Here is a 72,089-nt window from a genome sequence, read left to right as displayed (position 1 = left end):
TTGTGCGATTGGCGGCCGCCTAACTCACCTGTCGCGACGACACATGACTGGACGTCGGTAATTGGGCCTCTAGTTTCATTTGACCGCATCACTTGAATGCTAACGTGCAGTTAACGCACTGAAAATTATGTTTTATTGGGCCTCCTCGATTATCAGACCCGGATCGTCCGCGGACTGCCCGAGACGCGATCCGGCGCTCGATTTTAGCATGTATTCCTATGGGGCTCCCGGTCCGAACGCAGTCCTCGGACGCCCGCGGACCGTCCAGGACTGGTAAATCGAGGATGCTCATTGTTGGCCCGTATGACGTCATTCTTGCTCATAACACGTCACTGTGGCGCAAAATGTGAAATTTTTTAAATACTTCTTGCTTTTTTCTCGTTAAAAAACATCTTTTGTGGCTCTAATGGAGTCGAGTGAGATACTTAATCCTAGTTCTTTCAAATTAAACAAAGTTGTATTTTCTCTTCATGGCTCCTTTAAGGGAGAAAGGCCTGTAGTGGATGCAGAAAAAACAGACTAGCAACATCCAACCGCATATTGCCAAATGCTACAAATAGGTGATCGGCGCCTTTTTTTTTTTAGGGAAGTCCACAATTTGTCTCTGGTCTGGCAGCGTTTTCCGAAAGTTACATCTCGATGCAGGGTACTTACGCGGGTACTGCTGCTCGTCCTCTGCATTGCGAGTCAGAGGTGAAAATCGTAGTTAGTTTGAACGGCAACATAGTTCTTACGTTGGGTGAAAAAGAGGGACCCTAGGTACGTCGAGCCATATACAATTTCAAAACGCCACGAGCCATGATCAATATATCTAATTGAGGATAGTCCTCTTTTTGTTCCACGCTCTCAACCCCACTTGTCCGGGGACGTCAGGGCGTTGCGGGGGAGTAGCGTAAGGGAAAGGGTGTTTAGTGTCACCAAATTACGGATTCCGGCGTGGCCTGGTAAAGCGAAGGGAGTCGGGTTGCTGTGAGCGACCTTCGGCCAATAAACTTAGAGATTCAAGCAGAATGCACCTGGAGTCCGTGCAATGTTTGAACGCCACGCCACTCTCGGATAAGTGACCGGCGGAGGCTGCAAGTCACAAGTTTGTGTAAGCTTGGCCATGTGCAGAATACATACAAGTGAGATTGACAAGATGCCATCGTTCTATCCGTATTGGAAATGGGGAGGCGGAACAAAAGGATTGGTGTAGTCAAGAAAGAATTCACGGGATCCAGCCACACACCGGACCTACGAAGGTACTGCAGACTGAACACTTCTAACGTGAAGCTAATGCGCTCATGTGAACGCTATTGTAAGAGAATCTGGGCTGTGATTAAAGGAGTAAAAAAATTGCGCCCACCTCCCCGCGAGGGGAACCCTGTGTAGATGCGACGCATCGTGGGGTTCACTTGGTGTTTCCATTGGATTGTTTCTGAAATCGCGTGAAACGTGTCGGGAACGCGTATGATGATTATGTTTTACGATTAGTATTATGTTTTATTGGCCAATCTTGGTCAATCTCTCTAACTGGTATGCTTGGGGCTTCGCTGTCGCAACGACCTTTACTCCATCATTGTTGCTGTAAGTGGGAGCTTCCTTTCTTTTATTGCAAGTGTTAATCATTGCCCCATCACGCGTTGTATCAGTAGCATCTTGACGTAGTTTGAATGAGTAAAGGATATAAGGCGCGTTCGTAGCATTTGATTCCGTCTCGGTTTTGTGGCGCAGTGGGAAGAGCACCATGTACCTCGCGTTCCGCCCACAGGGTCGTGGGATCGGATCCGGGCTCCGCTAACTATTATTTTTTTTATAGTGTAGGGGAGGGGTGTGGACGGACAACAACGCCGTATGGAGGGACAAGGCGAGTGAATGAGATGCAGTCGCATCTAAAATTAAGAATTCACGTCTCCTACGGAGTGGAGTAGCGGGCGAACAGTGACTTGTCTGGAGCCCCTTCGTAGACGAATTGGACCAGCACGGCATCGTCTCATGTATCTGATTCAAACAAAGTGCCGGATCAGAGGCTCTGGCCGCATGAAGGTGCACTCAGAATCGCCCCAAAAAACACCGTACCATGCCTTACCACGCATCCCCTTCTTGCCAAATTTTTATGCTCCACAGAACCAACGCACCAATATAAGCCACATGGAGGTCACCCCAGATCCTGCTCTGTTCCGCATCCAGTCGCCTCTCTACTCAATGATATTTTCTTTGCAGAAGACACTTTAGTTCCCTATAGGTAGTATGCATTGAAACGTTTGGCTGTCAATTTCTTCGTTTGGCAACACTGAAATGGCCACGGACATGGCGCGGCTTGTGCCACTGCGGCTGCACGCCGAAGAAAAATATAACACCGGCGTGCGTCATCGACTCCATTTCAAGCCGATTCTCAACGCTGGTGTCAACAGAGTTGTTATTATCGCACTCACGTTGGAGTCGAGGCATTACTTTGCGTTCGGCGGGCTAAAGCTTGGGATGTCCAACCCATATCATGCGCTTAGCATGGACAAGTACCGCCATCCCGCGGAGCCCGACGTAACCAGTGACGGCGCACTCACATGGTTGCCTGCATGCGTGCCTCGCTATTGAATACAGTCTATAGTACAGAGAAAAGTCTTATGCAACGCGTAGTCCATTCATTTCCGTCGCGTAGCAGTGAAATGCATTACCGCATGCAGCACCCTCCTCCGGCTCTCTCAAATTCAACATTTACTGCGTGCTACTTGACATTGCATCGGCGACTAATCACAGAATGTTGACTACGATGTATTAAAGCCGCTCAGTGTGCCACCACCGAAGTGGCGCATAAAAAGGGGGCGAGGTGAAAGGAGAGCTCCCACATCGGCATTCCCCCAAGTAACTATGGATCCTCCATGGCCCCGACAATTCTTTGTTGCCCTGCCAGAACGCCCGCAGTGTATTTCAAGCATCTGTAGGGTCTAACTGCCACATGAATGCAGATACGATGTCCTCCTTTACCCAATCACGCTGTTTCCTATTCTAGCCAAGTCCTACGAATGCTAATAGGCAGCCGCGGAACTCTCGTCCGTATGTCCTTCACCTCCTTCACGGGGAGGCGGGGAACTACGGTAGTCCTGCGAGAATAGTTCACTGCACGGCTAGTCACTGTAAAATAGGGTGTTCTGCATATCTACTTTTGCAGATCTGTCGCGTGTCGTCAGACCAAGGTACGCAGGAATGTGAGCATACCCCTAACTTGGTCGATATGCGCAGATAACCGTCAAAAAGGAGACCAGGGGCCGAATTCTCTAAAACGACGGGGCGTCGTTTTGAAACGACGGGGTAGCGCCATGCAAATGCATGTGTTGTGGGGTTGGGGCCGTCGCTTAGGGATTCTCTGCAGGTGGGTGAGCCGCAGAAAAGCAGTGGTGCAACAGCGCGAAGCGACACCCACTGCCCCCTCGTCGTTTCACTTGTCGCTTCGCGCTGTTGCACCACTGCTTTCCTGCGGCTCACCCACCTGCAGAACCCCAAAGCGACGGCCCCAACCCCACAACACACGCATTTGCATGTCGCTACCCCGTCGTTTCAAAACGACGCCCCGGCGTTTTAGAGAATTCGGCCCCAGCTGACTAGCTTGGTTAGCGGTAGCTATTACGACGTTAGGGAGGAAATCTTTACTTTTCTGTCACTGGCACCGGTTTTATAGTAAAGCACTTTTTAGTACGCTTGGCTCATATTGGCGATGGAATGGTCGGGATTGCATGCACGTGTATGAATTACTCTTGCAGCTCAAGATGGCGACATTCCACCAGTATTCGAGCGCACATACTACCGTTCACGCTCACAGCGGTTTTCAATAAAGGCAAAGCTTCCGGCTAGGGCCGTGGGCTGCGGGTTCGGAACCTGTCTTCCTGGACAAGATTACGGAGCATTACCACAAGCTTCACGTGGAGTAAGTTTCTGGGCCGGTTTTTTTGCACCCGCCCTGAGAAAGAAAACGCGCCCATAGTGTGTCGTCATTCAAGCATCGCCGTATGACAATCAAAGCTTGACTCGTTTGTATAGGCAGAACCAGGTTGTGTCAAAGTAATCTTAGAAAATTCGAAGCATATATTTAAAACGCAGTAAGATTAAATTTCGTTAATGCTAAGCAATTGTGTTCTCAGCCACACTTTTTCGGAAGGGCCATAGGGACAAAATACAAGTTTCGTCTAGTCAAAACGGCATTTCGTCCCCAAAAAATTAAAGCAATTTGCAGGCGACACAATAAACCTAGTATAGACATTATTAGGGAAAACAGAAGACACCGTGGGGACTTACCACCCACTATTTCGTTGAGTATTTATGGCATTATCGCCAAGAAAGATGTATTGCGATTGTTTTGGTACTTTTAGTTGAGTCTGATTGTCTCACTACAATGCTAACGTGCGGTTAATACATCGAGTATTTGGTTTCAGGCCATTCCTTTTATCGAGGCGAGAAACAAAAATTCCCGCTTGTCGAAATTTCGGCGCAATTTATAAATCTCCAAATTGTGTAAATTCTTCCGCAGCTCTACGGCGCGCATCATAGCCCCGGTGTAGCTATTGCGCCTTGAACCACCAAATTTTAAAGTTGCAATCTCTTCTCTTAATCCTACACTACCCAGCGGAGTAAACCAAAATTTTATAATTCCCCGACATTTCTGGTCTTCTTGGTTGATAGAAAAACGTATTTTGGGCTAAGATGATGTCCAGTAAAGAAGTAAACGCGGTTCTTCGAAATAAAACACAGCTGCATTCGGCCTTCATCACCCTATTGCAAGGGGATATAATACCCCAGGATATAATAAAGTTGGGCCCAATCTATCCTTTCAATTCACTCATTCTTCAGCTAACGTTGACCATGTACGGAAGCAATAAGACACAAACTGTGGTTTTCGGAGCCTTTGGCTTACCCGGCTGACCCCAGTAGTCTTGCTGCTGCCAGTATACGCCTTCTGGAAAAAAAAACAGGAACACGCTTATCATTGCCGGACAAAAAATCACAAACCCCCAACACTGACACTTCATATGCTTTTCAAGCCAAGCTTCACTAAATCCAGCCCACCGGAGTTACAAAAAACTGTGCTTGATTCCTCTTTCATGGGAATCTGTAAAACACGAAAGTGAAATGTGCAGCCAAATCTTCAGCAGAGCATGATTTGCGGGTCGGCGGCTGCCTTGTGGGGGTGCTTGGCGAGCGACGTCCTGCTGCCGGGTCGCTTCGGCAAAGGGGTACTGGCGTCATTACCGTGGCGGATATGACGTCAGTGAAATCGTGGTGTATCCCGGCATAAAACACTTCCGTGGTGAAGTACAAAACCCGAAAACGAACAACCTTAAGTATATCGCACTCTTTAGTACTAAAGGTTGCTTCCCCTCAAGAAGACCCTGTGTGCAGGGTTGCACTCTTTACAGGCCGCTTGCTTCGTTGTACTGGCGTCACTTCCGTGACGAATATGACGTCAGCGAAATCTTGGTGTATCCAAGAATACAACACTTTCGTGTTAAAAGATAATTTACCATGTATCTGCTTTCTTCGCGGCAAATGACGTTGCAGACAATGCCATTTATGTCCGACCTGCATTTAACGCCCATCCTCCTTCGTTTCATCTGTTGTTTCAAGTTTTCAAGGACGCATCTAAGCCGGAGGCGGCAGGAATTGGTGGTCATAATTACCGGGGAAAGCGGTGTCGCCTACCACGCGCTACAAAGCGTCCGTCTTTTGTAGCGTGAGCTAGACTGCCGAGGTTGAGCAATTTCGGATGGCTCCTGGAGAGCCGTGCTGCGCATGAGCGAGGAGCAGTGACGTCTCACGGCGCACAGCTGGCGAGCCGGAGCCGCCGCCGCCGCGACTGGATTGTATTGTATTTATTTGGATTAAATTGAATTGTATTGGATTAGATTGGATTGGAAATCGCTTTAGCAGCAGTAAGCATGATAATCAGCTAATCCTAGAAAACCAAGAAACCTAAGAATAACCAGCTGAACCTTAACTCACGCTACGTATGTCCTGGCATAGCCGAGTTACGCCACTGCCAATTTTTTACTGCAAAGCAGTACACCTGACACCAGTCAAGAATATTTCCGTGTCCGCGTCAGCTGAAAACTTCTACTGGCTACACAAAAAAATATCCGAGGCTACTAAACATCCAAGGCTTCTACTACAATCCACGCCACACAAACTACTGGCACTGTCAGGCTTCGAAGCAGGGCCCCAAGAGAAGCGGAGCGAGAGCCCGTCGACTTGCCGACTACACTACGCCCACACGGGGAGATGGGGAAGGGACAGAGGGTGGTTTTGCATTCAGCGACACATGAAAAAAATGACGCATCCCCACGAAGTCAATCATGACGAGTGGGCGAAGCACTGGGGATCGTTCTTACCGTAAATCACCCGTGCGATTGCCCACTCGCGCATGTGTGCACAGTATATAAAATTCCAATCCAATGCAATTCAATTCAATTTAATCCAATCCAATCCAAATTTAATCCAATCCATTCCAACCAAAATCCAATTTAATCCAATCCAGTGCTCCTCGCCTGCGCAGCACGGCTCTCCAGGAGCCACGCGAAATTGCTCAACCTCTCCCTCCCCCCCCCCTCTCTCTCTCTCTCTCGCTAACCTTTTTTCCGCAAATTAGTTCTGGTAGTTATGGTTCTTGCGTTTTGCCGCGTTTTGCAACATTTTAACCGGTTTTACATGCACATATTCGGTTTATACTGATGTGTGCACGGACGCCAACGCACGGACATAGCTAGGTCCTAAGGTGCTTCGCACCTAAGAACAGTGAGGGGAGGCAGTGAGAGAGGTGACACCATAGTCGCGCGTGCCGCCCTATTCCTCACCCATCCAAAGACGCTCCTCTCCCTTTCGTTTCTGCCAACAAACGGCCGGTTTAGAGCAGCGGCGTCCGCCGCACTCCCCCGTCCGTAGCCGACGCGGCGGCGTTCGGGACGCCGCCCCCGCGAACCCCAGGTAACGGCTGGCAGTCTCTGGTTTCACTCTTTGTAGAGCCACGTGTTTGAATTTATATGACGCCGCATGGGTAATCGTTGTGGGTGCAGTCAAACCACATTGACAGCGTGGATTGGAGCCAATTTTTAACACGAAAGTTTTTTATTCCGGGATACACAAACATTTGAGTGACGTCATATCCGTCACGGAAGTGACACCAGTACAACGAAGCAAGCGACCTGTAAAGGGTGCACCCCTGCACACATGGTCTTTTACTTACTTTACTGCAGTACTTACTTTACTTTACTGCACACAAGCAACTTTAGAACCAAAGAGTGCGTAATACTTTGGGTTGTTCATTTTCGGGTTTTATCTTTCAAAACGAAAGTGTTTTATGCCGGGATACAGCACGATTTCACTGACGCCATAGCCTTGACGGAAATGACGCCAGTTCACCTTTGCCGAAGAGACCCACCAGCAGGTCGCCTCTCGCCAAGCACACCCACAAGACAGCCGCCGACCCGCAAATCATGTTCAGCTGCAGATTTTGCTGTACATTTCACTTTCGTGTTTTAGCGATTCCTATGACACAGGAATAAACAATTTTTTTAGTTGGCCGGTCGAATCTGTCCCTCCAAGGAAGGCACTCAGTTTCGCTCGTGTACGGCGCTTGCCTGCGAAGGAGCGGATTGCTTTACCGTGTTTGTTGCTGAAAAAGCACTAGCATGGTGGCGTTCTCACTAACATGCTGATGTTATATGGTCATTATGTGATGCCCTCGTTCAGTGGTGGTGGAAACGTCACCGAGCAAAAAATTAATGCCCACAGATGTAGTCTATAGGCCACGGTGGAAAAATACGCGAAGCCTTGTGTAAGGCCTGCATGCGAGGAATCTTCCAAGTTTTGCACCCTGAGTCGGCGGTGACACCGCGGTGGGGGCGTTGCTAATCAGGGTCTTTGGTAAGGGCTGTTGACCTTGTGGTTTTTATTTGATTGTGGTTGATTGTAGTGTTTCAGGCGCCTACGCTAAACCTTGGCTTTGAGGCGCGCCGTAGTACACGCTGCGGAATATTTTCCGATACGTGGTGATTTATAACTGCGCCGGAATCGCGCCACACAGGCGTTTTCGCTTTTCGCCTCCATAAGAAGTGGCCTCGTGGTGTCAACGCACCTGTAACGGTGTAGTGAGTACTTGCTAACCAGTTCGTGGGTCCTTGCCGATGTCTTGGCGTATTGGGATCCACAGTATTCACATGGTGACCCCAATGTCGCGTTTCATGTTCGCGTACGTATCTACGATGGCGTGAGCGATAGTGTTCCTCCTTGTTGGACTGCAGAGGAACAAATGCTGCCTCGACGATACCGGTCAGGAAGATGACGTGTTGCGACCACCATCAGGATGACGCATTATCACTCGTCATGCTGCACACAATCTCCCGTGTGTAGCACGAAGCTTAAGATCTGCCCTGACAAAATCAGCATCCCCATGGAGGGGTGGTATGTGGCTTCTCGTAGTCACCCACAGCGGGCATCACCGCCGTTGTTGCCTCGGATTGGTTGAACGTGTCCACGTATGTCTGGAGTTCTCTCGGGCCTAATATTGCATAGACGTCTCAACTATTTCATGAATGGCTCTTGTTGCTGCGTCGATGTCTGGTGTCTCCTCGTGCCATCCTGGTGGCTGGACGGTTCGCAAATTGCACGAATTGTCCTCGTTTGTGCTTGGTTCGATCGAGCGCTGGCGAGTTCACCATAATCACAACGTCGTACCATGATCCGGATCAGACTTGTACGGTCTTATAAACAACAAACAGTGCGCGATGTGTCGTCCGGGTAGGTCTCAACCAACGCTTCCAGCAATCCCCATTGGGTAACGGTATCAGAAAATTCTAAAGATCAGCCTCGTCAATGTTGCAGGGCCGCCGTTGATTGGTAATTCACAGAGCCGCTGTAAGAGAAAGACGTTTTAACACAAAAGTGCTTTATTCTGGGATACACAAAGTAATATCCATCACGGAAGTGGCGCCATTACAAAGAAGCAAGCGGCCTGTAAAGGGTGCACCCGTGCACATAGGGTCTTCTTGTGGGGAAGCAACATTTAGAGCCAAACAGTACGTTATACGTAGGGTTGTTCGTTATATTTTAACACGAGAGTGTTTTATGCCGGGATACACCAATATTTCACTGACGTCATATCCGTCACGGAAATGACGCCAGTACATCTTTGCCGAAGCGACCCGCCCACAGGACGTCGCTCACCAAGCACACACACAAGACAGCCGCCGACCCGCCAATCATGCTCAGCTGCAGATTTCGCTGCACATTCTACTTTCGTGTTTTACCGATTCCTGTGACACAGGAATCAACCACAATTTTTTGTGTTTCAAAGTTCAGTCTGAATGCCGTCTGTCAAAGGTGAAAACACTGCTCTTCTTCTACCAGATGATGTTTGAGTCTGGATGTTGCCATGCGCTCATGAAAGAGAGATGTTTCATGAAAGTGAGATCGGGTTCACGGTGGCCATCTCTGAGGCAATCCTTCTAAGGTTTTGGAAAGGTTTCGGACGCGGGGCACCATACGACACCTTCAGGTTGCGCTCACGCTCCGCACGCAGTGGCACGTCCAGCATTGAATTGAATTGAATTGAAGTTTATTTTGTCAATACAGAAAAACGGAGGGAAGGTAAAAGGCGGCTAGCCTGACAGAGGCCTTCCCTCCGAGCACAGTTGACACGCGGGTACATTTTAATACAAACAAAACAAAACATGGCAATTAATTCGCAAAGCAGAACATATCAAGGAAACGTTTTACAGGGAAGTTGATTGACATACAGACACGCTCATATCAAAACAAAAAAGACGCCGCTGTGTTTTGAAAATAAAGGCACATATCACATATCACAACGTCATTTTAATTATTATATTATTACAAGCACAGGATAACAATGGCAACAAAAATACCAGTTGTGCTTGCGAAGAAAGAAACTAGTCGGCCCATATCAAGTAATACAAGGCACAGAAGCAAATTAGGTACACTGAACATTACTTTCCATCATTATAGTTTTAAAATGTGTGATTCGATATCTTCTTTCTGAAATCTACTTGCATCCCCACCACATTTAAAAGAAAGGGAATTTGGTATGCTAAATGTTGTCGGCCGTAATTGATTCTTCTCTTTGGCAGATTAAGGAAATTCCGGCGAAAACTATATAAAGATGTTTCAGATACATGATCAGTGATGTAGAGTTTATTTTTGTATATACTATATTGCGAAAGCCTAAAATAAAGAAAGCTTGGTTTTCTTGCAGGAGAATACGAGGAGTCAGCGACGTTAGGCTTTCTTCCCCTGGGCCAGGAGGAGCCGAGCCATCGTGAACGGGGTTTCGGGAGCCTGTGACTCATCTATGGCTTTCTCAGGGCAGATGTCTATGGCACATGGCAGATACTATGCTGTACAAAGAATATGAAAAACGCCTCAGTCTTGAACTGGCCCTGGTTATCAGTTTGAAGCGTCACACTTTGCACCGTGCCCTGGAGCTTACCGCTCCCGCAAGGTGGAACAAAAAGACGACCATAACTTTAGGAAAATGAGCCGCGGGGGTTTTTAAGGCGAAGCTTTCGTGTCCTCACTGGGGCCATGGTATGCCAATACGCCCTGCAGGACAGCCAACTTTCTTTGGCGACGATGATGAAAGGTCAAGGTGAAGTGAAAAAGAAAAAAAAAACGCTTCCAGTGGCCGGAATCGAACCTGCGTCCCTCGCGCTATAAAGCCGGCGTCTCTCCCGTTTCTTCGTTTTTTTTTTCTTTATTGCCATACTTTGACACACCATAAACAAAACACTACACTCCTTAAACCGCTAGCCAGCACTTGACTGGCTGAGTAATGGCTAAAATTGTTTCATGTTTGTTAATGTTTCAAACACGGGCAACCATTCCGGAGGCTCGGGCTGAGCCCTCCACACTTCAATAATCAGACGAACAGACTCAGAAAAGTACTCTTTGGACCGTTTGGTATCGATGTCGCGATGGCGTAGAGCCATGCGCGATTTCCAAATGCCGTGCAGGGCCAGAACCATGACGAGGTCATATGGTACCCCATCCTCGCTTTGAATGGGTAGAAACCTGATCCCGTAGGCATACAGTGGAAAGTCCTTCTTTAATGTTCGCTGAAACACATCCCAACACTCTAAGAAAACATGTTCAACCGTCTCGGGTTTTATGCATGGGTAACACTCAACCCACCATGGAAGGTAGAGGCCTTTATTGTTTTTCCAGGTTTTTACTGGAAGGACGCCCATTAAAAAAGAACGTTTTAACCCATGGCGACACTGCCATTCTCTTTACTCGTTTAATTACGTCCTGCCCAGGCCCTGCACGGCACATGGATCTGTACATCGGCACAGGCGAAACAATATTCGAAAGGTCATGGTACAGTCTTTTGCGCGTCACGCTTGACAAGTATTCCAGCGTGAAGCGGGCCCGTAAAAACTTTGTTACCAGTACCACCTCACGAAAATGTCCTCTTTCGACATGATCAAAGCGAGAGCCAAGCACCAGGCGCCGATTCGCGCCCTATGTATACACACAAAACCCAAACGCTAGGCCCGCGGTGTGCACACCCGAAAGTTTCTGTGGGTATTCTATAAATGTGGGGCGGACCTGTAGAGTAGCACATTTTCGCAGTGTCGGATTGGCCAACCACAGAATATCTCACGGGAAAGCTTCCCGTTCAACCATCCTCGTCGTTAGACGGAGTGATGCAAGATTTTTTCAACGTCACCAGGCTACCAGCGTTCCATTGCGTTTGACTGTGCCCATTTGTCGTCGCATGAGCACCAGACCGGCTTATATATATATATTGGTATGCAATCCTCAAACCTTTCCCAGATCTCTTACTGAAGTTTCCAAAAATTGACGAAGGGGCTATACGGCGTTAGGGCTCTCTCTATAGGTCTTAGACTCTCGTAACCGTTGACGCAGGCGCCAAAATGCGCTCAGCCAGTGCCTTGGAAGAGTCATAAGTCATCTCGGTTAGGGGGTTCGCTCAGTAAGACCGTAATGTATGTTCACGGCTGACTGCGGGCCTCGAGAAATTGGGAACACCTCCTTAAAAGAGGAAGCTCCCGGAAGGTGTTCAGAAGCCCAAAATACATTTAGTTTGACGGGCACTTCACAGTTCGAGAAAAAAGCGCTGCATAAGCATGGCAGGCGTCGCCATTTTTGTTAACTCTATAGCAGCGTTGCCAGATGGTGGAATGCGGCACGAGATTGTGAAAAAACTGGTGAAACTTGGCCGCTACTGGTGTTCAGGCACCGGTACAGACAATATCTGGTGAAAACCGGTGAAAAATGGTGTTACAGCTTCGAACGACGGTTTCCTTTCCTGAATGGAAGGTTTTTCCGCTCCTAAACCCCAAGAGCAGCTCCAATAGATAAACTGCAGGCGTGTTCTAATGTGCTCGATATGTTTTTTTGGGTTTTCGCCACTGCTCGAAAAAAACAAAAACTCAAATGAGACATTTTGCATTTCCAACAAAGCACAGTGAACAACGTCCTTAGAGATTCTTCATGGAGGGCGTATATTTATTAGCGTATTCTCTCTAAATTGTGACAGATACGTAATCTTTGTATGGCGTGTTGATGGGCCAATAAAGGGGAAAAAGTTAATAGCTCACTAATGAACTTGAGTTTACGTTGTACCAGGTTTTGTGTTTGAATAGAAGTGATAAAGCACACCGACTAATGCATTTCAAGCCCGGTAACTTCCTCTGCGAGCGTGCCCATAGAAAATTGAATAAGTGTTCTTTAAACAAGCTCTGCAACGCATATGAAGAAAGACACGTTGATTCGCTTCTTTCAAACCTATTTTTCTAATTTAATTAGATTTAATCAAGTAAACCTCTCCGTAATTTAATTTTAAAGGTGATCAAGCTGCCCTCTCCGTAGGATGGATGGATCGCATAAAGCTACCAAAACGCCATCTTAAAAGGCTTAGTTTTTGAGAATTCCATGCACATACAAATTGCAGGAGCCAAAAATGCGTAATAGCGGCCGCATTCTAGTGCTGGGGAAATCTGGTGAAATTTTTATCAGGGGATGGTTTCGAAGCCTATTTCCAATCCGGCAACGCTGCTCTATAGCCATACGTGTGACAGAAATGACGACTACGCTGCTGAAACCGGGGACGTGCTTTCCGTTACCAAAAATAGCTCCCCCCCCCCCCCCCCCCCGCCCCCACGAAAGTGAAGTGGAATTAAATAAGTTTACGTGTTACTAAAGGAGCCATGAAGACAAAACCCAAGACTGACTCTTTAAGAAGACTTCTTCGTCTCGATAACAAGAACACCAATTCTATCGCAAACTTGTAACAAGTAATCGATATATTTAAGAAGAGAGATGGCAAAACTCCTTTTAAAAAGTAAATAAACTGCAATACTCATTACTTTTCCAGAGTTTTTTAAAATGTAATTAAATTACATTATAAATTACAGGTGGCCAAAAGTAATCACATTACGTTACTATTACTTTTTAACAGTAATGAAATCACTTTGAAATTACTTTAATAAAAATTCATCACTTATACACTTCCAACTCGTATACACTTTCTCATTCAGAGCTCTCACAGAAGCGTTCCTTCCTTCGCGTTCGTAGAGTTCCAATGCACAGAGACTATCTGGGCATTGGAACTCTATACTTGGTCAACTTTTCTTGCTCAGCTTTTTATGCCGTAGAGAAGCGGACGGGCTTTATCGTAGTCAAAAGTAATTGGGAAAATAATGAGTAATTTTCATGAAATTACTGGTCTGACATAACTAATTACATTACTAAAAAACCTACACTCAAAAGTCATTCATTACATCACGCATTACAACAAAAAATAATTTATTTACTGTAATTTAATTACTGTAATTTCATTACTGCCAAGTCTGTTTACGAAGACCCACGGTGCAGTGTCCACTTTACCGAGCAATTTCTTGTGACGTCACATAATCTTATCTTTGCTATTGGCAACCACCGACTTAGCGCACTTCCAAGAAACGTGACACGGTGATTGTTTTGGGGTTTCAGGTCCATCTTTTGGCATCGCTGCAATGCCAACGTACAGTAAGCCCATGGATGGATAGTGCTGGCCCATATAACGTCCCTCCGGACCATAATACCTCTCTGTAGCGCGATATTTGAAAGAATATTTCACGTTTCTTCAGTTTTTTTAGGTTACGAATACATATTTCGCGTCAGGGTTGGAGATGAGAGAGCTACCAAAAACTAGCTCGTGCGTACTGAACAAAGTTCAATTTTGCCTTCATGACCGCTTTAAGAATGAGAAAATGCCGAAACATACCTGGAAAAGCGCCATATTCGGCAGCGGGAGCAGCCATGGGACCTCCGTACGCTGCAACAAGCGCAAAGAAATGAGTATTGTAGTTGCTATCATTGTTGTTAAAACAGTTACGGTGTCATGGTGTGTCTGTCATCATTTTCTCGCGTAGGCTCTGAATTTAACGTCAACGTATGCGATGCCCATAATAAGCGCACTTGTTAAAAAAAAAAGCAGCTTCAAACCATTTTAAAGGTTAAAGGTGGAAATATAGTTAACTATATTCATGCCGATGGGCATGCATTTATTCTTTTTTCTAGTCCTTGCCACAACGTGTGAACTAGCACATCGTCTGAAAATCGTAAAAGGCTGGGCTAGACCTTTCGGCCCTGGTATCGTCATTTGACAGCACAACACAAAATATCTTGTGCCTTGAGACAAAAAACAAAAAAAAATCACGCCATATCCACGGAATGGATGATGATAAGTGGGGCGAAGCTCGAGAGGGGGAGATCATCGGTAACCGTAACTCTCCCGTGAAAGTTCGCCCATTACATCATTAAGAAAGACGTAAGACTGCATGCGTACATTGTACAAATCAACTTTTATTTTCGGAGTCAATGCTCTCAGGCCCAGACCTGGTGAAAGACCCCGCGCCATCGAGGACTTCCCCGCACCTCCACCACAATTTGTCACGTAGGATGGGACACAACGGTAAAGAAAGAACTTTTATTTAGGGCGAACTTGTGCCCGAACAAGACGAGAGGAAACGAGCAAAGGTCATTGCGTCTCGTTCGATCTCCGAGAACGACTGCCTGCGTTCGTGGCGCGATCTCTTGCGTGATCTCCCCCTCGCAGTGCACGTGCGCTCGCGCCTCCGTTGGCGAACACAGACAAGCTCGCGCTCCCGGTGCCGAGTTTGCGCTGCCGGTTGCAGCCGGTTCTTGCGCGTGCAACGCGGCCCACTTTGCGACATCTCCGAAGGCATGCGGCGGTCACGTACCACAAGGGATGGACAGACCCATGGCTTTAGGAGCTTCGCCCCTAAAACGGCTGAATGAATGAACGACTTTATTTAGAAATAGGCCTGAGGCCCTGGGGGGTTATTGGGAGATGAGGAAAAGGGAGTCGAAAGCCTCAATGAAAATCTCATGTACGCTATTAAACACAAATTGTCCGTTTCCAGGCCCTACTAGGGCTGTCAGACCGCTCTACACCGCTTTGTAAAGACCACTGGCAAGTGAATAAATTCCTACGCGTTCGAGAAGACTATCATCGGAACGCAGGCGCTCCAGGTGCTCCGAATTCGTACGTGGTGGTGGGCAATTGGCTACCAGCTGTTCTCGGCCGCTTTCGAATGTCGGACAAGACCATATTATAAATGAAACAAGTTCGGGAGGATATTAGCGGCACCGCAGAAATTGCAGGTAGGTGCGGATGAAAGGGATGTGCTGCCGTGGTACCATTTGCGAACAATGTCCGGAGTGTAGGCGGCGTCCGCGCAAGCCTTGTTAATAAAGATTTCGCCCTGCCGAGAGAGCGATATCGAAGCAGGGAGAAAGCCTGGGGGGGTAGCTTCTTGGAGCCGCCGTTGACTTTGTTGCCGCAGTTGTCGTCTTTTTTGGTACCAGGCTAAAGATGTAGGTGAAGTTTCGTCAGCGGGCGTGGTAGCCAGGGGAGGAGTCGAAAGAAGGCACTCCCTAGCAGCGTTGTGCGCTTGCTGGTTTCCAGTCACTCCAGCTGTGTGACCAGGTGTCCAAGCCAGACGAATATTAATGCCTTGTCCGCGCAAGGATTGAATTGTGCTTATAATGTGGTTGGCGGTGAGATTATGGGTATAAGCCTTGTTGAGTTCCTGGAGGGCAACGTGTGAATCGGTAATGATGCGGTAATGGTGATATTCGGGTTGCTGGGAGGTCTGAATTTGTTGAAGTGATCCAAGAATGGCAAATAGCTCGACATCGTCAGTAAGGCCGTACGTGTTGCTGATCTGCCGAGATCCATTCAGGGTTGGGTCTTCGGGGCAAGTCCAGGCTATTGCTGCGCTCATGCCGCTAATAGCCGCATCTGTAAAGATGTCTAACTCCTCGGGGCCTTTGTCGTGGGCCAACTGGGCAATGTACTGCTCCCGTACAGTTCTTCGACGTCGCTCTATGGGGCGGCGACGAAGTAGGCCGAGTGCCGGGCGTTCCCATGGCGGAAGAGCAGGCGGCATATTTGAGATATCTGTGTGGCTGATTTGGTGGTCCCATTGTTGGAGAGCTTTCCCTTGAGGGGTAAGGTCAAGGCGCTGTTGGTGATGCAATTTTGTCTCTTCCACGAGGATAAGGAGGGGTGGAAGCGGTGCAGCCTTCTCAAGGAGGTCGACTCTGGTGTGTCGCGGGAGGCCCGTAATGGCACGTATAGTGGCACGATGCAATACACCGAGGTCTTTCATATGTCTTTCTCGTAGGTTGTAAGTGGAAAAGCCATATGCCATCCGGCCTATTGCAACGGCTCGAGCCAGGGTGAGGCAGGAGCGCTGTTGGGTTCCACCATACTTGTTGGATATTCTTGTAATTAAATGCAAAGTTTGCCGCCAGGTCGTTTTTAGTTTACGGATCCATGCATTGGGGCTGTTGCAGCTGCTAACTTGCAAGCCCAAGAGCCGGATGGTGCCATTCTGGGACATAAGTGTAGTGTTGCCCATCTCAAGTCTTAACTGGTAAACCGGATTCGTGGCCTGTCGGCCATCGACGCTGAGAAATTCTGTTTTGGTTGGGGACAATTGCAAGTTCAGGGCTGTGAGGGATCTCTCAAGGCAGAACACAGCTGCTTGAAGTTCCGTTTGCATGTGCTGAGCGTCTGGATAGTCCACTGCTTCCGTCCACACCACGACGTCATCGGCATAGATAGCAAAGCGAGCGGACGTGTCTTGTTCGAGGGATCTGGCCACTCTGTTCATAGCCAGGTTGAAAAGCATTGGCCCTAGTATGGAACCCTGCGGTACCCCTCTGTCGAGGAAGAATGTGCGTGGGGTCCATCTATCATCTTTGCTCGAGAGCCGAATTGGGCGGTGTTCAAGAAAGTTGCGTATCCAGATTTGCGCTCGTTGACTGGGGAAGGCCAGCGCGAGCTCCTTGAGTATGCCTTCTTGGCTAACGTTATCAAACGCTTTCTGCATGTCTACTGCCAGGAGGTAATCTGGTGTGAGCTTTCGTGAGGTCCGATTTATAACTCTTCGTAACAACCATTAGTCTTGTGTTCCGAGATTGGGCCGGAAACCAGTTTGTGCCGGGTGAAACCACGCTGTTTGTTCTAGGTGATATTGCATTCGGTTGTTGATTAAGCGCTCTATGAGTTTACATATCGTCGGTGTTAGTGCGATCGGTCGCAAATTTTCTGGTCGGCGGGAGTCTTTACCTGGTTTGGGGATGGGGTGAATGATCGTAAGCTTCAGGTGATCGTCTACTTGGCCTTGCTCCCAGGAAGAGTTTATCAGTTTGAGAAGCGCCTCATGTCCCGCAGCAGGAAGATTACGGAGGTCCTGCCACGTAACCCCGTCATGGCCAGGGGCCGAGCGAGGTTTGCCTTGTCCCAGAGCCACCTGGAGCTCGCCCATTGTGAAGGGTTCGTCAAGCAACTCCTGTCGGTTGGGGACTGAGAGGCAGGGTAGACAGGACAGTTGTGCCTTATCGCACGTGGCGTGGGGGAAGAACGTGTGGATAATCTTGTCCTCGACATCGTAGGGATCTGCCTGTAACATCAACTCGTCAACAATAGGAAGTTTTGATTTTGTCTTGCCCGCCAAGCTTCGAAAAATGCTCCACAGATGGGCAAGACCTTTCTCTTGACCCAAGCGGTGACAGAGGTTGTGATATTTCTCTGTTTGAAGGTTTCTTTGGTAGGCATTAACTACTTTATAATGTTTCTTCAGACGTATCAGATCCCGGTGCCGTTTTCCGCCCGCGCGGTACCGCTCAGTAAGGCGCTCGGCTGTCCGAAGGCTAGTTTTCTGGGCAGGTGTACTTCGAGGATGTCTCCTGCGATAGGCAGCACCGTTGTTGCGTTTTAGGGGCGAAGCACTTTAGGACCTCGCTTTATCCGGGGCTTGGCACCCAGGTACAGTGTTGCGCATGCGTGAGGAGCATTGGATTGGCTTCGGATTGGATTAAATTGAACTGTATTGGATTGAATTGGATTGGATTGGGATACTGTGCACACGCGTTGTCACTCATTTACATACGCGAGTAGGCAATGCCGCGGGCGATTTACGGTATTTTCTTGAGAGATCAACGTGACGATTTTCTCCGTACAGTGTTGCAAGTGCGACTTAGAGATGCCTTGCCGGACTACGTTGTGTCTGCGGATCACACAAGAGGAGCAAGTGTGCGACGATTCCTACGGTAGGTGGTCTGGGATTTTAATTTTATAAACGTACGGTTCTCAATGGACTATTTGACTGCGGTAATAGGGAAGAAACTGTACGAAGACTTGGTCGATGTTACTCTTCCGACGCCTTTGTACCGATCAATGTACTCTTCAGGGTCCGGCAAGGACGTATTGAAAAGATTCAAAGCTATGCCTGTCGGTCAACAGTAAAAACGTTCTTTTTTCAGCTTCACACTAACACAATGACTGTGATGCCTTGGCTTGAAGAAAAAGGTTTTTGTTCCTTCAGGTATTAACTGTCGAGTGTGCAGAAAACCTGAGACGGTGCAGCATATTTCTTTAGTTTGTGAAGATGCTGTCTTTCACTGGGGCATTCTGTAGCGCACTTTAAAAAAGTCCCTACCTGTCACACCTTACGGCATGCGATTCTTGCCGACTGACAACGCTGAAGGGGTGCCATATCAGAAGTTTATGGCTTTAAGCCTGCATAGTATGTCGAAGACTCGGATGGCTGTACGACATGCAGACCCCAACGCACGCCCTGCGAGAGAGCCCTTTATCGAGAGCGTTGCATTCGTTAGAGATGTATATAAAGCCCAGACCGAACAACCTGAATGGTTATGGGCCCTGGAAGCCTTGGTGAATCTCAAGCGGTTGTAATCCGCCAGCACTAACGAGCCGTCGGCTAGCAATTTTAGCCTTGTAATGTTGTGAACGCTGTTTTGTGTTACTTCTGTTATGGTTTGGAGTTGAAACCCCGCAATAAAAAAGAAAAAAACGGGTGATTTACGGTAAGAACGATCCCCAGTGCTTCGCCCACTCGTCATGATTCACTTTGTGGAGATGCGTGAGTTTTTTCCAAAGCTGGACGCTATGAAAGAAAGAAGCTCCAATGAACGCAGGGTACGATGGCGAGGTAGGAAAGGAAATTAAATCTTCGTTTGCCAAAATGTCCACAAATCTGTATATACTACATTCACTTTTTTTTTTTTCAAGTAGGCTCAGGGTGTTGTAACTTTTCGGAAACAAGAAAATGTTCTTTTTCTACTTGAAACAAAAGTTTTAGTTGCCAAATGACTTAATAATGGCCATGCCTGTAAATTCACAAGAAACTGGACTTTCAGCCCAATTTTAAGTTTCTACGTTTCACGTTTCTGAGGCCAAAAATGTACGAAAACACACCGGAAAACAACTTTTCCTTGAACTAAAAATTCCAGTTCTGAAAGGGCTAGACTTCCGATGGACGGTAAAATAAGCACTCTACCAAGAGACGTCATCCAGCGTTGCGCAAAAAATTCACGCATCTCCCCGAAGTGAATCATGATGAGTGGGCGAATAACTAGGGATCGTTCTTACCGTAAATCACCCGTGGAATTGCCCACTCGCGTATGTAAATGAGTGACAACGCATGTTCACAGTATATACAATTGCAATCCAATCCAATCCGTTACAATTCAATTTAACTCAATTCATTTCAATCCAATCCATCCCAATCTAATCCAATCCATTTCAATCAAATCCAATCCAATTCATTCCAATCCAGTCCAATACAATGCTCCTCGCGAATGCGCAACACGGTGTACACGGACGCCAAGCCCAGAACAAAGCGAGGTCCTAAGGTGCTTCGTTACTAAAAAGAATGAAAATACGGAGGCTGGCTCTACTTCGCGTTCCTTGACGTGGCGCTGCGTACCCTAACCTAATATAACCTAACGAAAAGAAGGCAATCATTTAAAACAAAAAAAACTACCCTTAGCCATGAAAATTATAGTTCAAAGTAAATATGAAAAACCAATTCAGTACCCGTCAAATCTTAAAAGGGTGACTAGCCAAGCTGTGGTACGTAATGTAGGAGTAGGCTTAGCAGCTACTTGCCATATATGAAATTTGTTTCCGGATAGTCCCGGTAGATAAGCAATTACAGTTGTTTTCAGTAAGCTACCTCCGTCTGTAATGAAAACGTGTTGACAGCAGACAGTAGTTGCGTAACGTTTCAACTTTTACTGTGATCTACCTAATTACGACAACTAAATAAATATCGGCTTAATCGCAGAGTCGTCTTAGCTGATCAAAGTCATGTAAACTGTTTCGGTATTCTTTCGATAACACGAGAGCTGGAGCCATTTTTCTGAAATACTACTCACACCGGATATGCTCATGCTTCAGTGGGCAGCCCACAATGCAAACGAGCTTAGGAGCCATGAAGAGAAAACACAAGTTTGGTTCATTCGAAAGATTGCCTCGTTAGAACCATAACGACACCACTTATAACGCAAACTTCGCTCAAATAAGCTACATAATTAGGAAAAAAGGAAATGACCATGCGACCCACCAGCTCATTTTCCGCAACAGAACCTGTGATGTCACTTGGGAATGCTCTGCGATTGGCGGAGGCCGGCAAAAGCAAACGCATGTTAGGCAGGGCTTACAGCTTTCATAGCGAGCTAAATGCCCGTGAAACATACTGCACATTCTTTTTATGACAAAGAACGGTGGAGTAAACGGTTGAAGGTCCGAACGAACTCGCAAGCGTGTGCGCCAATGCGTACGAAACTAGCGCCGCGGCCGAGCTCGACATCTCGCCGTCGCGCAGACGAATTTTCGGGTTCGAGGCTCTTCGGGGCCAACGAACCGTTCCAGCACGCACAGCCGCGACCTTGCTTCGTATCGTAATCCCTTCGCAGGAGGTTGGCCGTCATATCGCCAACCAGCAAAGGTAAAAATAGAAACGAGGGGAGTAAGGAACAGCAAGAAGCGACGAGATAGTGCCAGTCGTCGCGTAAGTTTCGAATGGTGTTGGCTTGCTGCTGTCGTTACGAGCTCGTTTCCAGTTTACAACCACTGAAAACTTCACTTTGTTCAGTTACGGCAGGGACCCTTACGTTAGCTCACTCCTGGGACGTGCTGGCGCTCGTCGCCGACTTCGTCAAATCGCTCTGACCTTGGGGAAAAAATGCCGTAAACACCGCGCATTGACGCTCCTATCTTTCTGGTCGAAGCAGAGAGCTCGCGCGAACGGCTTTCCATACACGACACCGGCCAACTGGCATAAGTGATACTGCTACTGAAATTGAACTATTATTAACCGTAATCAAAATACGGCACATACGTACCAGTCTATATTCGTCCGTCGCGACGGGGCTGACGAGGCAGCGGTGCCGACGGCTGGGCGTTCGTCTGTTGTGGCTATCGCGGAATGGTCGCTTTCCCGTCCACCGCGTATCCCACAACTCTTGCCGCTCGTGCACTTAGAAGCATTGAGCGTTTTTGTGGTGTGAGGTTGTTAAATGCAAGCCCGAGCTCCTCGGCGAGAGTTTTGTTCTCCGGATCAGGCGATTCCATGACTAGGGCTGCGGGTGCACTAGGTTTTACTAGTATTTTTAAAATGGCCGCCGTCTCGATCGACTCCCGCGTGTGGGTGCTATATGGAGTTGACATACTAAGTACCTGTTTCATGGACCGGCTCTATGACGCCATTGTACACGTCACGGAATGTTCAATTTTAGCGGGAGATTTAAAATTTTTGCTTAAATTGCCTTATTTCTCAGTGAACAAAGCATCATTTGCTTCCGGAAAAGCGCTTGGGGTACTATGAAACACCTAATCTTTCGAATAAAACAAACTTTTGTTTTCTCTTCATGGCTCCTTTAACGAATACCGCGCTTACAGAGATACCCTAAAAGTCGGCTTCACCTCTAAAGGATGCCAATTGCTGGGACGACACATTTCCAGGAAGATAGAGTTTCAGCACACTTGTATAAGTTTGTAAAACCGTCCTTTCATATAATTTTTTTTCCTACGCTGGACGTGCGGCGCAGTTTCACGATTCCGGAGATTTGAGTGGGCTCTGCAAGATGGCGCTACGCTCGCGTGCCATTCTTGCATACTTTATTCGTGGCCGGAGGTAATCTGCTGGATCCTAGCCGCAGAGAGCTTCGGTGTACAAGTGCAGGAGACACCGGCAGGACTCGAACTACCGTCCTTGACATACTTTAAGAAAGGCAACGGAAGTTGCCGCTGTGCATCACCGCGGCCGGATGTTACTTCGCGCGGCGCAAATAGTGCGTGTCTGGGAATATTTTGAACGTAGCATGAGCCGTTTGCGTGATTTTTGCGACTTAATATGCGTATAAACTGCTGCAGCGATGACAAAGAAACTACGTGAGAAAAGGCAAACGATATCATGCATTCATAGCAATCTTCTTTCAAAACGCGCGTCCCCGTTGACATCCGGGTCCGTCGCTTAGGCGGAGTGATACCGCGCTTGAGCTATTGCCGTTTTTAACTTGTTCCCGAGTATAGCAAGAACCTAAGACGGAATCTCTTCAGCACAGTGGCAGACACTGAGCTGTGTGTCAAGTAGTCTTAAATATTCAAATGTCGTCCGACGGCATTCGAGTCAAGGCTGCATCGCTGAGCTGCAATTCCATCAGACGGCACCCAACGCCCTGTGTTTTTTTTTTATTATTTTGCTTTTTCACACACGCGCTGAGGCATGCTGTATTGGGGGGCTCCTGATCAATTTTCTCCCCCAGCGGATCTTTAACGTGCGCCCAAATCTCGAGCACACGGGTGTTCGAGATGAAATCACATTTTGATGGACCCTCGATTTCTTGAATTGAATGCCTTCAGTCTACACGGAAGCTATCATATTTCACTAGAGAGAGGAGAGAGACCAGCTTACCAGAGACACTGATTTCGGAAAAACGGCGGAGGTCGGTTGGTTGGTTGGATCCAATACGAAGGGCGAACGACGAACCGTGACGCCCGCTTCGTCTACCTTTTTCTTAATTAGGATAGCGCGCGCGGAAGATTGGCGGAGGCCCGGAATTTAAAAAATCATGCACCCCTCTGCCTAATGAAGACTATGGTTGAACGCTAAGCTCTCTCTTGAGGGATATCATCGTTGCCGCCTGAATTTGGACTTGGACTCGCAGACAATTTGAATGTTGACTCGTTCAGATTTGGCTTTGACGCGCACGCAGTTTGGACTCTTGATCGCAGTGGCTTTGGCTTTGGCCCTTCCAGATTTCATTTAGAACGGCGAAAGCTTCGCGTTCAATCGTCGTCGTCGTTAGACGGAAGGATGCGAGACTTCTGCCTAATTTTGTACGTTCACGCAACCCGCTCCAAATCCAAACTGCTTTGACCGTGTCGGAATGGCGCAACCACATAGACGTCGGTTTCATAACGTGAGGGTCCCGGGTTCGACTCCGGTCACGCGAAAAGCTTTTAGAAGCAGAGCTGTTTAGGCCGGCATATATCCGCCCGAGGTAGTCAGAAAACTCCGAAGCCTCAAGAAAAAAACATTAGCAGTGGCTTAGCTCGGCTATGCCAGGATACACGTAGCTTGTGCTAAGGTACAGCTGGTCATTCTTAGCTTTCCTGGTTATCTAGAATTAGCTGATTATCATGCTTACTGCTGCTAAAACTATTTCCAATCCAATCCAGTCCAGAACAGTCCAATCCAATTCAATCCAATCCAGTCCAGTCCAGTCACTGCTCCTCCCGCATGCGCAGCACGGCTCTCCAGGAGCCACGCGAAACGGCTATCAAGCGGCTCTGGCGCAACGTCAGACTTGGCTACTGCGCAACGGAGGCGCACAGCTGGGCACGCGCCGGCACCAGTGCGTCTGCCGCGGCTATGACGTCACTCTCCTGGAATGCGCAGACCGGCGAATGTGCAGACCCAATTCTCTACACACCCGTACTCCAATTGGATTGGATTTCCAATCTCCAATTTCCAATCGGATTGGATTTCCCATCCAGTTCAATACAATCCAATTTAATTCAATCCAATGTAATCCAATCAAATCAAATCCAATGCTCTTCACGCTTGCGCAGCACGGCCCTTCAAGATGCACGCGAAACTGCTCAACCTCGGCCAGTGTAGCTTACGATACAAAATGCGGCTAGGAGGATGCAGTGTTGCTTCCATCGCTTCTTCCGTGATGCTGGAGTAGCAGACACGAGTAAACGTGGGCACGAGCGTCAACCAAGGAAGGAAGGAGCAACGCAGTGACTGAAGCACGAGCGACCGCTAGCCGCTATATTTGCAGCGCGCGCCCTTCCACGACTCACCGCGCTGCTATCACGCACCTGTTAGGCCGAGACCGCGACGGAGCGAACGGGCTGACTATGACGCATGCGCGCGCCAGCTGCTGTTGAGAGAGAGGAGGGAAGGAGAGGCGCACCTGCTGCGGACGCTGAGCTGTTGACACCGTCCGACGCAGGAAGAGGTGAGGCTAAAAAATGCTCTGCATTTAAAAAATTCGGAGGCCTCAGTGGCTAAGGCGTTGCGCTGCTGAGCACGAGCTCGCGGGTTCGATTCCAGGCCGCGGCGGCCGCTTTTCTGATGGAGGCGAAAAGAAAGTGCACCCGTGTGCACGAGATTTCGGCGCACGTTAAAGATCCCCAGGTGGTCAAAATTAATCCGGAGCCCTCCACAACGGCGCGCCTCATCGCCTGCGTTGCGTCGGCGCGTTATACCCCACTATCAATCAATCAAATCAATTAAAATTCGGAGGCAAATAATGGACTCGAGCGGCGCGGGTCAGGAGCGGTGCGAGGTGGATGAGAGACGCCTTCGTCCTGCAGTGGACCTAGTGGGCTGCTGCTGCTGATGATGATGCAACAACCGGGTCACTGACGAAAGGAGAGGGGCCGGAAGCTCTGCTGTTTCTCTAGCCTTGCCCCGCTAGTGCAAAGCTGCACCAATTTTTAAAAGAAAAACTGTTGAGCAAATCGCTTGTGTATCGTATGCGCAAAAAATACAACATAAAGTCCGAGCGCTCGTGCACGCGTCCTGGAGCGTATGTTCGTCAAGCTAAGCACACACACCCAAGTGGATTGGGCAATATTGCCACAAAAAACTCCAGTGTTCGTCGCGTATCTCGACGTAGTAGTAGTAGTAGTAGTAGTAGTACTAGTAGTAGTACTAGTAGTAGTAGTAGTAGTAGTGTAAACTTTATTCACAACAAAGGTAGAAGGCGAGGGGCGGATTTAAGGATGGAATCCTATTTCCAGGGCTCCAGTGGCGAAAGCTCCTAGCTTGGCTCTTCCCAGCAGTTCTCGCTGACTGGAGAGGTCCGAGCTGGACAGTGCCGCTGCCCAGGACTCTATTGATGTGTTGTAGTTCTGTTGCCATATGGTCGGGCAGTTCCATATAGTGTGGAAGAGGTCTGCCTTCTGATGACATTTATGGCAGTCTTCGTTATACTTATCCGGAAACATAAGTGCTAATCTGGACTTATGTGGGTAGGTATTGGTCTGGATTTTCCTAAGATTTCTGGCCTCCTCTGCGTCTAGTAGAAGATGAGCTGTCGGCACGTTTGCCAAGTCAAGCATGCCCACTTAGGATGATTTACCAGCATTGGCGACCAAAAAAAAAACTCCAGCATTTTCTGCATCGCGGCAACACTTCCTCGGGACGAGAAGACACGTCATTGCGTACGCCCCTCGTTCGTTCGTCCTCGTGTCGTCGTGAGCATGCGCTCTGTACCATAGAAGAGCCGCGACTTAAATGTTGAAGCTCCTGTAGGTGGTCATTGACTCCACAATGCCCGACTGCGGATAGTTCGCACCGCTGAGGAAGTGGCCGCGCTTCGAGAGGCTCGGCGTGCTAAGAATCCGCTAGATTAAATAAGTCGCGCTGCATAGTGGCGTACGAAAATGTCGACCAAAATGACCAGCTCACTCTGGCCTTGCTGAGCGTACGGTAATTGAAATGCCACGCCGCCGACGTCAACCACGACATTACAGCGAAACTACAACTCAACTTTTTGTCCGACAATGATTAGCGAAAACAGCTTTGCTTTTCAAGATTTGCGCGTGAGTCATCAATATCATCATCATCATCACCAGCCTATCTACGCCCACTGCAGGGCAAAGGCCTCTCCCATTATTCTCCAATTACCCCGGTCATGTGCCAACTGCGACCAATTTATCCCCGCAAACTTCTTGATCTCAACTGCCCATCTAACTTTCTGCCGCCCCCTGCCACGCTTGCCTTCTCTAGGGATCCACTCTGTTTCCCTACAGTGACCAACGGGTATCTTGCCTTCGCATTACATGCCCTGCCCATGTCAATTTCTTCTTAATTTCTACTTATATGTCCTTAACACGCGTTTGTTCCCTGACCCACTCCGCTCTCTTCTTGTCCCTTAATGTTACACCTATCATTTTCCGCTCCAATGCCCGCTGAATAGTTCTCAATTTAAGTTGAACCCTCTTAGTGAGCCTCCACGTCTCTGCCCCGTAGGTGAGCTGTCATACACTTTTTTCTTCAGGGACAATGGTAGGCTGCTATTCATTATCTGAGAATGTTTGCCGTATGCACTCCCCCCCCCCCCCCCCCCCCCCCCCCCCCCCCCCCCCCCATTCTGAGCCTTCTAATTATCTCTGCCTCGTGGTTGGAATCCGGGGTCACAACTTGGCCTAAGTAGATATATTCGCTTACCACTTCCACTGCCTCGCCACCTATCTCAAACCTCTGTGCTGTCCCGAGGCTCTTGATCGTTACTTACCCGCCGCGGTGGCTCAGTGGCTAAGGCGTTGCGCTGCTGAGCACGAGGTCGCGGGTTCGATTCCCGGCCGCGGCGGCCGCTTTTCTGATGGAGGCGAAAAGCAAAAACGCCCGTGTGTACGAGATTTCGGCGCACGTTAAAGATCCCCAGGTGGTCAAAATTAATCCGGAGCCCTCCACTACGGCGCGCCTCATCGCCTGCGTTGCGTCGGCGCGTTAAACCCCCAAAATCAATCAATTGATCGTTACTTTGGTTTTCTGCACATTAATTTTCAGGCCCACGGTTCTACTCTGTTCGCCCAGTGCGGAAAGCATGCTTTGCAATTCGTCCCCCGAGTTACTTAGCAAGGCAGCGTCATCAGCAAATCTGAGGTTACTGAGGTATTCTCCATTAACCCTTACTCCCACCTGTTCCCAATCCAACGTTCTGAATACTTCTTGTAAACATGCTGTGACTAACATTGGAGAGATTGTGTCACCTTGTCTGACGCCCTTCCTTGGGTACGCGCGTGAGTACACTGATTTTTTTCCATTCACCTCAACCACGATCATCGCCGTCGTCAGAGAATGTTGGCTTTCCTGTCGTGCGTTTTGACGCGACAGATGCCATCAGTGTGACATATAAAGCTTCGTTTTAACATTCGGTTCGGGATTTTGGTTAAAGAGCACTGCTGTGAAATTATACCACAAAACTGATAAAAAAAAACTGTGGTTGATTCCTCTGTCATATGAATCGGTAAAACACGAAAGGGAAATGTGCAGTGAAATCTGCAGCTGAGCATGATTTGCGGGTCGGCGGCTGTCTTCTCAGTCCTTGGCGAGCGACGTCCTGCTGGCGGGTCGCTTCGGCAAAGGTGTACTGGCGTCATTTCCGTGACGTGTGTGACGCCAGTACCCGCCGTGGTGGCTCAGTGGCTAAGGCGTTCTGCTTATCACGAGGACGCGGGTTCGATTCCCGGCCGCGGCGGCCGCTTTTCTGAAGGAGGCGATAAGCAAAAACGCCGTATACGAGATTTCGGCGAACGTTAAAGATCCCCAGGTGGTCAAAATTAATCCGGAGCCCTTTACTACGGCGCGCCTCATCGCCTGCGTTGCGTCGACGCGTTGCGTTGAAACCCTACAATCAATCAATGACGCCAGTGAAATCTCGGTGTATTTCGGCATAAACACATTCGTGTTAAAATATAAAAGCCGAAAACGAACATCCATAAGTATAACCAGAGTCCTTCAATGCTTTACTGGTCACGAAACTTCGGCTCTCGGTTCATATAGGGACCGCGCGCGCCGCTACAGGCGCCACCTCCGCACGAAGGTCATCCAGCCGCCGCGCGTGCGGCGTATTGGCCAGCTCTTGGCGTGCAAGCGCTCGCTGCTTTTGGTGTCTGCGCGCTGATTAACTGCGTTTTTTTTTTCGTAGTAGTTAGCGATGAATAGTCCGGTTATTGTATTAATCACCTGCCTTCAATGGGGTTTTATTTTTCGAAGTAAGTTACCGTAAACTTCGGCCGCGAACGGCAACGGCTTCTGTGTGCTCTGGCACAAGCGCTGCGCCGTCGTGTTTACGGATTTTAAATCTATATTGCTTCTTTTCTTAAAGCAAAGTTGTAAATACCACACATACGGCAGCTGTGTAGTCACGGACTGCTGCGGGCCTATCGATAATACAATAAAAAAAACTGAAAGAAACCGAGTACGCGTCGTTCAGACTACGCTTAATGAATCCGTTGATTGCTCTAGAATGTACAGAACGCTAAAAGAGATAGCCCAATAGTATTGTCGTTTCGATGAGTGTGTACATACTTGAAAACATCTAAAAACGCTGCAGAAACGCGAATGATCAAAACACGAAGAGATACAGGGTGTTTCAGCGAACACTTTCAAAAATTCTTAAAAATAGGCTCTTCGAGAAAAAAAGAAACCCTCTTCAGAAGGAGATTGCTAGCTGCGGCGGACGCCATATAGTATCAAGGGTGTGCACATTAGTTAGGTGGGTAATTAAACTCTACTAATGAACTTCTAAATTAGCGGAGTTTGGTGGTTGTTGTCAATTGTGATTTTGTGGCCCCAGAGGAGGCGATTTCGTATCAGTTTTTAAAACAACGAAAAAGTCGGTGATTAAAGCCCTGTAGCGTGAGGAAACCTGCCGTTGTTTTCCGCTCAAAAACGAAACTCGGCGCTGAAGGAGCGCTAAAAGTCTTGAGCGAACGCAACGTCGGCTGGTGACGTGTTTCAATGAATGTGGCGGCCAATTCGAAATGTAAGTGCAATTTTCCCTAGCTGGGAAGCCTCAGCAAGCAGCCACAGCCGCGAAAGCCCTCCTCGCCCAGCAAACAAACCTTTCCTTTGTCTGATGCGCTTTCTAACACACAGCGATTATAAACGAACAGCAAATAAACCCAACGAAAAAAAAAGGAACGGATGGTGACGTTTCACATCTTGCACGTCTGGTAGCCGCGTCAGATGTGGTTGAGACAATAAAAAAAGAAAAGCAAAACTGTCGCCAACGCCCACTAGGACTCCCGAAACGGGCGACCGTGTTGTGGGCAATGGCTAGCCTCTTTCTTGCGCCTACCAACGAAACAAAAGATAACGCTAGCCGTGGTATAAGGTGAGCGTTGATCATTGAAAAAATACAAGAGGCGATGTAGTTGATATCAGCTGATTCCCTAGCGTGGGGAATCACCAGAGCCTTTTTGAATTAGGCGACACAGTCACTGCAACACGTCATCAGCGGATGTTGCGTTTGCACTAGACTTCTGGCGCACCATGTGCGCTGCGTTTCGGTTTCATGGGGGGAAAATACTTGATTTTTGCGGGCTGCAGGGCTCTACAGAGTGCATTTTTCTTTGCTTTAAAAACTGGTCCGTTATCGTCGTCTCCGTGGCTACAAACTCGGCATTGGCAATAACCATCACACTTGGCTAATTAAAAAGTTCATTACAGAGTTTTAGTTAATTAACTATGTAATTCGCTTGTTTCTCATAACTGCTGACGTCCGCCGAACCTGATAGCTTGTTCCTTAAGAGAATTCCTATTTTTCTTGAAAAGCCTACCTTCAGGAATTTTTGAAAGTGTTCACTGAAACACCCTGTATATCCTGCACCGTGTGTCCTTCCGCTTCCACGCTTTGCAATCCTTGCAAAAACAAAAAGCGAAAAAAGAACAATGAAAATGATTTTATCACACGCAACAAAAAAATTCAATGTTACGAAGGGAAACAAAAGAGCGTGGTCCAGCGTACAAAAATTTACTTTTTTCGCGCTGCGATGTGCAGCCCACGGAGGAAACAGAATATTGCCACGTAGCCAAGAACGACGCAAAGCTTTTCTGAACGCGGTGAACTAGCGATCTCCTGCACTACAAAAGACTAGAATGAAACACAAACGTCGAAGAAGCAGTCCGCAGTGTGACGTGAACAGATGAACGTCGATAAAGTGAGTTGCGCGGAGTTTGCTATGCATGCATAACTCTTGGAACGTTATTAATTTCAGATCCATGGAAATGCGATTGAGTACATTGTCGGGGAAACAAAAAAATCAAGTTAGCGACAAGGTGGCACCCTTTCCATATCAAACAATATTGCCCGACGGGACGTACGACAAAAAGAGCAAAGGGGCGCTCTGGTTGAAACGGCAGATAAGAAACCGGAATCGGCCACGTGCGGTTACAAAACAAACAAAACGAACCGTAAGGGATAATTTGCGGAAATATGAAAAGTAAAACCACAAGGACGTCCCAAAGCTTTTTTACACGCGAGCCTGAGCGCAAGGTAATGCAAGTTTGCAAACAGGCAATGAAGCACCGCTACAACCTGACTGATATGACACAAATCCGGCTTTAAGTTAGCCTTGTACAATTCTAGGTCCACGATGCTCTCAAAAGGGTACATTGCTTTTTCCATTCTCACACACAGTGCATTTCCACACACTGTCGCACACTTATAATCAAAGCTGAAATCTCCCGTTGCTTGCCTTGGAATGGCGCCCCTCCATTTGTCACACAGCTGCCCGTCTCTCGGTCAAAAGAACAAGCAAACATTTTCTGTGGTATCGTTGTACAAGGAACGACATCCCGGGACGCAACTCATGTTCGACATCGTCGTTGCACTACTTAAGTCGCATCACAAGAGCGCGATATGCACGTTACATTTTTTCCCGCACAAAACAAACACAACTCGTCGCGGCTCCGCCGTTCGAGCCAGCGCAACGCCGCCCGAGGAGTGACCTCAGTGAGAGGGTGGCGCCACCGCGCGGCGGCCAAACGCAGCATATGAAGCTCTCACATTGAGTTACGGAGCAGTTTCGTGACCAGTAAAGCATTGAAGGACTCTGGTATAACGTACTCTTGGCTGCCCCGTGCAGCAGCTCTATGGCGCCAGCTCCCATCTGACCACACTGGAACATTCCCGACCGATGATGACCTCAGGACTGTAATGAGGGCTGCCCAACGGACTGCGTAGTGCTGCACTGGTGTAGTCAACAACTCTGTGGTGAATAGCTATGAACATTGGGACCCAGGTTGGGCCCGCAGGCCTATTGGTATGGGCACACTGCCTTCTGTGGCCCTTGCAGGCTTGGGTCTCCCAGAATATGTATGCTAATAAAGTATTATGATTATATAGTACTAAAGGTTGCTTCCCCGCAAGAAGGCCCTGTGTGCAGGGGTGCACCCTTTACATGCCGCTTGCCTCGTTGTACTGGCGTCACTTCCGTGATGGATATGACGTAGGTTAAATCTTCGTGAATCGCGGAATAAAACGCTTTCGAGTTAAAAAATATAGCCACATATTTACGATAAGTGTTGTATTCTTTTAGGCGAATTACTCCAGCCTGTAAACTTTTGCGTCATGCTTAATTTAATCACGTGTTCTGGTAACATGTCCTGAATGAATGAATGAATGAATGAATGAATGAATGAATGAATGAATGAATGAATGAATGAATGAATGAATGTACATTCCCAAGAATCCACCCTTCGGAGTGGACTAAAGGGAAAATTTCGAATTGTTGGAGTTACGATGGCACTAAGTCGTTGTGACATCTCTCGCTGCAGACTTGGAGCATCCGCTCGTAGTAAAGACATCGTTTGTGGCTGTGTAACAAGGGCCACTGTTATTCTCCGTAATCAAATCTGTTGGAAGGAGGCGTGGACGGGGCTATGCTGTGGCCTCCTACCCTTTGCAAAAAGGCGGACAACACTGAGATTTCAGTGGTGGTAACACTGGTGGTGAACGCGACGACGCCATTACAAAGGAAGCAGGTCGTAGCCATATAGTTTCATACTTTAGTATGAAACTCTATGGTCGTAGCAACGCGTTGCGGTTGCGCGTTTTCGCCCACGGCTTCACGAGTCTGTTGCCCCACGAGTCTGTTGCCTTATCGCCGTAGTCATATTTCTCCCCTAAAGCGGTGTTTTGCGCTACCTTTCGAAGATTAACGCTGGTCAAATCGCTTCCGCTTATCTACCCCGCTGCACAACGGCTCGTCTGGGGCGAGTCGAGACGACGTGCCCTTCTTTTGTCCTATTTCTTCTGTGTTTGTTCCTTCCTCTGAGTTCCTCTCAAGGTCGACTGCCTCTGCTCGCTGCTCCCGCAATTAGCACCGCATTCACAGACGGAAAAATTAAGCGCCGCAAGTACAGAGGCGGTGAATCGCAAACATGACCTCTAGCAGAGACATAAAAATCAGTTTCATTATGCATGCTTTGGTCATTTTCGCGAATAGTTTTGAAAGTTTGAACATACGCAAAGTGAGCGCTCAGCAGAGACCGTTCATAGCCCGTTCATAGCGGCCAGCCGCCGCTACCACGGGGCAAGGGCGCATCGATTAAACACAATTAAAACTCGACAACCAAACAAGGAGGCAGCGCTAAGGCTATTCTTTATTAGCGACAAATCCTACCTTTGCTTGCTGCTGTTTGTCAACACTGACGATGGCGTAACGTCGGACTCCACGCTTACGTATGATCGCTCCTACTCGTAGGACTTTTCAGTGGTCGACCTCGAAGATTAAAAATCCTGAATATGCCGCTCTTCTATCAAAGGAAGGGCGGCAAAGCTATTTTCCCATCCTGCAGTGGGAAACACCACTTCGCGGGACGCGTATGCAATTACGTGGACGGTGGACGGTAGCTACTCCATAGAAACTCTGTGCTCGCAGCCTTTTCGCTTCCTTTCTAATGGCGGCGCAGCGGGCGCACAGTGTTGCCAGAGTGGCTTGCTGCTTTTCCGCCAACGATTTGGCCATTTTGCAAAGGGTCTATTCAGGGTGCGTAAGCCCGGCCGGCACTTAGACATCAGCGATAGCATTCGACCGCCTAAGCCCGCAACTATAGTTCATCTCACAAGCTACCTGCAGCACTGTGGAGGCTACATTGTTATCAATAGTGCGCCCACTCATGAGGGCGCCTAATCCACCGTGAAGGGGGTCCTGAAAGGACACTCCCTTCTCCCCTCTCGGCAAGTGGCACCGCACGGCCCCGGCGCCTTTTGTCGCTTCCTTCGCGGTGAGTTAGGCGCCCTGAGGGGGACAACAATGGGGCTCTTCGATTTACAGTCTCGGACTCACCGCGGACTCCCCGAGAAGCAGTCCGGCATTCGATTTTCCCACGTATCCCTATGGCTTCGGGGAATCCTCGGGCTACCCGCGGACTATCCGCGGTGAGCCCGAGATGGTAAATCGAAGAGCCCCAATGTAGCCTCCACAGTGCTGCAGCTAGCTTCTGAGATGAACTATAGTCGTGCTCGATCTCCTGTGCCCTGCGCTTCTGCAAGTTCCATCAGTCCAGGACACGGGCACACGGGTACGTGCACAGGTATTGGGCGCACAGCCCGATACCAGCGATTTTAAGTAGTCACACAGGACGCCTTCTACTGCACAAACGAATCATCCCGAACGCCAGGCAACGTCGAACCTAGACTTCGCCCCCTCTTCACCTTCAAAAGGCCATCTACGTCTCACCCAATCCCTGAAATTTACATGCACCCGGTGCACCACGGGATCGCCGCCATGCCCGAGCGTCTGCCCTGCACCAGCGTTTCAGAGATGACCGTGAAGTATGCTGTCTTGACGCCGCTGACTACCACCCTACGCGCGCCATCGCCATCGTGGCAATAGATGCTAAAAAAATTCCCTCGCACTTCCCCGAGGGGGAGAGTGTGTAAGTGCGAATGCACGGTTGTTGATTGCGCGATTACGGTGGATATCGTGATCTTGGAGTGGAGAGGAGGCGCCCAACACCCGCAGTCACTGAGCGGAGAGAGGAGGAGGAGAGTAGCGCCCGCCGTTACGGCGAGGGCTACACGAGCGCCCTCACGCGTCGGAATGCGGAGCACCCGCTACGCGAGCGAGAGCTCTCCCGCCCGAAGTGGAGAGGAGGCGCCCAACACCCGCAGTCACTGAGCAGAGAGAGGAGGAGGAGAGTAGCGCGCGCCCATCTCCCCCCGTTGCTAGGGAAGACGAGGAGGAAGACGAGGAGCGCGCGCACCCGCAGCTGTTGCTATGCAGACGACGGCGGCGGACGATTCAGGCTCGCTTAAGAAGTGCATTCGCACTTAAAACAGTTGCATGTTGCATGTGAACCTTCAGCTTACGCTGTCGATAGGGTCATTCAAGTGGAAGTTAAGACGCAGCGCGCGATTGAGGATCTTGCCAATGAGACCCTTGAGAGCGTATCAAAATGGATACGCACAGCTAAGTTGATTTCAACCCCACCAAATGTACTTGCCTCCTGATTTTTTAGGGGAGATCGGGGAGCGCAGGTGAAGCCAACAATCAAGCTGGGTGACACAACATCGCAGCAGGTCACCGAATTAAACTATTGGGAGAGGCATTTGTCACCCATCCGATCCAACTGCAAGGCCGAATTGAAAAACTGTGTAATGATTTCATACATTTTCAAGGTTCCATTCGCTTTTAAACCGAAGACACATCCGGCTCCTGTATGACCACATTATTCTGCCGGCCATCACTTATGCAGCACCGGCACGGTGGGGTGACCGGCAGCGCCAGTTGCTTAAAACGAGGTTCACTCTTTGATGCGCTCTCCACTTTTGTGTGACAGGAGCATACACGACCACCCGTACCGCAGCAGCTGGAGGTTTTGGCCAATTCACTTCCTTTGTCCATCCGTTTGGAATTTAAACGTCTTTTCAACTTATTACACCTTAAAAGAGCCGTTGATTTGCCCAATACACGCGTTGCTCTCACGAAGTCGGACAATCCTCTAGACTGGACGTGCTGCCATCCTCCTCTTCGTTTGGGAATTCCACAAAACAGAACTGCCTCACGACTCTTTACAAGCCCAGGGTTATACACGCACACGGAAGGTTCTTTCACCATGGTCCATGGCATGTGCTGGTGCCGCATTCGCCGTGTTCAGCGCTCCGTTCGTTAAGTGATAGCCCAAGGCCTACGTATTGACCCTTCTACAAGCTCCTATGACCCGGAAGGAGTTTCTCTACATAGTCCATTTATTTACCTTTAAAATATTACGCCCTCGAGCACTGTCTTTATCTATACAGACTGTTTATTCAATTGCTCTCGAAAACCGCCTCAACACCGTGGACACTATTCCCCAAAATTCATAACCACTATAGACCATCGGATTCCTCTATTGCCGTCTTTCTGTTGCACGTTCCTGGACACTCGGGAGTGGGGTAATGAGCTTGCCGACTTTGCTCCCAAAGCTGCGGCGACCATGGGCGAGGAGGTTGGAATGCGTGCTTCAAAGCCAATTGTAAGGGAGAGGATTTTGAGGGCTGGTCGTTTACAGCGACAGCAGCGATGGACACCGGCAATGCTGAGACTGGGCTGTTTCGCTGGGTCCGGCCAGAAGACTCGCCCACATCCATACGAACGTGGCCGTATCCCGCACTACTTCCAGAGGATCGACGTGCGCCCCGGCGACAGCTGTTTTTTGTGGACATCCTGCCTCTTCAGCGCTGCTACTATTTCCGGGAATGCACTAGGACAGCCCTGATTACAACCCGACTTCGCTTGCCACTTGAGCCCCCATTTCAGCGACAAGCTCAGGACTTTGCTTGCGCCGGGTAGATCGTCCTCGAGCTCGCCGAGATATCGACCATGCACATACCGGCCGTCTCATGATCACGAAATGGGCTCTGAAGAGATGTGGGTTGTTTGGGGGTGTAATGACCGTCTTTGATTGTAGGTGCTAATTTGCGACCAATTCTAGTGGAATGTGGGGTGCTGCGCAAGTGTAATCGAGAAGGCGATTCCACCTGGGCCCGCTTACTGGCACAAATGAATCATATCAGGAACGAAATTGCGTCAGAGAGTCGCATAGTTTTTTTGTTTTTTTTTCTCTCACTCTGCATATATTAGAACGCCATCGAGCATCTACACAGCGCCAAATACTGTCGTATCTATAGCGCCGGCATGCTGAGCGGCCTTCAATAACCGCAGTTTTTCCTTCCGTACAAGTTAGGGGGGATGCTTACAAGTTTCTGAAAATGGGAAGGCCAAAGCCTGGTTGGAACTAACTCTGTTATCTAGCTGCTACGGAACTTCGTGGTGTACTCCAAAACCGCACCCGGCACCATTTGTTTGACCAGCGCTCCTGACAGCAACCTGGTTCCGCCCACTAGCCATCGCCACGACTCGGGAGCATCCTGTAGCCCAAGTAGGTGCCTTGGCACCGTAGGGCGGTTTGCATTTCACGTTCGGCGGCTGCCTAGCATCCTTCGGCGAACCTGTCTCCCTTTCCAGACGCCCATTACACACCCTTTCTCCGAGATCTGATTAATTTTCCCCCGCTTCCTACTCATTCTTGCGAGATACCAAGCTTAAGTTATGCTCCATAGCTCGCGCCACATCAACCTTTTTCGTAAGATTATGTGCACCTAACGATTTTTTGTACCTCCAGTAGTCTAGCAAACAGAAATCCAAGGCTTTCGCACGAAAACTATCCTGTAGCTAACGATTTTTTGTACCTCACTATAGCAAACAGGAGTCTGGTTTTCGCACTAAAACAAACCACCGTGTAGCTAACGATTTTTTAAACGCGAATGCATTTATTAGCCGGGGGTTGTCTTGCTCCGTTGGCCGGCGTGCGCCTGCATTCCTCCAGCGCGAGCGCACGTGAGCGCGCGCCTCGTAGTTCTGCCTTCGTCGTCGTGGTAAATGCGAATGCATTTCTTAGTCGGGGGTTGTCGTGCTCCGTCGGCGTGCGCCCGCAGGTGGTATCTCTCCGCCGAGCCGGTGGTGTGGACGTGTTCGTCAAGCGCTACTTCCCCTTCAGCGAAGAACTGCGACAACAACGACAGGCGTCACTCCTCGTCCTCGATCGCAGTGTCTGCCCGAGTGCTACTACTGTGGCTGATGACGCCGTCAACGAGTACTACTTTGCTCGGAGCGGCAAGGACGGCGAGTACTGCGGTGTTAGTCTCGTGTCTAACGTGTATGGGAACTTGATATCGCACGCCGTTGCCACGTCTCCCGTTCGAGACACGTCTCCGTACAAGGACTTGTACACCCTTGCCTACACCGGAGACGGAGTCTTTGTGGTCACCGTGTACCTCGCGCCCAACCTCGCTCGAGACGCCGTCGCCGCGCAGCTGGACGCGGCTATGGAAAGTGTGCGCGTGTGCTCCAAACCCCATAGTCTTGGTTGGCGACTTCAACGTTGACGTGCGCAAGAAGAGTGGCGAGTGGCTGGTCGAGTACATGCAGACCAGGCACTCTATGCATTGTCTCTCTGCCGGCTTCGACACGTGCCCCACTACCATTCACGGGAGTTGCATTGATCTGGTCTTTACGCGAAACTGTGACGCGCGTATGCTTCTCAAAGACCCTTTGACCGTGCACTTTAGCCACCACAAGGCAGTGATTGTGGCCGTCAGGTACAACGATAACACAAACAGGTGCTGATGAATAAATGGTTACGTTCACTCTCGTCATTAATTACGCCATTACTCGCAACACACTCATCGGTGCACCGAATGCATTCGCATTTCTGCACGATTCCCTTCGGGGAGGTGCGGGGGTAATTTTTTGTACTCTAGCGAACAGAAATCCAAGGCTTTTGCACTAAAACAAAACAGAGATCTAAGACATTCGCCTTGAAACAAATTGTTTAGCTAATGATTTTTTGTATCCAAAGCACTCTAGCAGAGATCTACGTCCACCCTAAAACAAACCATTACGAGACCATCCTTCGTTAACTTACAATGCGGTACTCTGGTTTGCCAGATAGCTTTTAAGGTTCAAATTTTAACAAGAAAACCAGATTTCCACCAAAGTATTTCACCAAATGAATTCTCGTTACTCATCCTGATGGCGAGGTATGGGCGCGCTTTTGTTCAGAACGGGACTTTTAACCCATCTAGTACACGGTGACCGCCACCTCAGAAGTAGCAAAGGGTGGCCCCCATTCCAGTACAGCGTGGACACCCGCAGAAAACCTGAAAACCTTCCTGATAGCACAAGACTCGTAAAAGGAGTCAATGCTTTTACACTCAACAAAAATGCTTACGTGTCGAAGTTTTCTTTCCAACTTAATTCAATTCAACATTCAGCTTGACTCAACCCTGTTTCAGCGCTCCAACCAGGGTCAAAGCAACGATGGCCGACGACTCCACCAGAGAGAAATGACTCAGCCGTACCCACTCCCCTCCGCTTCACTTTTTTTATTCAATCTTCTCAACAAGACCGTGCTCGATCAAATCGCTTCGGAAAGGGATGTCATTTACAAGAAACGTAAAAAGTCGCTGTACAAAAGAGAGAAGGAAAGTAGGTAATGAGGAGATGGCGGCCGCAAGAAGCAAGCCTCCTTCGCTGCCGTCTCAATCCGCCGCCAACTTCGTTGCGCAAAGCACCCCGCCGCGCCTCCCACCCCCGCCCACCCCTCGACGACACACCACCCTCTTGTGCGCACCTCTACACATCACACAGCGGCAAAAACTGACTGAACACTGAACAAACTGACGTGGTGCTGGTTCGCAGAGGGAAAAGAAATCCCCACGGGAATCTTCACCCCAGAGAAAGGCGGGAAAAGTGCCACAGTTAAAAATTTCAACGCAGCCAAGCTTGCGCAACAGAAATATGTTCAGGTCGTGTCACAAACTTTTTTTACAACTGTAGGGACATCGCGATTGCCTTTTTGTGGTTTTGCTGATGGAGCAAATAGATACAATAAAACGATAAAATCAACATCACATCACACTGCGTTCTCAACTGGCTCGCTGCGAAACGCTATTTCAGTAAAAAAAAAAAAAAAATTACTTGACAATAGCATACAGAAAGAGTCTTTGGGAACAGCACTCAACGAAGAAGATCGTGCCAACTGCGGGACAAAAATCTCGATTTTTTTTCTTTCTTTTTGTGTTCCGATGGCTTGCCAGAGGTTCCTGGCAAGGAATGAACAACCCCGGAACAACAAAAGTTTCACAGTGTGTACAAAGGTGCATCCCAAGATCAGCCACTCTGGTTTTCACAACACAAGAAACAGCTTCTCCAACCCTCCGCAAAAAAAAAACCACGGTATCTGGCCTGTTTTTCTTCTCTCACTTGGGAAAAGCCGCCATGGACAGACGTGAGGAAACAGAGAACATGGCACATAGGGGCTGCGCAATGAAAGAATAACCCTAGGTAATGTCCGCCCTTTAAAACAAAAACAAAAACACAAAACAAAGGAGGGGAGGAGGAAACGGGCACTTTCGTTTCAGCACTTTCTTGCGGGACAGAAAAAAAACCCACCACGCTTGCACGCAACCGGAGCCACCCACGAAAAAACAAAAACAAACGTTTGTCCCCGCAAACATTGTCACCACGCTTGCAGAAAACTGGACACACAGAAACAAGACCGGCACACGCAAGCAAGAGTCATCATTCTTTTTCCCATCTTTCTCTACCGTCAACCACAGCACGGGCGGGTCTTTCAAAGGTGCGACGACACGCCGCCATTTTCGAATAGGAAGAAGGAAAAAAAAGACAGGAATGAAACACACCCCAAATGACTCATGTTAAAAAAAAACTGCAAGAAAGAGTCCCAGCTCCCTCGACTCACTAGCGCAAACAAGAAAGAAGAGCGCACAGGGACAGAGGGATCCCCTTCATCACATAAACACCTTCCCGGGCGAGGGAAGCAAATGAAGTGGAAAGGAGAAAGTCTCGACAAAGAACCGGTCCAAGAGCGGAACAACGGGGCGGCGGCGGGGGTCGGCGAGGCAGGAGGGACGACGAGCGGCAGATGCGTCAGTTGCCGTCGTCGGATTCGGAGTCGGAGGACGAGGTGGACGACGAGCTGCAGCCGTTGCCGACGAGCACGGGAGCGATCGCCGCCGCAAAGGCCGGCCCGACCATCGCCTTGCGCGGACTCCACAGGCTCGCTCCACGATCCGGCAGCACGCTGGTACGCTGCATGCCGTTGCGCTGCTGCTGCTGCTGCTTCTCCTGGTGCTGCACAGGCAAGAAAGCACGCGCACTCTCAACACCAGGGTTACTCACTACACCACCGTAATTACACGCATACTCCCCGCACTTTTTTTTCCGGAAAAATCAGCTTACTCTCAACACCATGGTCACTCAATACACCAGCGTAATTACTCGTGTAATCCTCGCAATTTTTTTTTTCCGGAAATCAGCGTGAAGTCGGGGGATGTGATATTTTTGCAGGGGGAAAAATGTCGGGCGATAAAAATGCACTTAAATAAGATTTGAATAGGTATTCACAACCAAGAGATTTCCAAGAAGGACTTGCCTTCGTAATATAAGTACAAGGTTGTACTTAGGCACAAAGCACAAAACTTTATTCATTGTGGCCAGCCATCACCCAACTTCACCATCCCGCGTTTGGTAGTGGGGGACCGAAGTGGGAATAATCCGAGTCAGTGCTGCTAACATCACTGATTTGCCCCATCGACACCTCCAGATTCCACGTCGGCACCAGAAGCCTCGTCTCCATCCCACACAAAGTGGTCTTCAGTCGCATCCAGGGCATTCGATAAGTCCATCTTCTTTGAAGCTCTTGTCAACAACATCTGCGGCAGCCATTCCCACCCCGCTTCCGATATCCAGCCGCACAGCTTTGCCACTGACAGTCTCATTATCTTGACGAATGGCAACAGAGTGTGCTCACAATCAATTCTGCGCACAACCTTCCAATGTTATCTTTGAACCGCTTGTTCAAAGACGCGTCCAAAGGATGGAGCATGGAAGTAAGCCACCTGGAACGACAGCAGCTCAGCGCACAGCTTCTTTAAACTGGCACGCCTTGTTGGTCACCTTCAGTTCCTCATGCTGCCATCTCCAGTAGCACAGGCTGAACTTGTAGACACCGAAGGGCCTGCCTGTGGCCGAACTGCCATACTCTGTAGCGTATTCGATAGCTTTCGGCTTCAAAGCAGCTGTATAACTAGTGTACCACCCCATGGCGAAGCGGCACCGAAACCAACACAAAACAGTGTCAAAAACTCTAAATGTCGGAAAGCGAGTTCTCGACTTCTGCTTCTCCAATGAACGGATGACCGCGGAGGAGCCTCAGACCGAGGGCTGCGCGAACGCTGCCTAGTAGAGTGCACGTGAAACCGGCCCAACGACAGTGTTAGTAGCGTCTGAGAGAAGGCGCTATGTCGCCATGCTCCTGGCACGCCTGGATACACCGCGCTCTCCACCAATTGGAATGGTGGCGAGCACATGAGTCATGCGGGTTTCGTGAGCAGGCGACTTTCGCCGTTGCAATTTTGGGAGTGCAAGGATTATACGAGGAAACAAAGAATCCACGTTTTGGCCCCTCACATAAGAGGGGTGAGCAGTACGCAATGCGAGGATTACGCGAGTAAATACGGTACACCAGCTGCGAAACTCCCCATGGCACTATGCAGCAAAAACCAGCCCGCTGTTAGCTCCCCTGCGCTGGGGGCAAACAGGGGGAAGGTTGACTGGCCTGCCATCTGTCGACAGAAAGTTGGAGTAGTACTCAAGACCTTGCAATCGGTACCATAGGTTACAAAGAAAAGAACTGAAGACGGCAGCGAGCACAACCGAATTTAATGTTTCCAATTTGAGAAGAATGCTTTTATTTATTAAGTTTTGTCATTAAGTATATGTTCGACAAACTTTAGTTTCTGGTTCCTAGGTGCTGCGACAATACACTTGCCCCTCATCTTGAACGAGTGCGACACATTTTGGACAATTTATTCATCGACAACTCGCTTAAAGGACCCACACACCGTGCTTGGAAAGCACTACGGAACAGAGCGTTAGAAGAAACAATGCCAAATGTAGAAAACCTACGCACTGAAATATGTTTATGTACACCTGATTCCGACCAGGGCACTTCAAAGCAGCCACTCGAGTGGAACTTCATGGACGCGTGCCACTTTACAACCAGCTGCAAAACTGCAGCTTGCACTAGAGCCAGCCTACAGGCAACGAAAATCCAAATTCACAGCCAGCGTCAGACTGAGAAAAGTTTCATCACGCGAGATTTGGGACGACGACATTCCGGTTGTGTAGCCGCGAGACATCACATCACAGCTGAATATTTGTAACTGAAATTCACGAAACGAATCGCAGCACACCCTGTATCAAGCAGACTTGAAGACCCCGCATTCAAATAATCTTTAAACACTTAATTTTCCTGAATTACTGTAATTATTGCGCATTCTGAGAGCCACAGAAATACGCAAGAATAAAAAAGAAAAAGAAAAGAAAGCGGGAAAGCAGCTAACCTCAAGCATTTACTCTCCAAATTTAGTGACCGCTGAAATTGAACATGCTCCCTCACAATGGTGGTGTCTTGCAAAGCTTACCAACATTCGAAAAATGTGCACCCCGGAGTTCCGGCTGTCACTCAACCTAAAACCGGCCTCTACATTTTTTTATGCCTTTAAAAATACACCGGACCTCTCCAGCTTTAACAAGCAACCATTCAGCAGCCACATACAAGAACAGCCACCTGCGGTGAGCACGATTTCACACTGCCCTCTCTACAAAGCTGCCTCCCCTTTGCACAACCTGCATCAAAGCCGCACGTGCACTGACATAAGTAACTACACCTCTTAAAACTTCAAATAAACACGGGAAATTTACGCCCGTAGAGGACAGCACAGTGCAGGTGAAATATACTCTCCTCGCGGCTAGGCCTAGCTCGAATGGTGCTCGAGGTTCCTTCTCCATCCCTAAACCGCTGTTTCTCACACCTTCTACATTGCCACACAAAGCTGCCAAAAACCATCACGACTGTTCCATTTACTCCATCAACTACACGTGCGGTACCGCGGAAAAAGTGAGCAGCCTCTCCCATCCCTGTTTTAGTAGACGATCGGAACGGCCGGAACAAGGCCGGAGCACGGCCGAAACAACTGTGTCACAAAAGAGATGGCAAGCAGGCTTGTACAAGAGCACTCACCAGCTTGGCGAGGTACTGGAACTCGCGGAGCTCGTCCTCCGTGAGGGGCGCGTAGGCGTCGTCATCCGAGCCCTCTTCCTTCCAGCCCATCTCACGCAGAAGCCTGCACAGAGGAAGAACACGTGGTACATTCGCGACGCTCGACCCAGGACGGCTCCGGGTTTGTCCCGGGCGACACCAGTGCGGGCACGCTAAGGCAGCCAACCTTGCATGTTGTTGCACCAAGAGGCCTGACATTTCATTGAGAAAACACTGGCTGCGCATTTGGGGTGGCCCCCTAGGGGGGAAAAAAGTGGTGTTCCTCTGCAGGCGTTCTGAAAAGGCTTTTAAACACCAATATTGGCAACATTGTTGGCCCGAGCCATTTTGGCAGCAAATTTTTGAGTTGCAAGAAGTTCACCTTTGAGAATGCAAGTCAGAATACAACGACATCCTTCAGGAACATCAAAATTTGCCTTCTGCATTTGTTTTGTTAGCAAAACCTCGTTTGACACCCCGACAGACGGTGCACTTGCGCATGCCCTTTGACGGGCTGCTAAATGTAAATGAAATGGTGCCTTCTCTGGCTCTCAAACCTCTTCAGAAAATAAATCTATCCAGTAAAGTTTGTTTCAAAATGAGCTGAGCATAAGGGCAATCATGAAAAAAACACCAAACTGCAATATGCATAGCACGCAAAAGTAAATTCGCATTATTGCAACAAACGTGTGCAACTGACCCTTCATAGGTTTATAGGTTTTTTTTTCAAACCCGGCGATTTTTTTTGTGTGTGAATTTATTCTCACAGCTTTAGGTTTTAAGTCCTACTCACTGCGAGAAAGGACAGCTGCAGCCGCCTTGGTATGACCAGCGTGACACGAATGAAACTTTCCAAGTGAGGCTGTCAGAAGTCAGACTGGCCAGCAAAAGCCTTCACATGAATACAGGCCGAAGGGCGCTGGTTTTTAATGCATTCCCAACACAGTGGTTAGTTATTAGTCCACATATCTCTGGCCTCCCCTCAAAAATTCCCAACAAAATGGATTGCACGTTAAGGTGGACACTGTTTCACTTAATACATCCCTCTCCCCTAAAAAAGAGGGGGGGCAATACCGTATTTTCGCGCAGATAACCCACCCCAAAAATGTGAAAATTTCAGGGGTGAAGTAGAGGTGCGGATTATATGTGAAGTATTTCCTTTGGTGCAGTTTCACCGCAATGCGCATTAGGCTGTGATGCCGCTACAGCAGTAATAGCGACTAAGCCACTGTTATCCCAGAGACAGAGCTTATTTTGCACACATGTACAGCTGAAGAATATACCAACCTGAAAAAAAAAAAAAAAAATGTATGCGGCAAGTCATCTAGTTACGCAGTCAGCTAGGCAAGTTCTTTTGCATAAACAATTGTGTAATGTTGCTTGAGCAGTAGCTTTGGTCCATCCTTTTAGTATAAAATATGCGGGCAATATGCAGGGACATATACTTTTTATTCGTCGACGGAAAATGGGTGCACGGGCTATATGCAGGGGCGGGTTATACGTGCGAAAACACGACATGTGGTTTGAAAAGTTCAACTTTTGCACCCACCGCACATTGTTGCACAAGAGACCCAACTTGGTTAACCATGCAAGAATTAGCGTGTGCTGCATTACGGATCCTAATGTACCTTGGAATCAACTTTCAAAGGCCCAACACAACCGTGTTAGAAGGGGACCAGATAACGGGTGTCCCACCGGCATACACTGTCATGGGTATTTGGGGAGGTAGCAGCTGTCTTCACACCAAACGGCATCTGGCAGCACCTTTTCTAAGTTGTCACAAAGAGCACGACAAAGAAATTGGTGATAACAGACAGCATGACCAGCGGCTACCTCTTTCCCCCCTTTTATACTCGTAGCTTATACAGTCCAACCCGCGTATAACAATATATTGGATATAACAATGAACAGCCATGGCACCATCAACTCTGCTATATGTTATACCGTAAAATAAACCGCTTATAACAATGTTCATTCTCCTTATGAATGTTCACAACAGTTGAGCTCGACGGTACGAGCCTACAAAAAGCGCAGTATTTGGAGATCTGCGAGAGATCGTGGGTGCATTGTGTGTGACAAAGCGTGAGTATGAAATAAGTTGCGGCCTCTTCCCAACACCAAGAAAAAGCTGGTGCCTTTTATGTAGCCATGCCATCGCTGAAGGAAGAGAGCTCGCCCCTCTTATCTCCTGCTGTCAGCTGGCCCAGGCAGTAAGGGAGGCAAGGGGGCAGCTCTTCCAACACTGTCCAGATTACAATAAAGCTACAGTGGGGTGAAGGCCACTGTTGATTACCAATGCCAAAAAAGGCAGAAAACAATGGAACACGCAACCTGCCAATTGTTTTAAAAGAAAGAAAAGTTCAAGGATTGGACGCGGAGACCTCCTCCTAGTGAAGGATAATTGCCTTCCCCAGAGGCCCCATGGAGTTGGTTAGCACATGCATGGCTAAGTCTTAGTGGTCGGCCGTGCAGTTACATTTCTGTTTTGTAAATACTGGGTGAAAACCCCTAAATGCGTACAAAATACTTTTTCTGTCCGACCCGTTATAAAGACTACTGGTTATAACTATGGCTTCTTTGTGGCACTTCAATACTGTCATAAGTGGGTTAGACTGTACACCCGCCTTATAGGCGCTCGCTGAACAAGGCTTTCGCGTGAAAGCCGAAACGCCTTCTTTACCTTTTTAATAAGCCTTTGGTAGGGGAACCAACATTTTTACACTACGTCTTTACTCCCTTTGTGCACACCTGAAAGAAATGCTGAGCGTGTGCGTGGTGAAGGACGTTGCTCTTAATTGTCAAGAACTACAAACTCCAGTAACAAAGATAACTCAAAATGTGCGAGGATGCAGCAGTAGTTGTGTTTTTGGTGTGGCCACCATGCCCCAGCTGGGCAGGTACGGGACCATGAACAATTTGGGGCGAAACGCAACAGCCGTAAGGCAGGCAAGCGTGCATTTCTGGACTAAGAACAGCGGCTTTGCAGACACCACCCCATGCAAGAGACACACAGAGTCTACACAGCCTGCAACGACAAGTGCATGAAAACTGTGGCATCAAGCAATCGCCCTTCAGTGCAACAAATAAGCCTAAACAGGCCACACCTTGTAGTGCCAATCCGTGTAGTTAGACGATTCTAACCCGCACCCTTTTCCCCCAAAGTTGCCCTTCAAATTTGGTGCACGTTAGTGTGGCACAAAACTGAAACCGGCTTCACAAACTCCTCCCAAAATCCGACGCAATCCAACCCAGACAATCCATCAACATTACGCTAGTAAATTTTGGCATACTTATTTTAGAGCGGAATACCTCTGTAGCAAATGTTTATTTTTAAATTGTTTCTTTTTTTTTCCAGATTTTCATGAGTAAACTTACATGCGCGCTACAATCAGGGGCGCATTAGAATCATGCGAATACGGGTAGCTGCTTGATGGTCAGCTCACATCAGGTAGCACACAGGCCAGGTCATGCATGAACAGGTGCTATTTTACACAGAGCCAGCCCTGAAATAACCTACAAACTGCATTCAAATGCGCCGTTTCAAAAACAGCTGTTTGTCTCAGCAGGTAGACCGTGTGGATTGAAAATTTTCTTTTGACAAACCACCGTGCGGTGTTGAGATTTGAATCAGCAAGCAAGCGTACCGTGCTCCCCTTTCAAACATGCACCACTTTCCGTGGACCCATACTGCACACCATACTGGGCCTCAATTAAAAATGAATGACTCAGAACTAACCAGCATCGACTACACTAACCAAGTAAGCCTGAGACCCTCTTCATCTTTCGGGTGTAAGCAAACAACTTGTACTTCAAACATGCGATCAAAATCAAAAGCAAACTACGTCTTGACTACCCATGGGCAGTTCCAATTCCGCATTCCATGTCCACCCGATATCAAAGAAGAGAACCCCTAAGCTTGGGGACAACTTGAAAACGACAACAAAAATTGACCCTGCGCCCTACCACAGCAACCAGCTGTTCCTCCGGGCGGCGCAATAAGTGTGCAACCACGAGTATTTTGAACAGGATGAGAGTCTTTCAGGGATTTTTTGGACTTCATCTGCTTATGAACAACTGCAGCAACAACCAAACAAACAACGTGAGGAAAAGCAGGCGATGCCATCCATCAAGTGGCATTTAGTCACTTCGGGGGAGCGATACACTATATGAGCTATTGCCGTGCTTAATTTAAGTTGTTGTACCTGATACAGTTGAACCTCGTTATAAGAGACGTGGATGTAAAAGACAACCGGGTATAGTAGACACCATTCACGCACATGGTTGGCCGGTCCATCTTTCCCATTACCCTGACCTCTTATAACAGACATCAAATGTAGAAAGTAGTTGGTTATAAAGGATAAGTTATCCTTGAATTTTGGTTAAAAATCTCACTTGTAACAGACAGTGCCACCAGTAGCGAATTGTTGTTGCAACAAGAGTCGCTAACTGCAGTTGCATCCGGTGTAAAAACAACGGGGGCAACAACAGACGCATGCAGTCGCTATTTATTATAACTTTTAGCAAATGCAGACTGGTTCATTCAGCTATGTACAGTTGAACCCCTTTATAAGAGACACGTATCGGGGAGCAGTTTCTGTCTCTTATACGAGATGTCTCTTATAAGCAGGGAACCATGTTTTCACTTTCTAATCAGACCCTAGTTCAATGTGGGCACCAAAGAACGCTCAGCATGTTGCAAAAGGCTCATTCTAATTTATGTTTGGCCCCCAGAATTTGTGAAACAGTTCTGAATCTTTGTTTGCTTCATGACTGTATTTACACTGTTTTTTTACAACCGATTCTACAAGCTTTTTTTACCTTTCACTGTTTGTGGAAGATGAATCGTGGATGTTGAGTTCACAAGCCTGATGAATAACCAGAGCGCACAGCTTCTTCCACTGTGTGCTCAGGCTATTCATTACGCTAGCAGGACCCAACATCTGCGATGCTTCTTGATCGGGAGCTACGCGAGTGGGAGAGCCCGCATGTGCGGTTGCACTCCGTCCAATGGATGGCAGCAAGCTTCAACCACTTCTGTAAGTTGCATTTCCATTGGCAGGGCTTCTCATCGTCATTTCATAGTTGACTGTGTGTTTGCTAAGTTATAATAAATAGCGACTGCAGGCGTCTGTCGTCCACCTGTGTTTCCACAATGGAAGCAACTGCAATTAGTGACTGGTGGCACTGCATCTGAAGTTAAGGGGGGACGCGGCTTTCAACTTCGGAAAAATGACCAAAACATCGTTTTTTTGAAACCCACATATTCGGCTTCTATGTTTCCTATTCTATGCGTCTGCAAAGTTTTTAGGCTGAAAAGCGTCGCAAAGTGGCATAAAAAAATACTTTTGTCAGGCGCGGTGACAAACTATCAGCGCAAAAGGGCGAAAAAACGGCAATTTTCGGAGCGCTCTATCTCCGCAACAGTGCCACCGGGCGCGGCCATTTTGATATGGTTAGATCGGCCGAGCGATCGTCTTTCCGGTTCCGCTCGTCTCTTTTATCTTCATTCATTCACAAACGCACAAACGGCAGAAAAGAAACGACGCACAAACGAAGCTAGAAATAGATGCTGAAGCGCTATTGGTCCTCCGGTCGGGGCGCAGAACAACGACCCTCCTGATTGGATGTCACGGGCGCAACGCAAGATGGCGGCCGCCTGAGCTGCGTAGCGAGCGGTTCGAGTTCATTTTCGCCGCTTCGCTCGGCCGAGTTTCTGTTCAATCTATGGTATTCAACACGGACGATATCGCGGTGGGAATGCCGGAGATAACGAGCCAGATTACGGGAAGTTGTGTGGCTCGAAAGGAGGAGGTCATCGAACGCTTCGTGGTGCGCGTGACTCTACCGTCGCCAGACCCCGGAGGGTGACGCGGAGTGCGCGCTTGCGATAGCGGTTCGTGAAGTGAACTTTTAGTCGGGTTTGCGATGTTTACACGCTTAGTTATTGCTGTGTTTTGACTGTGGGCTCGCTAGCCTTGAGAAAGAAACGGTCGACGCGTCAAACGCTGCGGCGCGCACGGCATAGCCGACGCGCATTGGAGCAGCAACATGACTGGGCAACCGGTTACGATTGAACGCCAGTAGTTGTAATTAATGCCTGCGACGTTGGATTTAATCTTAAAAGCGACCTGACCAGCCATATCAGGTATAATCAAAGTTCGATATGTCGCGGTAAGCGTGCGCTGCAATGCGCGCGAGCCATATCGCCTTTCTTGCGCAACGTTTCCCGTGCACTTGTAATTTTCATGCAAACAGGTTTGAGTTAGTAATATAGGAATAAAAATATGTTCTCTGCATTAAAAATGTACGTTACTGTCGCAGCATTTAACAGTGATTTTTTAGTGAAATTATTGATACCATTGCTTAGGGCATACTGGCTTTGCTGCGAGAAATATTGGATGCCTTGAATGTCAAAAGTAGTAAAAAAATATGCTCTTGCATTGAAGTTGGGAGTTATGCAGAATACTCTACGAAGCTTCAAAGTAGCTCATTTGCATCCTTGTGGTATGCAAACTTTTGGCAATGAACACCTGCACGTATGAGTACTAAGTTGCTGTGCCAGGCAAGATGATAAAACATAAAAAAAAGCCAAAAATGTTCAAATTTAAGTAAAAAAAATGCTTAACTTGTTGCCATGGTGACAACACTGCAAAAGGAGGCTGTTCAGTGTGATACAGCCAACCAGCTAACCTACTTTGCATTGAAAGCCCATTGAAACCCATCTCCCCCTTCGTTTGGTCTGCAAAGTGGGGTATGTACTCTTCACAGAGGAGCTGAAAATGATGTTTTCTGGAAAGAGAAAGGCTGTAAAAGGCACTCCAATTTCAAGGAAAGGCATTCCAGAAGCCCCATGTTCAAAAGGACATGAAAGGCTACAACCGTGACGACTTTTGATAAGTGAAACCTATGTTGCAACTTCGGAAGCCGTTTTCTCAAAACAGTTTTTTTTGCCACCTGTGTCGCTTGTACCAGGGATTTCTTTGTGACCGCTGGGTCTATTTTAATTCCGTTTCTTGCATTACATTCCTTGATGAACAGTTCAGGTCGTGACACTCTTGGTTTTCCAGATTTGTTTTTTGTGATTTTTTAATTCAAATAATCGTTCACAGTCAATATGCCTATTGCACATTAACCTCTAAAAAAATGAAAACTAAAAAACATTGTGTTGTAAAAAAAAATTCTAAAACTGTCACGACCTCGTCCATTCATTTGGGAATGCAAAGCACTTCGAACAAGTTTTCTATCATGTTTTATAGGCCGCTCAAGCTCGGTACAAGCGGAACAGAAAGAAAATTTAATACATAAAAAAGTTTTCAAAATATTAGTTTGAAATTTTTATGGTGTTATCACGGAAGCATTTCCAGTTGCTGTGCCAATTTTCATCAAAATCCACAAAGAAATAAAAAAGTTGATTTTGAAAGCCACGTCCCCCCTTAAAATGTCTGTTACAGTAGAATCTCGATGATACGAATCTCGCGGGACCGTGAAAAATATTCGTATCATCCGAAATTCGTATGAACCAACACAGACCAAAAAATTGAGCGCTGAAAAAAGTTTTCGTTTATTTCTTTTCTTACTTTCGCGTGAACAAATCCGTGAATTTTTCTGCTTTTTTTAAGGGGGGACGTGGCTTTCAAAATCAACTTTTTTATTTCTTTGTGGATTTTGATGAAAATTGGCACAGCAACTGGAAATGCTTCTGTGATAACACCATAAAAATTTCAAAGTAATATTTCGAAAACTTTTTTATGTATGAAATTTTCTTTCTGTTCCGCTTGTACCGAGCTTGAGCGGCTTATAAAACACGATAGAAAACTTGTTCGAAGTGCTTTGCATTCCCAAATGAATGGACGAGGTCGTGACAGTTTTAGAATTTTTTTTTTACAACACAATGTTTTTTAGTTTTCATTTTTTTAGAGGTTAATGTGCAACAGGCATGTCAACTGTGAACGATTATTTGAATAAAAAAATCACAAAAAACAAATCTGGAAAACTAAAAGTGTCACGACCTGAACAGTTCATCAAGGAATGTAATGCAAGAAACGGAATCAAAATAGACCCAGCAGTCACGAAGAAATCCCTGGGACAAGCGACACAGGTGGCAAAAAAAACTGTTTTGAGAAAACGGCTTCCGAAGTTGCAACATAGGTTTCACATATCAAAAGTCGTCACGGTTGTAGCCTTTCATGTCCTTTTGAACATGGGGCTTCTGGAAGGCCTTGCCTTGAAATTGGAGTGCCTTTGCAGCCTTTCTCTTTCCAGAAAACATCATTTTCAGCTCCTCCGTGAAGAGTACATACCCCCCTTTGCAAACCAAACGGAGGGGAGATGGGTTTCAATGGGCTTTCAATGCAAAGTAGGTTAGTTGGTTGGCTGTATCGCACTGGACAACCTCCTTTTGCAGTGTTGTCACCATGGCAACAAGTTAAGCATTTTTTTAACTTAAATTTGAACATTCTTGGCTTTTTTTTCATGTTTTATCTTGCCTGGCACAGCAACTTAGTACTCATAGTGCAGGTGTTCATTGCCAAAAGTTTGCATACCACAAGGTTGAAAATGAGCTACTTTGAAGCTTGGTAGAGTATTCTGCATAACTCCCAACTTCAATGCAAGAGCATATTTTTTTTACTACTTTTGACATTCAAGGCATCCAATATTTCTCGCAGCACAGCCAGTATGCCCTGAGCAATGGTATCAATAATTTCCCTAAAAAAATCACTGTAAATGCTGCCACAGTAACGTACATTTTTAACGCAGAGAGCATATTTTATTCCTATATTACTAACTCAAACCTGTTTGCATGAAAATTACAAGTGCACGGGAAACATTGCGCAAGAAAGGCGATATGGCTCGCGCGCATCGCAGCGCACGCTTACCGCGACATATCGAGCTTTGATTATACCTGATATGGCTGGTCAGGTCGCTTTTAAGATTAAAACTAACGTCGCAGGCATTAATTACAACTACTGGCGTTCAATCGTAACCGGTTGCCCAGTCATGTTGCTGCTCCAATGCGCGTCGGCTATGCCGTGCGCGCCGCAGCGTTTGACGCGTCGACCGTTTCTTTCTCAAGGCTAGCGAGCCCACAGTCAAAACACAGCAATAACTAAGCGTGTAAACATCGGAAATCCGACTAAAAGTTCACTTCACGAACCGCTATCGCAAGCGCGCACACCGCGTCACCCTCCGGGGTCTGGCGACGGTAGAGTCACGCGCACCACGAAGCGTTCGATGACCTCCGCCTTTCGAGCCACACAACTTCCCGTAATCTGGCTAGTTATCTCTGGCATTCCCATCTCGATAACGTCCGTGTTGAATACCACAGATTGAACAGAAACTCGGCCGAGCGAAGCGGCGAAAATGAACTCAATCCGCTCACTAGCAGCTCAGGCGGCCGCCATCTTGCGTTGTGCCCGCGACATCCAATCAGGAGGGTCGTCGTTCTGCGCCCCGACCGGAGGACCAATAGCGCTTCAGCATCTATTTCTAGCTTCGTTTGTGCGTCGTTTCTTTTCTGCCGTTTGTGCGTTTGTGAATGAACGAAGATAAAAGAGACGAGCGGAACCGGAAAAACAATCGCTCGGCCGATCTAACCATATCAAAATGGCCGCGCCCGGTGGCACCATTGCGGAGATAGAGCGCTCCGAAAATTGCCGTTTTTTCGCCCTTTTGCGCTGATAGTTTGTCACCGCACCTGACAAAAGTATTTTTTTATGCCACTTTGCGACGCTTTTCAGCGTAAAAACTTTGCAGACGCACAGAATAGGAAACATAGAAGCCGAATATGCGGGTTTCAAAAAAACGATGTTTTGGTCATTTTTCCGAAGTTGAAAGCCGCGTCCCCCCTTAAACCCCCACGTCACAAAGCAGTCCTTTCTGGAGCGCGTAACGCTTCGCCTAGATTCGCGCTTGTCTCCTCACTCCCGGTGTCCAAGCTCGCTACACGCCGCAACAGTCAAGCGTGAACCGCATGGTGCGTTTTTGCACGCGATTCGCACGCCTCGGCTTTGCGCGCGCTGTATTTTCACGGCCGCATTCACGATTTCGCGCCCGCGGTATCTCCTACCTCGGTCAGAAAAAGACGCTGACGACTTACGAAACGCTCGAGACAACCCGCTGGCTCCGCCCGAGATGTTTAGGCTTAGCATTCCGGCAGATATTTTATGGGCGCTTTCACTAGCGGCGTGGATGGTGTTTTATAGTACCGTTTTCGCCAACGTTATCAGCTCCTTTACTGCACAAGAAACTTCGTGTCTGCCTTGAGCGGCATTTTAAAGAGCGGCTAGAAGCAGTCGCTCAAGCGGCCGTGCCACTTCGCGGCCGAAGCCGCCGCCATGTTGCCGCCGCCGGCCGCGGCGCGCGCAGCGTGCGAGAGGTTTCGCGGCGCGCATGGGGCGTGCGGGGCGCGTTTTCGCGATCAGAAAACAACAGCCCAGCCGTTTCTGGAGAAAAAGGAGTGACAAATGGGGAGAGAGAGCCGTCACTTGCTTGTTCGGCAGTCGGGCGCCTGGCTGGCTCGTTCGTATCATCCGCCGGGCCGCGCAGGTCCGTTCGTAACAGCCGAAATTTTTCCCATTGCAAACAATGCAATTTTGCCGGGATTTTTCAGAAATTCGTATCATCCCGAAATTCGTATCACCCAGAATCGTATCATCGAGATTCTACTGTACAAGCGAGATTGTTGATTAAAGTTAAAGGACGAGTTGTCCCTTATAACCGACTGTCTTCTACATCTGATGTCTGTTATAAAAGAGGTCCATTTAATGGGAAAGATAGGGCAGCCAACCATGTGGGTGAATAGTGTCTCTTATACCCATTTGTCTCTTACATCCATGTCTCTTATAATGAGGTTCAACTGTAATGACGATGAGAATCCCCGGCAATAAAGATGCAATGTACAGAAGAGGCTAAAGCCTCCTACCAAGCATACAAGCACAACCGCACATGTGGGGTCCTGCGCGAGCCAAGAATACTTGGAGCGCACAGTGGGCTGTCCCGATTGGGTATCTACCAACCAAGAAGCATCACAGATGTTGAGTCCTGCAAGCCTGATGAATGGCCACAGCACACATCGAAAGAAGCTGTGCGCTCTGGCTGTGCATCAGGCTTGCAGCTGCAACATCTACGATGCTTTTTTCTGTAGACAGTGTAAGAAGAGAAATCTTGAAGTTGCTGTAAAAGCGCTGCAAATACAGTCATTTCAGAACTATTAAATTTTGGTGGCAAAACGAATTATAATAAACCTTTTGTACCATGCGGTAGCGTTCTTTTGTGCTTATTTTATAGTCTTAGGATGCCTACATAGAACTAGGTGTTGATCAGAAAGCGAGAACAGGGTACCCTCTCATACAAAGTACCTCTCATATAAGGCATCTCTCATATAAGGGCAGAAACTGCTCCCTGGTACAGGTCTCCTATAAAGGGGTTCAACTGTCCAGAGATAGGCAAGAGGCCCAGCACTGCAGCTTCGAAATTAAACATGTTCATATGCGGCACGCCACCCCTGAACTGACAGAGATCCAACACGACGCTTAGCTACAAGAACAACGTGTAGAACCGAGCCAAAAGAACATTTTACAGTAGAAAAAAAAAGTGAGTTCTTAAATCAGAAATTTTCTGCCGATGACGCTGGAAGCAGGTCTGCTTGTGTCAAGGTTAGCGGTTCTACCCACTGGGCTACTGAGGTTGAACAGCAGGGTTGCTCATCGCATTCAGGACAATGCAAGTGAACCACCACTAGGTGGCACCGTGTGTGTACAGGAAATGGCTCGCATCCACAGGGAAACGGAATGTCACAGTTGTTCAATATACACCAGCTGCACAACTCCGCTTCAGAACCCGGGCAGCGCGAGCACACTTGCTTTGTGGAAGCAGAGGGGCAACTGCGTGTACCTGAGAGGCACCGAGGGGACAAAAGCTGAACTTTGCTCAGCAATGACTCGACAATGCCACCAGAAAAGATAAAGCTCGCTTTTGAAGTTCGGGAACATCAAATTAGGCGATGTTCACTTACGCTCTCACAGTTGTTCCTTTTATGACCTATGGCAGCAGCCGCAAGCAGTTCAGTTAACACTTCAACTTGCTGCCGACAGATGGCAGGCTAGTCAACTGGCCCTCTGCCTGCCCCTGTTTTCCTCCAGCGCAAAGAGGACAACTGCAGATCGTTTTTTTTTTTTAAAGCGAAGCTTTGAGCCTGCCACTGATGTCGCCTGGAGGCCACCACCCAAAACGCACTGCGGGGAAGCCAACTTTCTCCGACACTGATGATGATCGTGAATGAAGTGAAGCAAAATTAAAATGCTTCCTGTGATTGGAATCAAACCTGGGTCCCTCGCACTGTAAAGCCGACGTCTGTCCAAGTGCGCCACTCCGGCACGCTCGAAGCATTTTTGGATTTGGAGAGGGGTGCACAGACGTGCGAAATTAGAGAGAAAAATCATGCACCTTTCCGCCACGCGATGACGATGACGATGGTTGCATGCGAAGCTCTCTCGGGCAAAATCTAATGACAAAGGGTCAAAGCCAGAGCCGCTGCGAGCCAAAGTCAAAACTCAGCGTGTCAAAGTTCAAACCATCCGCGAGTACAAGTTTAACCATCGTCGTGGTTAGATGGAGGGGTGCATGACTGACAGACAGATGACTGACAGACAGGAGTTTGAAACGCAAGACTATGGGGAGTTTTCGAGCTGCTGCGTACTTTGAGTAAAACTCCGATTGAACGTCCCCCTCCACACATGTTGGCACCCACCTCTGCTCGGCCTCGAGGGAGCTGGAGAGCGGCGGGTGCTGCCGTCCGGACCCGTCGTCGTCGTCTTCGAGGGAGAGCTTGCCCACATCACAGTCGGCCCCCTCCGAGTCGCTGCAGTCGCCCCCGCCCTGGCTGCCAGTGCCGTTGTCGTCCGCCTGCAACAGACAGGCACCCGACACTTCGACACGCCCCTCTCTGCGAGCACACTCGGGAACACAGCACGCCCCAACTTCATTTGCTGTTTCCAAGCCACCTTGCAACGTAGATATTGAAACTCTGCGATCTACATTAGACAATAATCTAATGATCACCCAAAAAAATTACACACACACACAACTTTGTTACATGACACAAAATCTGCACACAGTTATATAAATTGCCATTCTGGTGTATTTCTGGAATTAAAATACACTGTCAGCCCATAGGCACAACAGCGCACCCAGCTAGGTGCATTCACCAATACCCGTTTGGCTACTACAGCAAAACCTCGTTACAAGACACACTCAAGGGATCCGGAAAATGTGTCCCTTGCAGCCAGTCTCTTGTATGAAATGTTGCTAACATTGGGTTGCTAACATTGGAAAACCAACCAAAATGCTTTCATTCAAATGCCTCTTATAACCAGGTGTCTCAGTAACGAGGTTCTACTGTACTGCTATGTACTAACCCAGAAATTTTAATTCCCACTCAGGGCAATTAGCCCATGACGATGACAGCTGCCATGAGAAGGCCAACTTGCCACTTCCCGCTTCCTTTGCGACGCTAACACAGCCTCCCACAATTCCCACATACCTTGAAGGGGGATTTGCCAAAGATGATAGATTTTTTGCCTGCAACAGCAACATTGCTGCCCAAAACTGTCGCATACCCACCCATGGGGATCGGCCAGTGATGATGAGCTGTCCACAACTTCCCATTTCTCTGCACATTTAACATACCGTATAATGCGGAATATAGGTCGAGGCGGAATATAGGTCGACCCCCTTACCTTTTAGCCGAAAAATGCAAAAAAAAAAAATTAAGCACCAACCATTGTTTTATTGAGACTATAACTTGTTTCGTCTCAGATTACTCATTTAAAACTGTCTGAAGTGTCGTCGGATGACTGCTTCTGGCTCGCTGTCGCCCACACAGCAGGTCGTCCTCGGTGCAGTCCAGGGAATTGCTTATGCAGCACTTCTTAAACACTCGCAAGACCATGTCATCGTGAAGCGAGCGCAAAGCATGGGACACTCGTGTGCAGACCGGAGCGACAGCAGTCTGTGCAGGCGGTCAGCAAACATCTTGGAGTATCCATTCGTAGAGACATCGCACGACGCTAGCGGACAAAATTTGCCGCTTTGTACAGCAGCACAAGTGCACAGAGCAGCGCCCATGAAACGAGGCCTTACGAGCGTTGCATACCGAGAGCTGCCCCTTCAGCTAACGCCGCTAGCAACACTTCTTTTGGTGATACCGAACTGGCGCAAAGCGGACACGTCATTGGCCTTGGAAAACCCCAACTTTTCTTTTAAATGCTGCTGTAAACTGGCGCCAAGTGCCTAAACTCATTTTGAGCAAGAAGAAAATAGCACGCACACATTCGCCGACAGCGAAAGAAGCAACAAAACAAAGATGGCGTCGCGTCCGATTGATGGTGGTGGCGATGGTGCCTTTGGGGTTTGGATGGGCTCGATGGGCTGCCCGGTCGCCAGATGACAACTGCCAGTGACTGCAATATAGGTCGAGGGGTGACTTTTCGGCAAATTTTTCTGTAAAAAATCTCGACCTATATTCCGCATTACACGGTAGCCACCCATACCCACTCAGGAGGATTGGCCAGCGATAATTATGTGCACCCTGGAGAATTATGCAAAACAATCCCCACCTCTCCACCCAGCAGGGAACGAGCTATAGAAACGCACCTGCGAGGAGGAGGAGCCGTGGTGGTGGTGGCCGTTGGTGTCCCGGTGGTTGCGGGGCTCAGCCGGGGGTGAGGAGAGGGCGCCGGAGGAGTCATCCTGGGGGCCCTTGGCGGCACCCGTCGCGGTCCCCTCGTCGTCTGGGCCCCCCTTGCCGTCGTCACTGGAGCGCAGCGCCTTGAGGAAGTCCCCCTTGTTGCCCCGCGTCTTGGGGTGCTTCACCAGAACCTCCATGCCGTGCTGCTGCGGGGGCTGCGGCACCTTCTGCACCACCGCGGGGGGTGAGGGGAGAGACAATAATCCTTGCCGACGTCCCAGAGGAACCACAAGACTGACTCGGTCGCTACTAGCCTACATTTCAAAGTTGGCACCATCAGGTTGCGCTTCATGTAGAGACCAAAGCTCCCAACGCAGGGTGAGCAATAGAGCAGGCCTTAGCTTCCTTGCAAGTGTGAGCTCATCGACATCACCCTAGCCCACGGAGCAAGAGTACATACAGGAAGCGAAATGGCCTATTGCAGTAAGCATGGCCAAGCAACCAGATAATGTCACAATGAAGACCAACGAAGACTATGAAGTTTTGCAACGGCGAGGGAGAGGGTAGCGGCACCTTATGGTCGAAACGATAGCAGCCACAATTCACTCCAGGGCTGCTCAGCAAAATGCCGATCACGGCGACAGATTCCCCTAGCTTAAGGGGAGACGTGGGTCTTGAAATGAACTTTTTTATTAATTGGTCTGTGATAATGAAAATCACTGTGCATATGTGTTTTGTCTTCCTCATTTCAAATATGTAATTAGTTTTCAAGTGGTAGAATTATTTTTTGAGTTATAAAGAAAACACTGGAGCCTAATTAAGTAATTTCTTACGGGCCTTGAAGAAACTTTTTATTCAATTTTTTTTAAAATAAATGGTATGGATGTGTAGCTTAAGACCTGCCATGCATGCTGAAGCTATTTATATTCCTGTAAAGATAGTTGATTGGATAGAATTAATCTAATTATGCCAAGTACAGTTTTCTGAAAACTTAATGACCTCTAATTATTACTCATAACATTTATTTGAGGCAAAATGAGCCAATTAAAATAGCTTCAGCATGCAGTTCATTTTATCCCGAATTCAACGGTATAACACTTGTAGAAATCCTTTGAAAAAAACTACCTCAAAACCCCTGTAAGGCTAGGCACATATGCAAAAAAAGGGAAGCTGAGAAAATCGCAGTTGAAGTTGTACTACAAGTGACAGATTTATCTATTGAGCATATGAAAAAAAGAAAGGTTCTAGAATGTAGCTCGCTTTTCGCTCAACACGAGCATACCAAGTTTGCTGAAATCAGTTGATTGGAAAATTATGAAATCCTCTTGTCTACAGATGGCACCTGGCAGAAAAATTGAACAAAAGCAAAGCCAGAACGTTGCTTCAATTTTTATGCTGTTGGCAGCGCGCCGTCACTCTTTGGCGACTAGGGCTGAGGTCCCGATCGTGCACCGCAGTTGTAAACGTTTATTTTGTTATGTTAGTGCTTCATTTGTAGCAATCAAATCGGATTTGCATCGCGTGAAGTGAGTTGCAGCGAAGGGGCTGGTAACGGAATGCCCGCCACAGCTCTGTGACGTGCATGCGCTTGGCTAGGTGGGATAACCACGTTTTCGGTTTAATCTACTCGTATATCACGTCACCAACGCACATTGTGCACAGTGCGAACATTTATAATTCTCAAATCGCTCATCTATATGGTAACCTGCCGACGCGGAAGCGCGCGCCGGAGTGCGGGCCGACCCGCCGCGGCATCGTTGATAACAGAATGAACACACTTCCCTTGCGACGTCGACATGCGGCATCCTCCACTTTATCATTTCTTTTCTTTTTATTTGCTGCTGATCGAAAGATAGACGCACCTTAGTGCCCCCGCAGGCGTAATCATATCGCTACGCTATCGTCTCGGCAGCCCGCGCGGGCGCTAAGCCTACCTCCGTCTCGGCGCCGTTCTCACGATAAGTCGTCGTTACAGGAGCAGAAAATCATATTTCAGGCGCTTTTAATAATGCCTGTTCTTCCTTTCGGTTATCGATAGACATCTTTACTTTATTTTTACGCCATGCGGGGCTTTTGCCGGTCCTCGCACAGACGAATACATGAGCCGTTGCCCCGTGATGAGAGTGCCGAGCAGACGACCCACGGCGCCCAGCCAATGAGGTTGCGCCCTGCGGTCACGTGCAGTCAGTAACCAATTAGGCGGCGCGATCCGTCTCTTTTCTACCCCGGTTTTACTCGCAACCAACGGACGAAACGGAGTGGTTCTGGCGGGGAATTGAAAACGAAAAGACGCGCTTTCGAATGAGACCAAGATGGACGCCGTGGCGCATGTAGAACCCGAGGGGCGCGTCGTCGAAAAAATGCTATTTTCGCGTCGAATCTTGGCCGATTTTAGCGGGCGTCGGTGCTATAAATTGATATTATGGCTCAAATACGTACTCCTGGGTCTGGATATTTCGCTAACCGGTAGAAAAATAGCTCTACTTTCCGAAAATGGCGATTTCTAAAAATCGATTTTTTGGCCAAATTTCGGGATTCCAAGACCCGCGTCTCCCCTTAACCTCAGCCAAATGCTTGCGATGTTATCGGGTCACCCTAGGAAGCGCCATTTCCCCTTCAGTCTTGTTCACACTCCATGCCCTGGCCACCTCAAATACACCGGCACTACAGTCGTCGCAAATGCCGTCAATGAACGCACGCCCGCATGTTAAAGTGCGTCTAAAGTGCACTCCGCATAACACGTGGATGTCTAAAGAAACACTACTAAATCGCCGTCACTAGGTGCAGTGAGCAAACAACACTGCCACAACGTAATGGAACTGCGTTTGCCATGGCACAATCCCGTCAACCCTCTGTTGCCACCATCCGCACTAAATCAAAAGCAATTTGCACGCCAACCAGAGGCTGGCAGGTCTGTGACTCGTGAGCTAGTTCACACTCCTGCGTTAATTAGCTGATGGCTGTGAAACAGCTTTCAAATAACAATAGCAACACACTCACACAAAAGGCTCACACAACACTGCACGTCCTAAGCAAAAAAAAAAGTAGTAAGCAGTATTAAAAGACATATTCCTTAGGAAGAACTAAGATGCCGTCACAAGGCGGGATACACCACTAACGATATGCTTAGCAGTGACATGCAGTTTCAGTAAGAAATACCATATTTACTCGAACCTAACGCGAACCTTTTTTCCGGAAAAATAGGTCCCAAAATCACATGCGCGTTACAATCAAGTATGACTCAAAACATTGGCGCCCTATCGCCATCGACGTTTCAAGATAGCTGCGTGACTACTGAACGCGTAGCCAGCACTTCAAAGTCGGCGCATCTTTGCCTTTGTTGTCTGCATAGTCTTTTTTTGCGCTCCTCTGTTCTTTACGCCATGGAATTTCCCACTGCAAAGGCACAGCGGGTTCACCACGATGCTTCATTTAATAAGAAGAAAGTAATCTTGTGCGCGGAAAGCGATGGAAACCGGGCCGTGTCACGTGCGTTCAGTTTACCGGACAGTTGCGTGCGGGACTGGTGCAAACAGAAACAGGAAATTTTCGCAAGCAAGGCGGCACGGAAAGGGTTCAGCGGACCAAAGAGGGGGCGATATCCCCAAATAGAAGACCCGCTGGCGTAGTAGGTGCAGCAGCAGCGAGCGGCTCAGAGACCCGTAATGACAGAGCTGCCGGGGCAGTGACGGTGCTGCCCCGGACTGTCGTCATGGTGACTGTCTTGCCGGCAATAACCGGCACATTTCATTTCGTGCCACATTTGGAATAAACCTTCCTTGCTCCAAGTGAGAAAAAGTAGCATTTTTGTGTTAAATAATGAAAGCCTAGTGCCCGACATAGAGTTTTTCTTCTTCTTCGGACCACGAGAAATGCGTGCGTGTTACAATCACGGGCGCATTGGATTCGAGTAAATACGGTACTACCACTGCCACCATACAGTTATGCCTCAACCTACCAAACAGCAACTGCCCCATCTGCGATTCTCAGGCAGCACCAAGTAAAATGCCACGCGAGTTTCAAAAACAAAATGGACATACTCCCTTTATGCCATGCATTGATATGATTGTAGGGTTTAACATGCCGACGCAATGCAGGCGATGAGGCGCGCCGTAGTGGAGGGCTCCCGATTAATTTTGACCACCTGGGGATCTTTAACGTGTGCCGAAATCTCGTACACAGAGGCGTTTTTGCTTTTTGCCCTAATCAGAAAAGCCGCCACCGCAGCTGGCAAACCGAACCTGCGTCCTCGTGCTCAGCAGTGCAACGCCTTAGCCACTGAGCCACCGCGGCGAGTCCTTTGCACTCTGGACCCAAGAGTGCTAAGAGTTCAGGGCTTTCGCTTTGTTTTTCCCCAACTAGAGTCGGCTACAACACACGAGTCGGCTTCCGATCGCACACGTGCAAAGCCAACTTTACTCCCAATTAGAGCCATTCAACGCACTGCAAGCTTCTTACCCCGCCTGACTTTCTTGAAAGCTGGACCGCAATGGCACGGACCGCACGATGCCCAAAAGCCCCTAACTGCAATGTTGCAGCAACGCATATTGTTACGGGTAGCTTTCTTGGTGAAGAAGAAGAAGAAGCTGCCAAGCAGCTGCTGCTTTTTCACCACGAAGGCCATCCCGTAACATAACTGCAGCCCGTAACCTTACTTAACATCTTAGACCGTAATCGCAGCATCTTAACCCGCAACATCTTGGTCCTGCCGCAGTACAGCAAAACCTCGTCACAAGAAACACTCAAGGAGCCCCGCAACATGTGTCCCCAGTAACCAAGATCACTTGTATGCGATGTTGCTAACATAGCAAACATAGGAAAACCAACAAAAGTCTTCATTCAAACATTGATTATAACCAAGCGTCTCTTGTATTAAGGTTTTACTGCACTGCAATAGGAAGTAGGTACTGCGTAGCCGTCGTTTTAGCTCGTGGCAGAGAGAGTGACGTTTCACCACTGACCTTGTTGGAGGGCATGAGGGCCTTGTAGAGGGAGTTCTGGGAGGCGGCCGCCATGCTTTTCATGGGCGCCGGGGACGCGCTCGCCAGGCTCACGTGACGACCAAGCTTGGGGCTCAGGGTGTTTGCCACGACAGGCACCACGCCAACCACCGAGGGCACCACTCCGCCTGGGCAGGGAAGGAGGGACACCCATTCTAAGTGGTATGCATAGATGGCTTAACCGGTACAACATAACAGGCACTCAACCAAACTTCACGACCCTTGGAAAGTCCTGAGGTTGCTGCCCCAAGCAGACCACTAGATGGCACCACCACAATATGGATCAGAGACATATTCTGCCTTAAAGGGGCCATGAAGACAAAATACAAGTTTGTTTGATTTGGAAGATTTCTTGTTCTATAGTGCCCCAGAGATTGTCCGGAAGCAAATGATGCTTTGTTCACTGAGAAATTAATCAATTTAGGTTATAATTTTGATTCTCAAGCCAAAACGTGTGTTTGAACGACGCTTGCAATGACATAAGCACAGGTCTTTCAGCTGAACTTGGTGTGGAGCGGAGACTTGCTTACCGTTAGTCAACCTAGATGGCGGCACCACACCGCAGCAAGCTGTTTCCTGTCTTTGGTTGGTTTCTGACCGTATATAAATGTGGCTTGTTTTTGTTCATGGAGAAAATAATCGCTGTGTGAAACATGGTGCTCGCTTGACAAATACGGTCACGTAAGACAATGTCGCTAACACTAATCAACCAGTGTCATCTGAGACAACCCCAAAAACCCCGCAGTGCTGTACATCTAAACCAAGCATAGTGCGCGCACTACCAACAACAGTACGCATCGGTACTTCTATGTTTACATGTGCTTTCGTAACTTCCACTGTCGGTCCCACCATTCTTACTGCTATAAAAATGTACGCTAAATATAAGCGGAAATAGCTCATTCAGCAAGCTTATAAGCCCTGCTGCTTATAATTCGCGTTTGCTTTCTCCGGCCTCCGCCAATCGCAGAGCTGGCGGGGGCCGGAAATGAAATGGCATCATAGGTTCTATTGCGAGAAATGAGTGAGTGGGTCGCATGGCCTTTCCCTTTTTTCATAATTATACAGCTTATTTGAGCAAAGTTTATGTTAGAAGTGGTGTCAGCCTGATTCTAACGAGGATGTCTTTTGAATGAACCAAACTTGCATTTTGTCTTCATTGGCCCTTTAAGCAGCTAGGTTTTTCTCCATGTGGTTTTTCTACACGTGGTAGACTTTTTCTACATGTGGTTCATCAACCTTGGTAACATGTTTTTGCTTTGAAATTTCAAAGAGCAAACTTTCGCATGAAATGTGGAAGTGTCAGATGACCAATGGCCTTTGGACCCGGCAAACAATACGTTTTTTTTTTTTTTTTTTTGCAACAGTGGGATCTGCATGAAGCCCACCTCAATGTTCCACTCTTTAAAAGTGGTCATGAAGACAAAATGCAACTTTGGTTGATTCAAAAGACTGCATCGTTAGAACAACACCGACACCACTTTTAACACAAACTTCACTTAAATAAGCTCTGAAATTAGTAAAATAAAATAATGGCCCCGCAACCCACTAGCTGGCTTACCACACTACAACCTATAACGTATTACAGGCAGCTGTGCGATTGGCCGAGGCTGTCAAAAGCAAACGCATGTTAGGCAGGGCTTATAAGCTTGCAGAATGAACTAGTTGCGCTTAAATTTAATGCACAATCTTCTTGTAGCAATAAGAATGGTGTGATAAACAACAGAAGTTACAGACGCACATGAACATAGAAGCAGCAGTGCATACTGCGCGCACTATGCTGGCCATAGCTGCACAGCCGTCCGGCCCGTTGAGCTTACACTGGCAAACTGGCATAAGCAACATCGTCTTCCGTGTGTCGAGCATACCCAATGTTTCACGAAACGAGTACTATCATCCATAACAAACATTATTTATCCAGGCACAAATCCAGCCAAAAAAATGAAGGAAGCGCACACTAACACGTAAAACTTGAAGGTAGCCAAAGCTGTACGCAACCTTCACGACCATCAGGAAGGTTTAAGTCCACGACTGCAGGCGATTTGCTTCTTCTTCACTGCCGCAATGACCTTTACTCCATCATCGTTGCTATAAGTGTGAGCTTCTTTCATTTTCTTGGAACTGATAATACCCCGACATCACCTTGGAGGGGTGTACGCTATGACGTGTCTTTCTCGTTCCGAGCAAGTGTTGCCAGGTAATACGACGAACGCTTTTTTTTTTTTTTTTTTTTTTGCAGCGGCAAACCTTGGGCAATCTTTTTAAGTGGGTATGTTTGGCTAGACAAACGCACGCTAGGCACACTGGGCGGTCACAGCAAGGACCGCACTCACATGCACGACAATTTCTCAGAATTTTTAACTGCAAACAAAAAATTATGATTTGCAGTTTTACTGCTAAAACAGAGCAAGTGCACACACCAGCAGTCTTGAGCAGCATCTTGGCGCCATCTGGGAGGCCAAACAGTAAACGAGGAAACAAAACACATTTGGCCGTTTGCTGCAGACCTAGTAGTCACCGTAGTAACAATCGTTTTTACTACCTGCTCTGGATACGTCATCACTGACACCCCTATTTAGCGGGAAAATTAGAATTTCGGCTTAAATTGATTAATTCCTTAGCGCATAAAGCGTAACTTTCTGCCGGACAAGTAAGTGCTGGGGCACTGTGAAACACTAAATCTTTAAAAGAAAGCAAGCTTCTACTTTGCGCTCAGTGCCCCTTTAAAGGGACGGACAACCAATTTTTGTAAAGTGCACGAAGTCTAGCTCATATGAAAGCCAGATACTGCGGTAACTGCAAGGAATTCCCAAATAAACAGGCAGAAATAATTTCGATTTTGCACTAAAATTTCTGAAGTCTGAAAGGTGGCGGGCGACCCGCAGTGTCTAAATGTGACGCTATGTAACGTGTCCAAATAACTCCGTCGTTTTCAGGGATTCAAAAACCGCACGAAGGAATAAAGAAGGTTGCACAATATTGTTGTTTTATAGCTGGGAACAAGTTTTTAAATACCTCCATTGATCTCACGTACAGTTAAAAGTGTGTTACCACACAGCTCACTATAATGTTTGCCAGCCTTCTATTTGGCGGGACACGTACGGCTGGTGGATCTAAAAATTTAGATTCTGAGAGCTCTTGGGTGCTATCAGCGAAACCGTTTTAGTTTAAGGTGTTTTAAGTGACGCCCTTTTGTTTGGGATAAAGAAAACGTACTCGACAAAAACCGGTTGTCTGTCCCTTTCAATTAAAATTTGAAGGGGAAGGAGGAGGGGCCATTTCAATGTTAATCCACACATCCGCAGCAGCAGCAGCAGTGCGGGAAAAGCGGCCAAAAAAAAAATTACGGCCCAACGACCACCGTTCTCCATCCCTAAAGCCACAAAGCGTGCGTAGAACACAAAGCGTGCGTAGAAGTCCTGCAGCAGTTGACGCGCGCCAACGCCCCTGTGGTGAACCGAAATATTCCCCTTCCAAAATGCCTGCCCTCCCCTGATGTCCCATGCACAAATCAAATGGCAGTCCTTTAGGGCATTTCAAGGGTCTGCGAAGCCTCCTCCCAAGCTCTACCCCCCCCCCCCCCTACTCCCATTCATTTCTCCCTTTTTCAAAATCTCGCTGCCAATGCAAAAATGTGGCTCCACTGCATGACACGCAACTTCACTTTACCACCCCTGTTGCAAATCTTTTTAACGTTGCCTTTTTGCACAACATGCCAGCTATGCAAACAAGTCAAACACCCAGAGGCAGCATATAAAAGTTTGAGCGACCTTTAGCTGCAAGACCAAAGTGTTTGACAATGTTTGACAGCAGCACAAATGGACGGACACTGAATAACGGTGGGCTACTTTAGCTGCGTGTTCTAAATGTTTGACATTGTGACACATTGTGACACGGGTCACCATCAGCACAAATGGAAGGACACTGAATATCGGTGGGCTACTTTAGCTGCGTGCTCTGAATGTTTGACATTGTGACACGGGTCAGTGCACGGGGTCCTACATCACGTTGGCAGGCCCAAAAGGGGTCCCCGGAATGCTCATGACAGAACCACTGCACTAGGCCAACAAATGGCTACGTTCTAATTCATTTAGTCGTGTACCTGAAATCACCACAAAAACTCCATAAAACAGTGACTTCTCATGGCTATTCACCTTGCCTCACAAATACAAGCGGCCTTAAGCCCACAACTCCACCATTGACTGCACGCAGTCCTCCTGCACTATCTTTCCAGGGCATATGCTAACTTCACTGAAAATATTTTAGTATGCTTCGCCACAAATGCGACTGGAACAATCACGAAAAAAAAAAAGATCGCCGAAAGGGGGGGGGGGGGGGGGGCGAGGGGGAGGCACGGCTCTATAACCCACGTTAACTGATAACGGTACCCCTTCCCCCCCCCTCCGGCGCTAAGTCGCCCTAGGGAACGAATTAACGGAAAAATTGCAAAAATAAGTTTCACAACCCATGTCCCCTAATAACAGTACCCCACAGCTCCCAGGATATCAATAAACTCTTCATAAACGAAAAAAAAAAAAAAAAAAACCGCCGCGCGTCCGCTGCGCTACAAACACACCCGAACCACCAATCGTCGAGCTCAACGAAGCGAAACTCACGGGCGACGTATAACGGTGCCCCCATTCACCCGTGCCCCCATTCACCCCGTCACACGGCGACGACGTTGATTTATTTTTCACCAGCCCAAGTATTCGGAGCGAAACAAGGTTTAGCGCTCACGTAGCGTTCCGGCGCAGCGACGCCCCAGCCCGTTTCCCCAGTCGCACCGCATACGCTAGGCCTCGTCATCGCCGCCCTTCGGCTCCTTTAGCGCCAAAAATCGTCGGCAAGGGCCCTTTGGAGAAGGCAAGAAGAAAAAGGCCAAACGGCTGTTCGAGACGCTAACGCTAACCGCGAATCGCTAAACCCCGGGACTTACCGGTCGCAGAGGAAGAGCTGGGACTCTTGGAGCGAGCCTCGAGCAGACTGGCGGCGGTCTCGGGCCGCGGTGAGGGCCGCTGAATCAGGTGAACCTTCTTCAGCACAGTCCCGTGGACCTTGGAGTTACGCGGGTTCTCTGCAAGCGCACGGAGGAGGACGAAGATGATGAAGAAGAAAAAGAAACCAAAGGTCCCCACGTGAACGACGGGCAGGAACTCTCCCGAGAAACTGTTCTCCCTTGATTCTAAATTATTTTCTCGGATTTTCTCACAATACGCGAGACGATCCTTCATAATCTGACGCAACCCAACATCGCCGTACGTGATTGGTCGGTGCGGGACGTCAGGGCCAATCAGAAAGAAATCTTATCGCCGTGACCTTGACGTTCTCCGCGTGTTCTCTCCAAGACGAAGGAAATGATTCCCCCCCCCCCCCCCCCTCCCAACTTTCTTCACGTCAGGAAGAGAATCCAGCACCGTCACCACGGTAAAAAAAAAAAAAAAAAAAAAAAAACAGGCAACGAAAGGCTTACGTCCGCCTAGAAACATCGGATCATGGAACTGAAACGCCGAACATGGACACTGCAAACAAAAAACCGCCGGACGCAACCCTAGAACCAATTAAAAAAGGAACTGCCCCCTGAAAAAATCAGTACGCCGAAGTAGAGGACGCCGCCCTTGAAAACCTAAACCCCGCGAGAATATGTCGATTCCTCAACAGGCAACGTTGCTGCGTTGCATATTTTAAAACTACTTTCCTAAAATCACCGCGGTCTTTTAAATTTACCCCGAATGCCCGCGAAAAATATTCGCTGGGACGAACGGCTTCCAAACCACGCGCGAAGAACAAGTCAACCCAAATTTCACGTGGACACCGCGCCGAAACCCACGTTCAGAAGGTCCAAACTCCACGTCGCCGGCGCTCGCCATCTCTGCACTTGTTCCCGAACGGCGAACGCTCTCTCGCCTTTGCCGAATTTCAAAATGGCGCCAACCGAGATTGCCGGCCGCACCGGCCGTCAAAGCGGACGCCCTCAAAGCGGCGCGAGGGTTACCGTCTCTCAGCGCGTCGTAACCGCCGTTTTCCCATTCCTCGCCTATAGTTCCATTCGATTCAGAAGGGGTGCACGGCAACGTTGCAGAGAAAGTTCTGTGGTGCCGGTGCAGTGCAGCAGCGTGGTTCCGCGGTGCCGTGCATCACGGCTGCACCGTCAGCAGCGCCCCTGCGTGTTCACAATCGAGCGAGGTGCAGGCATAGTCGTCTGCTAATCATCATCGCCTGTCGTCCTCTACAACTGGATGTTTACGGCCATCTGGGTTGCGTCGTACGCATCAGCGGCGACGCTAAGTTCGTCCCGCGTATCTTCGAGCTCGACGGACATTTTCACGCGGTCGCCGCAACTGCCGGTAGCCGCCTGCCAACCCGCAACGCCCCAACGCTCACGGCACCGAATCGCTGCACCTCCTCCGTAGCAGGTGCAGCGATTCTCTGCACCGCGGCGGCACCGCTGCCGCACCATGAGCAATCGAGCGACGCGGTGCAGGGAACCACTCGTGCAGCGGTGAATCGAGCGCTTTGGTGCAGCGCATCCTGCACCGTTGCAGGCGTTGCAGGGAATCGCGTCTGAATCGAATGGAGCTTATGTTACACCGGTTACCCAACCACGTATTCCGCACGCTATCTCGACGATCGTCTGCCGTGCTTCGAATGCCTTCTGAAGCTTCTCCGGGTGTTTCGGGTTAGACGCTGGGCTCTAGACGACTGGCTGACGTTGTAGCGTTACCGCTAAGCATCGCGAAACCTCGGCACACTGACCAAAGCACCCCACACAACCACACATGCAACCTCCATTTCTTTTTTTCTTTTTTTTTCTTTTCCGGAGTCCCCGGCGTGAGAACAAACACTGGATATTCGACAGCTGATGACAAGCTATATGATAAGCCCTTAGAATTTGGAACTTGAACAGCCCTATTAAACCTCGTGATGACTGCACCGGCGGAAGTACGAACATCTCGTAAATTTCGTTCAGGTAACTGTAGGTATAAGCAAAAAAAAAAAAAAAAACAATCCCAACAGGTCCATTGCAGACAAAATGCTTTCAAGTATGTGTAACAGAAGCAAAACAAACAAACAAAAGCAAAACAAACAAACAAAAAAAAACCGGACAGGTCAACTGCAGACCAAGGACTGACCCTCCTGTAGTTCTCTCGGCATCGAGAAATGCCTCGTTTGCTTGGAAGTCATTAATAAACAAAACAAAATAAATGAACAAAATTTTCCCCACACCATTTCTCGTGATGAGAATAGTTGGAACTGTTTGCATTGCGAAAAACCATGCCCTGACAACGCAGGGGGTGTGCTACTTGTCGGTGGCAAACAAATACAAATACCAGCCAACAAATACCACTTAAGCGAGGCTGGTCTATCATTCGAATCAGCTGTAACTTTGCATCTCAAGACCATCGGTCCAGCACAACGTTACTTTTATTCTTTGAACAGTCCCTCATGTGCCCAGCGGTCCAGCTAGCTACCATGTCCTTGTAGCCCTTCTTAATGATAGCGGTGTCCTGCTGAACAGCAGGTGAACTGAACAGTCAGTCTGCAATCAAGGTGCCCCGTCACACTCTTCTGTGACGGTCTTGGTGATTACTGAGTCATATCCGTCCTCTCCACAGACTTCCAAACTTCTCATTTATGGATGTCCATTTGCATCAGCTGACCACTGTCAACTTTTGAATGGCGACGACAATAACCTTGAAAAGCTCTGGGCAGGACCACGGTCGAGTTTTCTTCGGGGACACTAGTTTTTAACGGCCTCGGACATTATTAAGCACTTCAGCAGGCAGCAACAGTGCTGAATTCTTTCCTTTTCTGCATCGGTAGGTTATTGTGCCCTCTTGAAGCTCTTCCGCAGGCAGCAACGGCGCTGAATCGTTTTCTTGCTGCCGTTATCTCACCTACAAGCTTGCTTGTTGTCGTTCCCCATGCTGGCGTGCTGTGTCAGTCGCTTGTCTGGAAGCGACAAACTTAATCCTCGACCTCAAAAAGTACTTATTGTGTAATGCCAACTAAATCAACAAGCTTTCAACAAAGTCAACTAAAACCAATTCCGTCGCTGCTCTGCGAACAGCTAGCTGCCCTCACCAAGTTTCCCTGTAGTAAATTCTACAATAAGTTCTCTGAAATGCATTTAGACCACGGACAGAAATCTCAAGATATGACACCACGCCCTGTTGAGAATTGCCATTTTTGTTTTGAAGCTCTCAACTGCCATTGTTATCCCAACCTGAGCTTAAAGAGAGCCATGATGACATAATACAAGGTTGGTTTATTAAAAAGACAGCCGTTTTTATATCAATAACACCAATTTTATTGCGAACTTCCTTCAAACAATAAATGGAGATATCGAAGAAAACATATAAAAGCAGCAAAAGTCTTTCAATATTTCTTGAATTTTTTTTTGTTATAAAACTTCTCTCATTGCTGGAATGGAGCTTTAGCAAGTTACCCCAAGGCCAGTTCTCTCAAACTGACGAAACTGTATTGCATGTTTAAGGAGCTCACTTAAAAAAAAAAAAAAAAAAATCTGGAGGCCTATGCCTATGCCATCATGACAATATCCTCCATTGGCGTGGAAAAAAAAATAACCAGAACAACATCTGGATACTCAATGCCCTAAGTAGGCAATAGAAGGCTGGCAAAAACGTGACGATAGCTCTCTCACTGTCGACTAATAAACTGTCTCCTCTTAGCGACAATGCGCAAGTAATAAAGCAACCTTCAAAGCAGTAATGTTTTCCACAAACACATCAATGAACAAAACGAACTTCACAAGACCTGAATTTAATACTAACTTTTTCCTTATCCTCTACACTCACGCAGTTTCTTCAACATAAAGCTACTGAATTACTAGGTAGCCCAAGCAAATTCTAGACTTCT

At 48.2% G+C, this 72,089-nt stretch overlaps 1 protein-coding gene across 3 annotated transcripts; it reads right to left on the bottom strand.

Annotated features, from left to right (window-relative positions):
- Positions 1–40,219: 40,219 nt before the first annotated feature.
- LOC144162242 (uncharacterized) lies at positions 40,220–69,094 on the bottom strand. Of its 3 annotated transcripts, none has more exons than XM_077692703.1 (7): positions 69,040–69,094; positions 68,149–68,286; positions 63,177–63,343; positions 58,182–58,442; positions 56,278–56,432; positions 43,512–43,614; positions 40,220–40,558 (listed from the first exon to the last, which is right to left on the bottom strand). In XM_077692703.1, exons 1-7 carry the CDS (start codon positions 69,077–69,079, stop codon positions 40,355–40,357), a joined length of 1,068 nt encoding a protein of 355 aa, XP_077548829.1. In that variant the 5' UTR covers positions 69,080–69,094; the 3' UTR covers positions 40,220–40,354. The 3 variants fall into 3 exon arrangements, with proteins under 3 accessions (XP_077548829.1, XP_077548830.1, XP_077548828.1); XM_077692704.1 differs by lacking the exon at positions 69,040–69,094 and adding an exon at positions 68,683–68,713; XM_077692702.1 differs by lacking the exon at positions 69,040–69,094 and having other exon boundaries at positions 68,149–68,458.
- Between the last annotated feature and the right edge of the window lie 2,995 nt (positions 69,095–72,089).

The sequence above is a fragment of the Haemaphysalis longicornis genome, unplaced genomic scaffold (assembly GCF_048455015.1).
Source record: "Haemaphysalis longicornis isolate Haplotype H1 unplaced genomic scaffold, Haemaphysalis longicornis Haplotype H1 scaffold_12, whole genome shotgun sequence".
NCBI classification, from domain to species: domain Eukaryota; kingdom Metazoa; phylum Arthropoda; class Arachnida; order Ixodida; family Ixodidae; genus Haemaphysalis; species Haemaphysalis longicornis.
This window is presented reverse-complemented; position numbering and strand designations above follow the sequence as displayed.

Bases quoted from the DNA above. Each gene is read 5' to 3' on its own strand.
- LOC144162242 (XM_077692702.1), bottom strand. From the start codon at position 68,443: ATGAAGGATCGTCTCGCGTATTGTGAGAAAATCCGAGAAAATAATTTA. The intron at 63,344-68,148 runs GTAAGTCCCGGG...TTCCCTGCCCAG, and splicing joins CAGCTCTTCCTCTGCGACCG to GCGGAGTGGTGCCCTCGGTG. The intron at 58,443-63,176 runs GTCAGTGGTGAA...GCGGTGGTGCAG, and splicing joins CCCTCATGCCCTCCAACAAG to AAGGTGCCGCAGCCCCCGCA.